We start from the raw sequence: 72089 nt of genomic DNA, 5'->3' as shown, positions 1-72089 counted from the left end.
TTTACCCGTCTAGCATCTCCAGGTAGTAGGTTCCCTTCCTCTACCATGAAGCAATCTTGTAGGGTCCTTCTCAATTAGGTCCTAGCTTTCCCTGGGAGGGTTCTCTTGTAGTGCCTATCACCTTTCTTAAGACGAGATCTCTAACCTGAAAGTCTCTATACCTGACTCTCGAGTTGTAGTGCTTAGCCATGAGGTTCTGGTACCGCGCTAATCTTTATTCAGCCACTGCTCTAACCTCATCTACCAAGTCAAGCTGTAAGCACATAGTTTCATCGTTCTTGCTCTCATCATGGTTTCCTACTCTGTAGCTTGTGAGTCTAACCTCAGCTAGGATGATAGCCTCGCTTCCGTATGTTAGTCGAAACGGTGTCTCTCCTGTAGGCGTCCTTGTCGTCATCCTGTACACCTATAGAACACTTGGCAATTCTTTCGGCCATATACCCTTTGCCCCGTCAAGCCGAGTCTTGATGATTTTGAGCAAGGATCAGTTCATGACCTCGACTTGTTCTTTGGCTTGAGAGTGGGCTGGTGAAAAGTAGTAATTCTTAATCCCCAACTACGAGCAAAAATCTCTAAACGAGTTGTTGTCAAACTACTTCCCGTTGTCTGAGATCAGTATTCTAGGCATGTTGTACCTACAGATGATGTTCCTCTATACAAAACTTCATATATTCTTCTCTGTGATGGTGGCTAGGGTTTCAGCTTCCACCCATTTGGTAAAGTAATCTATGCCGACCACTAAGAACTTCAGCTGTCTCATCGCTATTAGGAATGGACCCATGATGTCTAATCCCCAACTACGAGCAAAAATCTCTAAACGAGTTGTTGTCGAACTACTTCCCATTTTCTGAGATCAGTATTCTAGGTATGTCGTACCTACAGATGATGTTCCTCTATACAAAGTTTCGTATGTTCTTCTCTGTGATGGTGGCTAGGGTTTCAACTTTCACCCATTTGGTAAAGTAATCAATGTCGACCACTAAGAACTTCAGCTGTCTCATCGCTATTAGGAATGGACCCATGATGTCTAATCTCCATTGAGCAAAAGGCCATGGGGCCGTCATCGAAGTAAGCTCTTCTGAGGGCTACCTGATGACGTGGCCGAACTTTTGACATTTATTGCATGCTTTGACATAGGCTTGGACATCTTTTTGCATGGTAAGCCAATAGTATCCAGCCCGAATCAGGTTGTGTACCAACGACCGTGACCCGGAATGGTTCCCGTAAATCCCCTCATGGACTTCTTCCATGATATAGTCTACTTCCTTGAGGCCTAAGCACCTTAGGTATGGGCGGGAGAAGCCTCTTTCGTACAAGACATCTTTTATCAGGACGAAATGTGCTGCCTAAACCTTCAGTTTTCTTGTGGCCTCCTTATCGTCAAGTTGTGTGTCGTCTTTCAAATAAGAAACTATCGGTGTGGTCTAGTTGCTTCCCGAGTGTATTTCCTGCACTTCGACGCCATCTATCAAAGGTAAGAGCTGAACAAAAGAAAGTACCTTACTGGGGATGAACATGTGTTCTGCTGATGCGGCTGTCACAAAATGGTCAGCCTGCTCATTCTCTTCCCTGGGGATTTGAACAAACTTGGTTTAAAACTCGCCATCTGTTTCCTTACTTGCTCTAGGTATTTCTTCATTCCATTCCCTTTGCATTTGTAGTCACCATTCACCTGGCTTATGACAACCTAAGAATCGAAGTACACAACCACACTCGTGGCCCCTATGGCTTTGGCGAGATCTAGTCCTGCCATTAGAGCCTCATATTCCGCTTCATTGTTTGTCGCAAGGAAGTCGAGACGAACCATACACTCGATCTCGTCCCCTTCTAGAGAACAAAGCACTATGCTTGTTCCACCAGCCTACCTGTTAGATGATCCATCCATGTGAATACTCCATTGGGGATGTTCTCCTGCCCTTCCGTGTTGATGAATTATGCAATGAAGTCAACGACCACCTATCCCTTTATGGCAGTACACGGGCGGTACTATATGTCGAATTCGCTTAACTCTATCGCCCATAATGCCATTCATCTAGCTGCTTCAGGGCTACTCATTGCTCGCCGTAAAGGCTTATCTATCAAAACGACCACAGTGTGGGTCTGGAAGTATGGCTTGAGCTTACGGGCTACGATAACTAAAGCAAAGGTGAGCTTTTCCATGGGTGGGTACCTCTCCTCTGCACCATAGAGTGCCCAGCTAGTGTAGTACACAGGCTTCTGCACCTCGTCTTCCTCTCTGACTAAGGCTGCATTTACGGTAGTTAGGGAGACAACAGTGGGGAGGAGAGGTATGCTTTTAGATCATCAAAAGCTTGTTGGCATTCAGGCGTCCACTCGAAGGACTTCTTCAACGTGCAGAAGAAAGATAGACATTTGTCCATCGCCCTTGAAACGAACCTATTCAGCATAGCTACCTTGCCGTTAAGGCATTACACTTCTTTTGTGTTCCTTGGTGGTGCCATATCCATTATGGCCCAGATCTTATCTAGGTTGATTTCGATACCTCTCTAAGACACCATGAACCCTAAGAATTTTCCAGCCGTCACCCCAAATGTACATTTACTTGGATTGAGCTTCATGTTGTAAGAGTGAAGGGTGTCAAAGGTTTCCTTGAGGTCGTCTAAATGATCGTCCTCCCTTCGGCTTTTCACTAGCATGTCGTCCATATAAACTTGAATATTTCTTCCAATCTGATGTGCAAACATTTTGTTCATGAGCCTCTAATACGTTGCACCCGTGTTCTTGAGACCGAACGACATTACTTTATAGCAGAAGAGGCCTTGGCTGGTGATGAACAAAGTTTTCTCCTGGTCAGCTTCATCCAATTTGATCTGGTTGTAACTAGAAAATGCGTCCATGAAGCTCAATAACTAATGTCTTGTTGTTGCGTCTACCAGGATGTCAACCCGCGGGAGGGGATAGCTATCCTTGGGGCACACCTTGTTCAAGTCCATGAAGTCTATACACATCCTCCATTTTTTCTTGGCTTTTTTAACCATCATTACATTGGCTAGCCAGTCGAGGTAGTACACCTCCCTGATGAACTCTGCATCTTGCAATTTACGGACTTCTTCTGCTATGGCTCGATCTTGTTCTTAGGCGAACACTCATTTCTTTTGATGGATAGGGGGAAAAAAGGGTGACACATTCAACCTGTGCGCTATGACTGAAGGGTCGATCCCGGGCATGTCTTCATGACTCCAAACAAAGACGTCTTGGTTTTCTCTTAGAAATGCCGTGAGCGCTTAACGGACTGGCGAACTAGCGAGGGTGTCGATTCTAGTCATTCGCTCAAGCCTAGAGTTATCGAGAAGTATCTCCTCCAATCCTTCAACGAGCTCTGCGACCACCCTCTGTTCTTCAATGTTCATGGTTTACAAGTGGTCGTCCATCTCCAACATTGCTATGTAACACTCTCATGCTGCCACTTGGTTCCCATATACCTCTCCTACTCCATACTCGGAGGGGAATTTGATTATCAGGTGATAGGTTGAAGTCACGGCCTTCCATGAGTAAAGGGTAAGTCGGCCCAGTATAGCATTGTAAGCAAATGAGCAGTCAACAACGAGAAATGTAACATCCTTAGTAATTTGCTGAAGGTAGTCACCGACCATCTCGGGCAATGTGACCACGCCAAGGGGGTATACCCTCGTTCCTCCGAACCCAACAAGTGGCACGTTGGCTAGTATGAGTCATTCTCTCTCGATCCTCATCTGCTGAAATGCCGAGTGGTAAAGGATATCAGCAAAGCTTCCATTATCAACCAGGACCTGGTGAGTGTTGTAGTCCCCTACCCAAATACTAACAACAAGTGCATCATCGTGTGGGTAATGGAGACGTAAAGCGTCTTATTCCAAGAACCTAATTATAGGGTTGTCAACTTGCGCCATTTTTAGGACGAAGCCTGTCAGCTGGACGTTCTAAACCATCCTAAGGTAGGTCTTACGGGCCTTCTTGGATGAACCTGAAGCCACGGTGCCCCCTACAATCATCCTTATGTCCCCTATGGGTGGCCTGTGGTGCTCATTATCCCATTTAGCAACCTGTTCCTGTGGTGGATTTGCCCTTTCTTTGCTGACGAATCGTTGTAGTTTCCCTTGTCAAATAAGGGCTTCAATCTGCTGCTTCAAGTCATAACATTCAGACGTGTCGTGACCGTGGTCTCGATGAAAATGGAAATATTTTTCTCTGGACCTCTTGCTGGGATCACCCTTTAACTTTCCAGGCAACGTCAAGGTCGTGTCGTCTTTGATTTGCATCTACACCTGATCAATTGGGATAGTCAACGAGGTAAAGTTGGTGAACCTTCCAGTGGGGGGTTTGGAGCACCTGTCCTCCCGTCACTCTCCGGCTCTAGTCATCTTCCATCCCCTTTCCTGTCGGGCCTCTTCTTGCCTTTCCTTCTTCTTGGGTTTCTGATGCGAACCTCAATCGATACGCTTTGAGACCTAACAAAAATATTGGAATACTTACTCAAGAAAGCTAAAATTCATATTTTTGATAGAAACCCTGACCCAACGTTTATAATCGAAACGTGAACCAAATGTATAAGTATAACACCTTGACCCAATGATTATAATTGAATCACGAACCAAAGGTATAAAGTTTGAACACCACAAGGAAGAATCCCTGATAAGTTCACAGTTCTTGAAGAACCAAAAGAAGAGCAAAGCCTCACCTTTTCTAATTTTTATTCAATATTTATCCTCTATTACAATGAGTACATGTTATTTATAAGACATGACTGAAAAATAGAAAATCTAAAAATGTACTAAATAATAAAACCCTAAATAAAAGTTGATTTGGTCTGAAATTTGCAAATCCAAAATAGGAAAATAGCTAAAAAACGTTCTAAATAATAAAAGCCTAAAATTAAGGTAGATCTGGGCCAAAATTAGAAGCTCCAGAATAGGAAAAATATCTATTGATTGATATGGAGCTGGAAAATCAATCAGCCATTAATCCACGCGATAAATCAAGCCCAATTAAGCCAAATTAGCCCTCAATAGCTTGAATTAAATTTATTACACCTTCATCTTTCTTTGGGCCCAGCTTGGAATGTCCTGCGTTTGAATTAGCCCAAATCTCTTGAATCAGCCCATTAAGTGCTTCTTTGATCTTCTTGGATCTTGCTTTAGTAATAGGCCCAACTGGAACATGCAATGGATCCTTGAATGCTTGTTGATTCTCATCAGTTTCTCCTTTCAGGCTAGCAACGCGTCCTCTACATTCATGTACTTAGTTGCTCGATAAAGTACATCGTTTATGGTCTTTGGATCGTTATTGTACAAGTAGAACAAAAACTTCCCTTTTTGCAGGCCATTGGTGAATGCAGCAATAAGTATCTTGTCATCAGCTTCGTTTATCAAAAGAGCTTCCTTGTTGAAATGGGTTATGTAAGACCTTAGTGTCTCGTACTCCCGTTGCTTGATGTTCATCAGGCATGCAATGGACTTCTTATACCTGTGTCCCCCGATAAAGTGCGAGGCAAACTACGCACTCAACTCCTTAAAGGTATCGATGGAGTTGGACATCAATCTGCTGAACCACACCCTTATAGGACCTTTCAACGTAGTTGGGAAGGCTTGGCACATGATCTTATCCGCCACACCTTGTAAATGCATGAGGGTTTTGAATGACTCCAAGTGGTCCAAATGATCCTTTGACCCATCTTAGGCTTCTATCTACGACATACAAAACTTTGTAGGAAAGGGGAACGAAGTGACGGGTGCTGTGAAGGGCGAGTCCGTCTGATGGACCAATTCATCAAGGTCATTTGACACCCACCCCTTAAGGACATTCATCATGAAGTCCATCCTTTCCTTTATCAACTGCATCTCTGTGACCATATGTGGTAGCGCCGTATCTGTGATGGATGGACGGCTGGTATCTTGTCACTCTAGTCTGCTCGGAGCATTATTTCCTTCTGGTCCTTCTTTGTCCTTCCTTTAGGCCCTGGTGCCCTCTTGCTCTTCTCCGTGACTGTTGGGCCCAGCATCCCTTTGGCGCAGCTGTTCCTCCAGGTCTTGGTTCTGCTTAGTAAGGCATTCCACAGCCGCAGCTAGGGTCTGTACCTATCGTTCAAGGATAGTAATGCGTAGCTCATCTCCATTGTTGTTGGTTGTCATTGAGCAAGTAAGTACCAGGCAACTCTTTTGTCCAGGAAGGGATAGTGTGACTTTTAGTCTACTCGATTTCCCACAGATAACACCAACTAATGATATCAAAAATCGTCAATAAGACGCACGGTTCTCATGTGCTCTAGACAAAACCTGTTAAACAAAAACAAAGAAGACCTTGCAAAGAGTATCGGTGTGGTACAGGCTAAATACCCTTCGAAGGATAAGTTAGAGAACTTTCACAACTCTAGAGTGCCAGAACTTGGGTAAATTGTGCATACCTTAATTTTTGAAGGGTTTGGGGGTTTTTTAGTAGTGTAGAGCTGATCTTCGTTTCTTGGTGGAGAAGATCTTTCCTTGTAGGGAAGTTCTTCATTAATACACGTACTTTGCAGGATCCTTTCCTTGTGGGGATTCCTTTGATTAGGGTTGATCATGGGATACAAGAAATTTCTTTACATAGATATCTGTGGGGATCAAGTTAAGCCAAGCTGGACCCGTCAGCCTCTTTAACCTCGTCGGCCTCTCCACATCTGTCAATCATCTGCTCTGTTCGAGAATTCCCGTCGGCCTATGGAGATGCCTGTCAAGTTTCATTGTGGGGTTGTCACATTTGGTGTTGTTGGCCTAAATCTTCCGTTGGTCTTCGTGAAGCTGACAGGTATATGGGTGCCATCGACCCTTTTTGTGCAATGCTTCGGGGGTATTAAATTTATGGCTAATATATCCCTATCAACAACTAAGCTCTTAAAAGTAAAAAAATCAGTCGATGGAAATTATCCCAAAATCACAATTGTTTCTATGTTCTACACTTCTACTACTCTTTTTGACTAAGTATTACAGAGTGAGTTTTAGTTGCAACTTCCATATGGGCTAGCCCATTAGATGTGTTTTGCACACTGGGATGGACTGCCATAGTCATATCTAAAAGCCGAAAACATCCATTCATTGAACCTGGACACAAGCAACAAACAAGCAGCTAAGGCCCTTCACTAGTTTTCCCACCAGAGTACAGGGAGTAAACAAACAGATTCACAGAAAAACAAATGAACAGAACAGAACAGAGTAGACCATAACCATGTCGGAGACATTCTTGGAATTCCAAATCCCACACCAAAAGCTTTTCAACGGAATTCAATTCCCTTTAGTTCTATCACCCAACCCCAAGTCCCACACCCCTCCTTCCTCTCTGTCTCTTTTCACCCAAGCGATCAAAACCGAGAAAACATTTCTCGACTCTGTTCTCCACAAGTCCGGTGCTGTACTCCTCAGGGGCTTTCCTGTAAATACAGCGTCTGACTTCAACGACGTCGTTGAGGCCTTTGGCTTCGAGGAACTTCCTTACGTGGGTGGAGCTGCCCCTCGGAACAAAGTTGTGGGTCGGGTCTTCACCACCAATGACTCCCCGCCAGACCAGAAGATTCCTTTTCACCATGAAATGGCTCAGGTATATTCCGTAATTTCATCCCTTTTTTCGGGGCAAGCTTTTATATTGAAGGTGTTGTCGTTTTTATATTAATACTCCTAGTACAGAGTTTATGTACAGTTTATCGTTTCACCATGTGGTCGACATGTCGTCGTTAAAATTAAATATCATTTTAGGATGAGTGTGGTCCATTGGGTGCCAAAACCCTATCGTTTTTTATGGATGAAAACGGCACATAGTTTTTGTATCACCTGGTTCTAGCAAAAGACGGTATTGTGTGGTGATAGTTACACAGTGGTATTCAAGTTTTAACTTCATTGTGTAAGATATTTTTATCAGCATATTGTCTTGAGCATTGTTTAAGGCTTACTTGGGTTTATTAATAGGTTACTACATTCCCTTCCAAGCTGTTTTTCTTCTGTGAAGTGGAGCCTGGAAGTGGGGGAGAGACTCCTATAGTTCTTAGCCATCTTGTCTATGAAAAGATGAAAGAGAGACACCCAGAATTTCTTGAACGACTAGAAGAACATGGATTGTTATATACGCGGGTAATAGGAGAAGATGATGACCTGTCATCTCCGATCGGGCGTGGATGGAAATCAACATTCTTGACTAAAGACAAGAGTGTGGCTGAGGAAAGGTTTGATATTTGAAATGATTTTTATTCCAAGCATTTGTGCATGACAAGCTGCGGTTCCTTATCTGGTAGTTGATTCTTATAAAACATGAACAAACCAGACATGGTCCTGTTTTGATTGGGAATACATGCAATTAGATAGGTGAAACAAGTTAAAGCACAATTTACTTTGGACACAAATTTAGCTCTCATTAATATGATCATAGTTCCTACACCATAACAACTTATTAATGTTCTTGACAATAGTGTTATTCCAAGACTAGTTGAAACCACTTCAGTATATGTTTCTTTTGAAATCACAAGTTGTACGGTGATGAGGGATAAAAAGTTGCCATGTTGCAAGCTGTGAAGGCATTTTTTCAGTAGAATTATTTGCATATGACCTGCCATATACCTATGATATGCCAATGCCCTAGATTTTATCTTTATGGTGCTCAGGTTCACTGTAATATATGATCAGTATAGGTGAACTTCTTGTGTTCAAACTCATTAGAGCAACAACTATATCGTTGCACATGTTCTATTTGCTGAACTGCTTTTCTTGTATAGCTTCTACTTGATAGATATTAGCAGGCTCAATGCCTTGCGAAAAGTATTGCATGAGGCCATTGTTCAGGACATTCAGGACTAATCATCTTATAGATGTCCCATATATTCAATTTAAGTTCTTGTGCTATCTATATAGCTAAGATCATCTTTCCATTCAATGGCTTCAAAGTAGATTAGTTTATACAATTACAAAGCGTTAACAGGTGTAATATCTATCATTTGGACCTGGAGATAATATGGCTCTACCAACACATTTGACAGGGCTGCTAATTTGGGGACGAAGCTGGAATGGCTGGAGGATTCGGTGAAAACAATAATGGGTCCACTCCCAGCTATTAAATTTGACAAGACAAGACAGCGCAAGATTTGGTTTAATAGCATGGTTTTCGCTTATATAGGCTGGGAGGATTCCAGGAATGATCCTGTAAAAGCTGTTACCTTTGGAGATGGCAAACCCTTGCCAGCTGATATCGTCTATGACTGTCTAAAGATCCTTGAAGAGGAAAGTGTAGCCTTTCCTTGGCAGAAAGGTGATGTTCTTTTGCTGGATAATTGGGCTGCCCTTCATGCCCGAAGATCATTTGATCCACCTCGCCGTATACTAGCTTCACTTTGCAAGTAGTGTCGGTGCATCTTCACCCTTCAAATGGTTTTATTGGTAATTGGTACGAAATATATAATTTTAGGCTGCATTATGGAGATGTATAAATAAGTATTGCAATGGCGTACAAACTATACTTGCAATTTATGCCACGTTTGTGAAGAAGTATCAACAGTATCAGAATGCATAAACAAAACCTATTACAATAGCTCCACAATAGAAATTTGGTTGAATATTTATCCTACCTGCTTAGTTAGACCCAAACCATACATGAAACTAAATGCATACCCTTTTTTTTGTTTGCCTCCACGAATTCTTCTACTAGGATATATCAAATTATCTTGGTGCCATCACCTCCTTACTTTTTGAAAAAAATACTAGTTTTGTGGTCAAATGCACCTCCTCATGAGAATTATGGCAAATTTTAGAAAAATGTTTACATCTTAATGTCGAGCACGGATTATGCAAATTCACTACCAACTTGCTACCTTGAAGAAAGAAAACTCCTCTATAACAGACTATTCTCATCAATTTACCAGCTTTGCCAACACTCTTGGTACTATTGATCAACCACTGAATGATTTTGGGGTTTTTGGTTCCTTATTGGCTGGCCTCAAATCCAAATATGACTCCTTTGTGACTTGAGTGTCACCGTGATTGAAGCCACAAAGCAATCATATTTGTAATTGAGGCCCACCAATAAGAAAGAAAAGGCTCAAAGTCATTGAGCGGTTGATCAATAGGGGCAAGACTTGTAAATTGATGAAAATATTCTGTTTAGAGGAGTTTCCCTTGAAGTTGGTAGTGGATCTGCATTATCCTTACTTGACACTGAGATGTGAATATTTTTTCTAATGTCTGCCATGCTTCTCATGAGGTGGTGCATTTGACCACTTGCTAGTATTTTCCAAAAAGTGAGGAGATGATAGCACCGAGAATTATTTGATCCTGAATTCATCAAGAATTGATTTTCACCATCTGTTTGAGTAGTGATGGCTTGTGTTGGAATTGGTATTGATCCATCAAGGTAGCCATAAAGGTGTTGCACTCTCAAGTTGGGAACAAATTGAGCCTTCCGTAGAAGATAGTTGTCTCTGTAGGTTTGATTGAGGGTGAATGGTGTTAAGATTGGTGAGAGAGATATGTATGGAAGAAGAAGAATTGGTGATGCTGATGTTATTGGAGGCAAAAGGAAGAATTAGCCATATATTAAACAAACAAAAAAGAAGAACGAAAGAAAGAAAAAATAATGTGCTGCCTAACCAAGAATGATGGTTAAGGCTAGTGTATATATAACTCAACGTTGATTAATTTACGGCGGGGAAAACCAAACAATACAAATTTTTGGTCATCAGTTGCGATTGTAACAAATAATTTCTAAAAAAAATACTATTTATATAATATAGGGTTTTGGATTCCTAATCAAATTTGGTTGTTTTTGCAACCGACATACTTGATGGGCTAGGTTGGGCGTGACTTCGAGCAAATCCATTTGTGGGCTGGGTTGGGTGTAACTTCGAGCAAATCTATCCGTGAAAAGTTGTAATGGTGTAATGGCATCAATATACAGAAAATGGTGAGAAATTTGGGGGAAACCCAGTCCCAATCTCTCTCCGTCATTATCCCTTCTCTCTTTGCGATACAGTGTTTTGAATTGAAAAACAAATCAGAGGAAATTGATTTAGAGAATGGCATTTGAGGGAAGGGGAAGGAGAATGGTGTTCAGTGTTTTCAGTCTTATTTTAGGATCTGATAAGTAAAAGATGGATTGCAAAATACCTACCATGAGTATGTGGAATGCTTTAAATCTTGAAGCCTCTAATTGAATGATGCTACAGTGCGTTTGGGGCTTCTTTCTTGTGTGTAAAGAGAGATAGTTAGAGGTAGATAGGCAAATATAAAGATCATCTTGTAGAACTATTTCAGTCATTGGTCTACTTTTCGAACAAGAGAGAAAGGTAGGGTCTACGAGAGGTAGTTGAAGAGAGAAACAGGATGACAGTCGAAGGTTTGCTTAGGGAAGAAGTAGGGTAAAGAAGAGAGAGGAGGGGGAGAAATAGAGAAGACAGAGGAGAAGGAGATTGGTGTTTGGCGTTTGGGATTGAGGAAGGAGTATCGGGTTTGATTTTCACAATTGTGGAAAAAATTTCGGGTTAGAAATATATTTTATATTGGAAGTTCTAAAAAAAGTCAAACATTGGTAAAAGGCTTTGGTTTTATAGTATATATAGATTAGCTAGTTTATTTCTTAATATTTAAAGATTATAAATAGGCTTGTTATGTAAGAGAAAAATCAAAAAAAAAAAATTTAATGTAACTTTAACCTAGTTTCAGAACTAGACAGAAATTCCATTTCTCCGGTCTCTCTGTAATTTTAATTTTGATTCTAAATTCTTAAGCTGATTGTTAAATACTATTGTAGGAGGAGAAGATTAAAGTAATAAAATCCCATTACCATTTTTTTTATTATGTGAAAATCTCATTACCAATTGGGTGTATTGTGTTTAATATAAGAGATATAAGTACATTATTATTGCAAAAATTATGGCTCTTGTTGTCAATAATTCTAATAGTCCCACCAATTATTATTAGAATTTGTAGTGTGTTCAATCCTACGATTCAATCTGAATGAGAACAATCAATTAATTATGCCTTTCTTTTCCTCCCAGATTTTTTTTTTTTTTTTTGGGAGGAACATCCTAGAAATAGGTAGAAATCTTTTTTCCAAGTATGTGATGTGAATGCGTTCAAGTTCGTCCTTTACTTATTTACTTGTATTATTGCAACATTTTGATATAACACCAACCCCCACCACCCCCCCCCCCCACCCCCCAAAAAAAAAAACTCAACTTCATCCTTTATTTATTTACTTGTATCATTGCAACTTTTAGATGTAGTCACCCTATTATTGCCATTTTGTATATGTATGTCCGTAAATTTCAATTAAACTCGCATTTGGCATTTCCCTTCCAATTGTACAGAATTAGACGTTCTATCATCTATACGCAACATTCAACTAACTAAAAACATTAAAATCATAATTATATAAGAGTCCAAACAAACACAAAAAAAGACTGAAATCTACTATCATCATTTCCCTACCCATTATTCTTTAAAACTGAAATCAAATGATAGCTCACTCTTTCCAGAGTCACAACACTTATTGTTTATATTTTTCAATCTACCTTCTTCTTCTTTATTTATTACTATTCTATATTTCTACATTTCAAAAAACTATTCTATATTTCTATAACTATATCTTATATATGGTTCATTCCCTTTTCGCATAGATTATTCTATTGAATATTATTTTTTAGAATATATAATATTTATCTTATAGTTTTTATACTGCCCCAAAGATTGATTTTATGGTAACAAATTTTAATAAAAGAATTTTGAAATAATTTTGAATATATTTTATTCTATTTAATATTCCGTAAAACCATAATTGATACTGAAAATAATTTTAGTACGAATTATTGTATTGAATATCTTTATTGATTTAATCATGATGATTATTTCAAATCAAATATTTGAGAATTTTCCACTTTATATAAAGATTATTGTATTTATCTTTAAAAAAATTATATAAATCTTACCGCATATTTTATAGTGAAGTTTTAAAAAATAAACATATTATACTCTTATTATACGCATACCACTCTTTTCCCATTTTCATATACCGCATAATACCCATCTATATACTTACTGTATTATATGCGTACTGCATTTTACTTACTATACCTTCAATAGTCATCTTCTTTAAATGCTTATTGTTTTTTTTTTTTTTTTAAAATAACGTATTGGTAAGCTATCCCACAAAACGGAAAAGAGAATATAGATTATATAGCCTCTTATATCACATAATCTGCATAGACTGTAATTATAGCTTATACAGCATTATTTGTTTCACTAAGTGTATACTTTTTTAATCCTCTACTAGAAAATAGCAAAGCAAAATCCTTTACAGGGTTTCTTTTTCTTTTTCTTTTTTGGACAAAATCAAAATAGCTTCAATCATATATACAAAGGTTACAATCTAGGGCATCTCATCACCAATATTAGAATATGTCATTTTCTTACTTTCCAACTTTCATTCATGTGAGTGTAACTAAAATAACTAAATTTTAATAGTGTTTCTTTTTTACAATTGCTAATATTTGACAAACGTATTCAGATTTAAATTTGAAATTTGATATCATTCAAAATTTGTGTTTAAATCTAATTCTTTATGCAGAGCCCTTTCTCTTCGGCGTTAATTTTATAATTATCAATGAAGTAGTACATATTCTATTTATATGCTCTCTATTAAGCTAATTTTAGAATAATGTATAGTTTGAAGGCATGTACTTGGCAATTTGATATGTAAATTTGTAAAATGTTCTGTGTACTATGAAGATTTGAAAGCTTTATAGGGGATACTTTTTTTTATTAAATACTGACATGGATGGTGGTACTTTTTTTTTTCTTTTATGTTGATGTCTATGATTTCTTAAACATTGTAAAATGTATTTGTCAATTCATGACAAAGCACTGCAGGACAAAAGATACCAACTTTGGAATCGGAAAAAATGGCTTGAAAAAATAGCTAGGAACTAGGGTTATGTTTGAATTTAGTTTTACTAGCAAAATTCTAAGATTAATTATGACTAACAATAATAGTATTGATGAACCCAATGGATTATAGGATAATTTCTTACAATTTTTTTAAGAACTTGGTTTAAGTTCAGTGCATTCAATGCATTGGACCTAGTCAGATGATGACACATGTCCAAAAGTGGACACATGTCACCATCTCAATGGGTCCAGTGCTACTAAACCTAAACCTGACCCTTTTTTAAAAAATTCATTGCAAATCACGTAGAATATCGGCTAGTTGTCAATAATTGATGGTGTCATATGTTGACAATCTCTATTCAAACTTCCCCTATTTGTGGGGGCTTTTATTTTATGTGAGGTCTTGTTGAATTTGCTAGCATCTCATAGTTGTCATATCTAATTTGCTTTTACATGTAAATTTAATAATAGGGCGTTTCAAGTGTTATTCTCTTTTGTTGGAAGATTAATATATCTTCAACAATGTGAAATTTCTAAAAATACAACTAAGCTCTTAAAAGTAAAAAATTCAGTCGGTGGAAATTATCCCAAAAACACAATTGTTTCTATGTTCTACTACTCTTATTGACAAAGTATTTAAGAGTGGGTTTTAGTTGCAACTTACATATGGACTAGCCCATTAGAAGTGTTATGCAAACTTGGATGGACTGCCATAGTCACATCTAAAAGCCCAAAAGCACCATTCATTGAACCTGGACACAAGCAACAAACAAGCATCAAAGGCTCTTCACTAATTTTCCCACCAAATTAAGTTGACAGAGCAAACAAACAGATTCCCAGAAAAATAAACAGAACAGAACAGAACAGAGCATAACCATGTCGGAGACATTCTTGGAATTCCAAATCCCACACCAAAAGCTTTTCAACGGAATTCAATTCCCTTTAGTTCTATCACTCAACCCCAAGTCCCAGACCCCTCCTTCCTCCCTGTCTCTTTTCACCCAAGCGATCAAAACCGAGAAGACATTTCTCGACTCTGTTCTCCACAAGTCCGGTGCTGTACTCCTCAGGGGCTTTCCTGTAAATACAGCCTCGGACTTCAACGACGTCGTTGAGGCCTTTGGCTTCGAGGAACTTCCTTACGTGGGTGGAGCTGCCCCTCGGAACAAAGTTGTGGGTCGGATCTCCACCACCAATGATTCCCCGCCAGACCAGAAGATTCCTTTTCACCATGAAATGGCTCAGGTATATTCCTTGATTCCTTCCCTTTTTTCGGGGCAATTTGCTATTGAGCTTTTATATTGAAGGTGTTGTCGTTTTTATATTAATACTCCCTGTACAGAGTTTATATACTGTTTGTCGTTTCACCACGTGGACAACATGTCCTTGTTAAAATTAAATACAGTATCATTTTAGGGTGAGTGTCGTCAACAACCTATCGTTTTTTATGGATGAAAATGGCACATAGTTTTTGTATCTCCTGGTTCTAGCAAAAGACGGTATTGAGTGGTGATAGTTACACAGTGGTATTCGAGTTTTAACTTCGTTATGTAAGATATTTTTATCAGCATACCTTCTTGAGCTTTGTTTGGGACTTACTTGGGTTTATTAATAGGTTACTACATTCCCTTCCAAGCTGTTTTTCTTCTGTGAAGTGGAGCCTGGAAGTGGGGGAGAGACTCCTATAGTTCTTAGCCATCTTGTCTATGAAAAGGTGAAAGAGAGACACCCAAAATTTGTTGAACGACTAGAAGAGCATGGGTTGTTATATACGCGGGTAATAGGAGAAGATGATGACCCGTCATCTCATATTGGGCGTGGGTGGAAATCAACATTCTTGACCAAAGAGAAGAGTGTGGCTGAGGAAAGGTTTGTGATTTGAACTATTTTTTGATATTTGAAATGATTTTTATTCCACGCATTTGTGCATGACAAGCTGTGGTTCCTTATCTGCTAGTTGATTCTTGTAACACATGAACAAACCAGACATGGTCCTGTTTTGATTGGGAATACATGCAATGAGATAGGTGAAACAAGATAAAGCACAATCTACTTTGGACACAAATCTAGCTCTCATTAACATGATCATAGTTCCTACACCATAACAACTTGTTAATGTTCTTGACAATAGTGTTATTCCAAGACTTGTTGAAACCACTTCAGTATATGTTTCTTTTGAAATCACAAGTTGTACGGTGATGAGGGATAAAAAGTTGCCATGTTGCAAGCTGTGATGGCATTTTTTCAGCAGAATTATTTGCATATGACCTGCTATATACCTATGATATGCCAATGCTCTAGATTTTATCTTTATGGTGCTCAGGTTCACTGTAATATATGATCAGTATAGGTGAACTACTTGTGTTCAAACTCATTAGAGCAACAACTATATTGTTGCACACTTTCTATTTGCTGAAATGCTTTTCTTGTATAGATTCTACTTGATAGATATTAGCAGGCTCAATGCCTTGCAAAAAGTATTGCATGAGGCCATTGTTCAAGACATTCAGGACTAATCATCTTATAGATGTCCCATATATTAAATTTAAGTTCTTGCGCTATCTGTATAGCTAAGATCATCTTTTCATACGATGGCTTCAAAGTAGATTAGTGTATGCAATTACAAAGCCTTAACAGGTATAATATCTATTATTTGGACTTGGAGATAAGATGGCTCTACCAACACATTTGACAGGGCTGCTAATTTGGGGATGAAGCTGGAATGGCTGGAGGATTCAGTGAAAACAATAATGGGTCCAATCCCAGCTATTAAATTTGACAAGACAAGACAGCGCAAGATTTGGTTTAACAGCATGGTTTCTGCTTATACAGGCTGGGAGGATGCTAGGAATGATCCTGTAAAAGCTGTTACCTTTGGAGATGGCAAACCGTTGCCAGCTGATATCATCTATGACTGTGTAAACATCCTTGAAGAGGAAAGTGTAGCCTTTCCTTGGCAGAAAGGTGATGTTCTTTTGCTGGATAATTGGGCAGCCCTTCATGCCCGAAGATCATTTGATCCACCTCGCCGTATACTAGCTTCACTTTGCAAGTAGTATCAGTGCATCTTCACCCTGCAAATGTTTTTATTGGTTGGTACGAAATTATACAATTTTGGGCTGCGTTATGGAGATGTATAAATGAAGTATTGCAATGGCGTACAAACTATGTTTGCAATTTATGGCACGTTTGTGGAGAAGTATTTGTTGAAGATGATGGTGTTTCTAAATTTTAGAAATCAAAAAAGAGTTTGAAATTAGAGAAGGTTCGAGGAAGAAGATGATTTGGGAGTTACCGTTGCGATTTTTGAATGATGATGAAATGCACCATACCACTAAAGGTGCTGTTGTTAAATGCATCGTTTCACTTATATTGGTGGCTGAGTGTAATAGACTGAAAACGGTGTCATATCATGAGTTCAAACATCAGTTGGCAGTGGTGCGAAAATCAGTTGAGCTTAGTTGATTTCATTCCTGGTTTTACAGATCTAATCCGCATAATATGGAGATAATTGTTATTCAATTATTGATAGGATTTGTACTATAAATATAACTCTGAGCTACAAATTGTAATTAAGCAAGAAATTAAATACAAGTTTAGTCAATTTCATTCTCTTCCTCTTTCTCCCTCTCTCTCAATCTTTGTTCTTAGTTCTTCAATATTCAATCACAGTTTCTCTTTTGTTCTTGCTTCAATACAAGCTACTGCTTCTATAGTTTTTCTTCATGGTATCAGAGCCAACGCTCCCTGCTCAAAGTTCATCTACGGCTTCCTCAGGTTCAACAATGGCTACCTCTTCAACTTCTTCAATTTCTTCAACAAATGTGATGAATCAGCCACTCCTTTCAAACATGGCCAATATGATGACTGTCAAGTTAGACAACACAAATTACATAATATGGAAGCAACAAATCTCAATGGTTTTGGAAACCTATTCACTCTTTTAATTACTGGAAGAACCTCAATTGATTCCTAAGAAGATCTTGAAAGATCTTTTTGGTGTTACCGCAACAATTCTGAATCCAAATTACTTACTCTGGAGGTCAAAGGAGAAAGCTTTGCTTACATTCATGAGCTCCACTCTATTGCCTTCCATCTTGGCTCTTATAGTAGGTTGCTCATCTGCCATGGAGGTCTGGAAAGTCTTGTAAAATAGGTTTTCATCCATTTCCAAATCATACATGATGAATCTCAAAGGTAAATTGCATAACCTCAAGAAAGGAGCAGACACTGTGGAACTTTATCTGCAAAAAATCAAAGTAGTTAGGATATACTACTAGTTGTTGGTGTGATTATAGATGATGAAGAGTTTCTTCAGATCACAATCAAAGGTCTGCCTAAAGAACATAATGCTTTCAAGTCTGCAATAAGGACCAAGAGCACTCAATTAAGCTTTGATGAGCTTTCAACCATGCTAATTGCAAAAGAGAAATCACTCAATGAAGGTTTGGATGTTAAAGATCCAATCTTTGCTTAGGCAGCTACTTCCACCTCAAAGCCTAATGGTAACTACAATCAATACAATAGAGGAAGGGGCAGAGAAAATACAACAACAAAGGTGGAAGAGTAGGTAGAGGCTCAGATAATCAATCACCTTACTTCAATCAATTTTCACAATTTCAGTCAAACCAGTCCAATACAACTACTGCTAGTCCCAGAACAGGAAGGCCAACTCGTCAGATCTGTGGCAAGCTTGGACATTTAGCCATTAATTGCTATCATAGGATGGATTATGCCTATCAAGGCAAACATCCACCTTCCAAGCTTGTAGCAATGGCTACAACTTCTAATGCTTGCCTTGCACAAGAGCAACCTTGGCTAGTTGATAGTGCAGCCACTGAACATGTCACTACAAGCCTAAATTAACTCAACTTTCCAAAACCTTATACTGGCCAAGATCACCTCACTGTTGGCAATGGGCAGAATCTACCAATCACTCACATAGGTAAAACTAGCCAAGATCACCTCATTGTTGGCAATGGGCAGAATCTACCAATCACTCACATAGGTAAAACACTTATTCCTTCTTCATCTTAACAATGTTCTTAAAGTTTCATCAATTTGCTCCAATGTTGCTTCTATTCACAAAATCTGCACAGAGAAAGTTTTCTACCAGGGCATGAGTGAAGATGGAGTTTATCCCATCTATCCTCATAAGGCTCCTCAGCTTGCTTTGTCTTCCAAGGCTTGCGACAATGTTGCTAAGTCCACTAGTTTCAATAAAACACTTTGGCACATGAGACTAGGTCATCCTAATGATCAAGTTCTCAAACTCCTTTTTCCTCATTTCAAATCTATTCTAAATAAATGTACTGATGTACCTCACTCATGTACTCACTGCTTATATGGAAAAATGCATAATCTTCCTTTTCCTAAGTCTCAATTTCTTGCATCTTCTCCTTTTGAATTGATACACTCTGATGTTTGGGGTCCTTCCCCTATGCAATCTGTTGACAGAATTAGATATTATGTATTGTTTATTGACCAATTTACATGTTTCACTTGGATTTATCTTCTTAGTCAAAATCAATCTTTTCCAAGTTTTTAATGTTTTCCTCCAAAATAAAAACACTAAGGTCTGATGGTGGAGGTGAGTATACCTCTTCTGCCTTTAAATCCTATCTTCAACAACATGGCATTATTCATCAACTATCTTGTCCTTATACCCCACAACAAAATGGCCTTCTTGAAAGAAAACATGGGCATCTTATGGAAACTACTATAACCATGTTATCTCAAGCTTCTGTGTCCACTACCTATTGGTCCTATGCTGCTCTCACAGTAGTTTCTCTCATCAATTTACTACCTACATCTATCCTAAACTTTGTCTCACCTTGGTTCAAGCTTTATTCATCTCACCCAAATTTGTCACAATTGAAGGTTTTTGGTTGTACCTGCTATCCCCACCTTAGATCTTACCCCACTCACAAGCTTGAACCAAGAACCAAAGAGTGTCTGTTCTTAGGTTATTCCTTCCCTTCTAAAGGATATCTCTGTCTTGATGTTCAATCTCAACACTTATACACTTCAAGGCATATCTTATTCAATGAGACTAAGTTTCCTTTCCCTACTCTTAGCAACTCCCTGCACTCTTCATCTTCTCCAACCTTAGCATTATTTGATCCCCTTTGGTTGTCAAATCTTATTTATCTTCACTCTTTTAATCAAACATCTCTATTGGATCCTTACACATCTTCAACCACTTCATAAGTTCCTCTCAATTCCTCTATTGCTTGATCTGCACCTCTACAGCCAGATTCTCCACCATTGCCTTCTCCCTCCAAACCTGCCAATCCCTCTCAACCTCGCCCTATACCTCCATCCATGGCCACTAAACCTTTGCTCTAAGCTTCCTTTCTTATCTCAATTCCATCTTCAATTCCTTCCCTTGCTGCTCCTAATCTGCATCCTATGCAAACTAGGTCCAAAAATGGCATAACTAAGCCTAACACCAAACTATGCTATAAGACAGTCCTAGATTACACCTACACAAAACCTACTACATACAAAATAGCCTCTAAATATCCTAAATGGTGTGAAGTCATGGATGCTAAATATCAAGCCTTACAAAAGCAGCACACTTAGACTTTGGTTCTAGCTCCTCCTCATGCTAATTTGGTTGGATGTAAGTGGGTTTTCAAGCTTAAGCTAAACGGTGATGGCACCATTGCTCATTACAAAGCAAGGTGATGACTTGCATAATTGAGTGTAATTTATCACTTCTCAACTTTAAATTTTAGTCTAATTATATTTATTTTGTTGATTTTAGACTTGATTTTTGTTATTTAAATTTTATTCTAGATTTGAAGAAAATAAAGATTTACTCAAATAAAAGAGATGTGAAGCAGCTAGAGAGAATATTGGGTCTTGGATAAACGGAAACAAAGGAAGATTTCTTTATGGCCTTAGAAGTTGGCAAGGAACAAAAAAGGGCAACACGTCAAAAAGAAAAGAAAAAGAAAGAGGTGCTAAACTAAAAGGAGCAACACGTTGGGGATTTTGAAGCAAAACGTTTTAGGCTTTTTGGGCTGCAACAAGTTTTGGGCTGGACTTTAAAAACGTAGGGCTAAAAGAAAAGAAAAAAAGAGGCGCTAAAAGAAAACAAAGAAAAAGGCGCTGAAGCAAGAAACAAAAAGAGGAGGCGCTGAAACAGAAAAAAAGAAAAAGAAAAAAGCACTGAACAGAAAAGAAAGAAGGAGGCGCTGAACAGAAACAAAAAGAAGGAAGGAGGCACTGAAGCTGAACAGAGAGGGCTGGAACAGAAAAGGAGGCGCTGAACAGAGGAAATTGAAAAGAAAAGGAGGGCTGGAACAAAGAAGGGGCGCTGAACAGAGAGGGCTGAACAGATAATTTTTCAGCATTTATTTTCTTTCGAAACTTCTCAGAAAAATGATGGTGAATTCGTTTATGTTGAATTTGATTTTTAGCATGAACTAAATTTTCTTTATTCTAGGAAAACTATGTAATCTAATTCCAAACTATGCTTGCTTTTCTATGGTAATTTGAATTAATTCTCTTCATGTTTGTTTGATTTATTCTGAGCTTATTACTTCTAATTAACTGGCCATTAATTAAATGATTTTGATCTTGTGATTTGCTGTTGAAAGAGTGAATTATAAGATAGATCTTGAATATTTCAGCGTAGGTAAATATAGAGATCGAAAGACTTATATGAACCTATGTAGTATTAAAATCGTTGGTCTTAATGTTTTCTTACTTTATTAAATTGCATACTCTTGTGTAAAATGATGAACAAGAATGTTTCCATTTGACTATCGAAAAAGGCTTTTGGAAGAGTTTGGAGATTACTAACAAAAAGAGAGAATTAAATTCAATTAGTTAGATTAGTAAAGCATAGTGAGGGATTAGGTGAAATCGCTCATTAAGTTGATTTTCAAGCAACATCTTTCTTTTCCTCTGCGTATCTTTTATTTAAATTGATTTTATTTTGAATTCCAATTACAAAAACCTTAGTGATTTCTCTAGATAAAATCGAGATTAGCATAATTTTGGTATTTGTCAAAAGTAAGTTACCAATCCCTGAAGACGATACTCTTCTCATCACTTTACTATAAAACTACGATACTGTACACTTGCAGTTTTGCACCAATCACAAGGCTTGTGGCTAAAGGGTTCCATCTGCAGGTAGGTATTGACTATTTTGAGACCTTCAATCCAGTCATCAAGCCAGCCATTGTTAGACTTGTCCTTGCTATTGTAGTAAATTGTAATTGGCCTTTGAGACAATTGGATGTGTCTAATACTTTCTTACATGGAACCTCAAGAAGGAGGTCTATATGCAATAACCTCTAGGGTATGTAGATGCTGCTCATCCTTCCTATTTGTGTAAACTACATAACTCACTCTATAGACTCAAACAAGTACCGAGGGCATGGTTTGAGAGGTTTACCTTTCATCTCCTTCATCTTGGGTTCACTGCCTCTATGGCTAATAGTTCTCTATTCATTTTTCATTCCACCAGCACCATCATCTACCTTCTGCTCTATGTAGATGACATTATCATCACTGGGAACAACTCCAAGCGTATCTCACATCTCATTGCAGCCTTGAGTGCTATTTTTGATCTTAAAGATCTTGGTTCTCTACATTATTTTTTGGGCATCCAAATCACTAGAACTCAGTTTGGCCTCTTTGTCACGCAGTCCAAGTTTTCCTCTTATGTCCTTCACAGGTTCCACATGGAGAACTCTAAGCCTACTAAAACTCCATGTTATCCATCCACTAGATTGCTCCCTCATGATGGTGTCTCTCTATTTGATCCCACTGAGTATAGGAGTATGGTTAGGGCACTTCAATAGTTGACCTTCACTAGACCTGATCTTGCCTTTAGTGTGCATCAATTGTGCCAATTCATAAGCAAGCCTACTTCCACTCATTTGGGGGCTACCAAACGGGTTCTTAGATATATTCGTGGTACTTTACATCATGGCATCTCTTTCACTCCTAACCCTTTGACTCACTACATTTTCGAATGCAAACTAGGCTGGTGATCCCACAAACCATTGCTCCACCACTGGTCTTCACATATTTCTTGGTCCATCCCCCATTTCCTAATTTGCAAAGAAGCAAGTTATTGTGTCTCGCTCTTCTATTGAGGCTAAATACCATGCCTTGGCCACCATTGTTGCAAAACTCTCTTGGTTTCACATCTTGTTTAAAGAATTGCAAAACTTTCTCTCTCATGTCCCTATCATTTGGGGTGACAATGTCTCTGCTATTGCCTTGTCTGTCAATCCAGTTTTTCATTCTCACACAAAACATATTAAGGTCGATTATCACTATGTGCGTGAGAAGGTTTTGCGCATAGATTTGTGAATTCGTTTTATTTTTGGTAAAGATAATTTGGCTGACATTTTTACCAAACCCTTGACTGCCCCTTCTTTTCTTCATCAACGATGCAAACTCCTGGATGATTCCTCCCCCTGTCATTTGAGGGGGGATGTTGAAGATTCTAAATTTGAGAAATCAGAAAAGGGATTGAATTATGTGAAATCAGAGAAGGCTTGAGGAAGAAGATGATTTGGGAGTTACCATTGGGACTTTTAAATGATGATGAAACACATCGTATCACCGTAGGTGTTGTTGTTAAATGCATCGTTTCACTTATATTGGTGGTTGAGTGTAATAGACTGAAAATGGCGTTCTATCATGAGTTTAAAGATTAGTTGGTAGTGGCGCGAAAATCATTTGAGCTTAGTTGATTTCATTCCTGGTTTTACGAATCTGATATACATAATGTGAAGATAATTGTTATTCAATTATTGATAGGGTTTGTACTATAAATAGAACTCTGAGCTACAGATTGTAATTAAGTAAGAAATTAATTACAAGTTTATTCAGCTTCACTCTCTCTCTCTCTCTCTCTCTCTCTCTCTCTCTCTTTTCTTAGTTCTTCAATATTCAATCACAATTTCTCTTTTGTTCTTGCTTTAATACAAGCTACTGCTTCTATAGGTTTCTTTAGTATCAACAGTATCAATATGCATAAACAAAACCTATTACAATAGCTCCACAATAGATATTTAGGTGAAAATTTAACCTATCTGTCTAGTTAGACCCAAGCCATACATGAAACTAAATGCATTCCCTTTTTTTGTTTGCCTCCACAAATTCCTCTCATAGGATATATCAAATTATCTTGATGCCATCACCTCCTTACTTTTCGGGAAAAAAAAAGTACTAGTTTTGTGGTCAAATTCACCACCTCATGAGAATTATGGAAGATTTTAGAAAAATGTTTAAATCTTCACGTCGAGCATGAATTATGCAAATTCACTACCAACTTGCTACCTTGAAGAAAGAAAACTCCTCTATAACAGACTATTCTCATCAATTTACCAATTTTGCCAACACTCTTGCTACTATTGATCAACCACTCAATGATTTTGGGGTTTTTGGTTTCTTATTGGCTGGCCTTGAATCCGAATATCACTCCTTTATGACTTAAGCGTCGCTGTAATTGGGTCATAGCATAACAAATATTTGAGATTATATATAAAGTATTACAAAAGTTCTAAATATTTGTCTAAACATTTGTTCAAAAAGTTAGATTTGAACACAAAAAAGATATCTAAAATTAAGTATTAATTTATATAAAGTATTACAAAATGTTAGATCTGAACACAAAAAATTGTCTCTGTAATTGGGTCACTAAAATCAAGTTTTTAAGTGGTAGCCACATGAACCCAAATAAGAATTCACCAAATAAAATCCAAAAAAAAAAAAAAAAGTAGCACTAACAATACCCAACAACAGTATTAGCAAAATAACTGAAATAGAAAATCAAAATATTACTTACACAATTTATAATCAGAATTATAAAGAGAGCAATAAAAATTTCAAAAAAGATGAATGAAAAATCTCACTTTGGTTACCAAACAATACAAATTTTCAGTCGTGAGTTGCGATTGTAACAAATATTCTCTAAAAATATACTACTTATATAATATAAGGTTCTGGATTCCTAATCAAATTTGTTTACCTTTGCTGACTAACATACTTGAAATATAATGGGCTGGATACTCGAGAGTATGATGGGCCGATTGGTGTGACTCGATGGGCTAGGTTGGGCGTGACTTCACGCAAATCCATCTATGGGTTGGGTTAGGTGTGACTTCGAGCAAATCCATCCGTGGAGAGTTGTGATGGTGCAACAGCATCGATACATAGAAAATGGTGAGAAATTTGGGGGAAACGCATCCCCAATCTCTCTCCATCATTATCCCCTCTCTTTTTGTGATACAGTGTTTTGAATTGAAAAACAAATCGGAGGAAGCTAATGTAGAGAAGGGGAAGGAGAAAGGCGTTCTGTGTTTCCAATCATATTTTAGGATCTGATAAGCTAAAGATGGATTTCAAAATACCTACCATGCGTATGTGGAATGCTATAAATCTTGAATCCTCTAATTGAATGATGCTACAGTACGTTAAGGGCTTCTTTCCTATGTGTGAAGAGAGATAGTTAAAGGCAGATAGGCAAATATAAGGATCATCCTGTAGAATCATTTCATTCATCGGTCTACTCTTCAAACTTGAGAGAAAGGTAGGGTCTGCGAGAGGCAGTTGAAGAGAGAAACATGATGACAGTTGAAGTTTTGCCTAGGGAAGGAGAAGGGTGGAGAAGAGAGAGGAGGGGGAGAAATAGAGAAGAGAGAGGAGAAGGAGAATGGCGTTTGGGATTGAGGAAGGAGTATCAGGTTTTATTTTCACAATTGTGGAGAATTTTTTGGGTTTTAGCTTCCTTTTTTAGCTGAAATTTTTGGGTTAGAAATAGTTTTTTTTTTTTTTTAATAATGCAGATGTGTAAAAACGTGGGGGCTCTAAAAAATGTCAAACATTGGTTAGGAGCTTCGGTTTCATAATATATATAGATATATAGATTAACTAGTTTATTTCTTAGTAATTAAAGATTATAAATAAGCTTGTTATGTAAGAGAAGAATTAGTTTTTTTTTAATGTAAATTTAACCTAGTTTCAAACCTGGACGGAAATTCTGTTTCTCCGGTCTCTCTGTAATTCCAATTTTGATTCTTAATTCTAAAGCTGATTGCTGAATACTACTATAGGAGAAGTAGATTAAAATGATAAAATCTCATTACCATTTTTTTTTCTGTTATGTGAAAATCTCATTAGCAATTGGGTGTATCGTGTTTAATATAAGAGATATAAGTACATTATTATTATTATTATTGCAGAAATTATGGCTCTTGTCGTCGATAATTCTAGCAGTCCCACAAATTATTATTAGAATCTGTAATGTATTCAGTATAACCACCCTCTAGCTACCTTAGAGTATCAACATTGAAGAATGCTACTCTATCCTATTTTACCATCCTAAAAAACTATTTTATCAATTATACCATACCATTTTACAATATACCCTACATCCAAAAACTCTATTATTTTACTTTTTCATTAAAATATTATTTTTTAATCTTTTTTTATTATTTCTTTTATATCATCACTTTTTTTCAACCAAGAATTTAATTCCAACGAAAAAGGGGTGAATAATTTTTTTTTTTTTTTACCATAGTGCTACAGTACAATTCTAAGTTTAGAATTGTACTGCAGCACTATTGCAAAAAAATTTGCAATAGTAAGATATACCATTTTTTGATGTAAAGATTTTTGAGCTATGAAATACCAAAAAAGCCTCAGATATAAGAATGCTAATGCACTTAGGACAGACAGCCAACCCAAACAACAAACACACCCCCCCCCCCCCAAAAAACCCCAAAAAAAAAAAAAAAAAAAAAACACACACTCAAGTTCATCCTTTATTTATTTGCTTGTACTATTGCAACTTTTTGATGTGTAAACTATAAAGCATTATTTGTTTCACTGATTGAATTCTAAAAGCCCAAAACCACCATTCATTGAACCTGGACACAAGCAACAAACAAACAGCAAAGGCTCTTCACTAATTTTCCCACCAGAGTTCACAGGGTCAACAAACAGATTCACAGAAAAACAAACAGAACAGAGCATAACCATGTCGGAGACATTCTTGGAATTCCAAATCCCACACCAAAAGCTTTTCGACGGAATTCAATTCCCTTCAGTTCTATCACCCAACCCCAAGTCCCACACCCCTCCTTCCTCTCTGTCTCTTTTCACCCAAGCGATCAAAACCGAGAAAACATTTCTCGACTCTGTTCTCCACAAGTCCGGTGCTGTACTCTTCAGGGGCTTTCCTGTAAATACAGCCTCGGACTTCAACGACGTCGTTGAGGCCTTTGGCTTCGAGGAACTTCCTTACGTTGGTGGAGCTGCCCCTCGGAGCAACGTTGTGGGTCGGGTCTTCACCACCAATGATTCCCCGCCAGACCAGAAGATTCCTTTTCACCATGAAATGGCTCAGGTATATTCCGTAATTTCATCCCTTTTTTTTGGGGCAATTTGCTATTGAGCTTTTATGTTGAAGGTGTTGTCGTTTTTATTTTAATACTAGTACAGAGTTTATATACAGTTTGTCGTTTCACTATGTGGACGACATGTCGTCGTTAACATTAAACTTTATCATTTTAGGGTGAGTGTGATCCAAGGGGTGTGTGATTGCCGTTTTTATGGATGAAAACGGCACATAGTTTTTGTATCACCTTGTGCAAGCAAAAGGCGGTATTTAGTGGTGAAGTTACACAGTAGTTAGCCACAGCTAAAATGGTGAAATCGTGTTTTCACTTTTCAAAATACGTTTCAGCTAATGTATATGATAGTTGAGTTTATCTATGGAGCACGGGTGCGGGACTCGACAATTTTTAAAATAGTAAGATACGGTGGTCATTAAAAAATTATTAAAAATATTTTTATTTATATTTTCTATATATTACTCAGCATTTTTTTTTTTCCCCTATATATTGCTAAACATTATATATTGACAAATATATAATAACTAAATAAACTATCAAACCCAAGTCACAGCTCCCAAGTTCACAACATTACACTATTACAGGCAGCTTACATAAAGTCATAAAGAAATATTTAATATGTTTATATGGTCAAACAAGTAATTCACAATTTATTGATGTAATAAAAATAATAATTTCAATAGGGAGTCTAGATTAAAAAAAAAAAAAAAAAGTGAGACCGAGATTTCAGTAGGGAGTCTAGATAAAAATATTGTTCACGGAACATAGTGTGAACTGAATGGTGAGTACAATAAATAAAAAAAATTTAAAAAAAGTGTGATAATCATTGTTCTAAAAGGAAGCTTAGATACCTGAGTTGAGAGTTGGGTGACTTAGGTCGGTGAGCTTGGGAGTTGGGAGTTGAAATCAAGTGGACATTTTGAAGCTTGAGTTGAAACTGAGACCGAGATTTTGAAGGCTTGAAGCTTGAGTTGATTCAGTTGAAACGGTGAGAGAGAGGGGATTGATGGGCCTGTAAGAGAGAGGGGAGACAGAGACACAACAAAGCCGAGAGGTAGAGAGGGGCTGAGCAAATGATTTACAAATGACTTAGGGTTTTCAGTTTTGAAGGTTAGTTTGAGTTGAAACGGTGCGCTTCGCACCCTTTTTTTTTTAAACTTGAATTTCGGCCTGTATCGTATCAGCCTGTTTCAGCGGTTTCGCCCAATAGGGACCGTTACGGCCTGAGTCGGCATGAATCAGCCCAATTCAGCGTGAATCAGCCCGAGTTTGCGCCACGTTGGTGCAAGTCGTAAAAAAAAAAAAAAATTAAATTAAAATTTAAAAAAAAAAAAAAAAAAAAAACTGGATGTAGCACCGACTCGCAAGCAGCAGCGTCCCTCGCGCGTTGCCGCATCAGGCCACATTGGACGTGGGTGCGACTCCTCTGGCGTCGCGTTTGTGCTTCCCAGGAGTTTACATGCTGTCAGAGGAATGGTCCATATATTCTATGCATGAGATACCTTCCTACATGTAAAAGGGCATATATATGGGATCCAAGAGAGGGGACATGTATATGAGCAATGCTATGGAGACCCAACTTTTTACTATCCGTTTCACAACTTGCTAAGGTGGCAAGTTTTTATTAGATAACATCACTTTCACATAATCCACTACTCTTTTTTCATTAGAGCAACTGCATCAGTCCGTGTAAAATATTCCATCCATTTTAGCATAAGAACCTACTTGTTCTATTTTCTACAATCATTTTTGCAAAACACCCACATCAGTTTATTTATTTTACATGTCCCGCAAAAAAAAAAAAGTTTATCTATTTTACAAGATATTTCAATAAAATATTCATTCTTCATCAATTTTTTATTATTTTCCATAATGGTCATACTTTTTTTAATTTAAACTTATATTTTAAGTAAACTACCAACACCGGTGGCTTCGCCAATGGAGCCGCTTATGGCAAAGGTCCGATGGCCGAACCGCCAAAATAGTGGCTCTGATGAACACCACCAGATTGGTCTCGCCGCCCACCGTACCGCTGAATAATGACCCACCGATGGGTGGATTGTTAAAATAGTGGAATTCATTCTCAACTTCAAGCGGATCTCATCGAGCACCTATGGCAACTACAAGACCAATCGTAGGAATTTGGAATTCTAAATTTCTAAGTAATTATTACTACTTTCATTTAATGTGAAGCTTCATTGGAATTTGAAATTTGCTAAGTTTAATATCAGAATAAAATTTTCAAATTGCATTCCTTTGATGTTCTATGAGATTATTTATCTGAATTAGCGTAATGAAGGAAGATAGCAATTTCCTACTGTATCAGATAGTCCAGCCTCATGCTTCAAATCTGTTTCCTCTCCCATATTGACGATAATCTCCTACTGTATCACTACCTTTCATGAAGAAAAACCACACACCTTTTACGTAGCATCTAGTGCAATCCAGTTCAAATAAGATGTAATATCTTAGGAGCTTGACTTAGAATTTGAGCCTTAGACGGATTCCAATACAGCAGATTCAATGCAGATTCCACTCAGGCAGATTCCAATAAGACAATATGCTAGTACTGAAATTTATAGCTTGACTTAGAATTGAAACGCACAAATTTAATGCAGATTCCACTAAGGCAAATTTAATCACAAACCCTGCTTCACCCAGAACAGAATGACAAAAACAGAGACATTGCTATTATCGAAGTGCTATTATCCTTGCACAAATTATCTTGTACAGAATGACAAAAACAGAGACATTGCTTCAACCAAAACAGAATCACAAATTAAATTGAATAACCAAGTGCTACTGTCCATGCACAATACAAAATTTACAACGTTGCTATTTTGCTTGCACAAGTGAAGACTACAAAAATATATCTAATATGATTAGAGATTGAATAATTATGTTCCCTGCACAAGTAAATACTACAAAAGAGATGTCTAACATCAAATCATCCATGTCAACCATGTGCTAGTATCTTTGCACTATACAAAAATTACTTGATTAGATATTATCAATAATAATATTCAAATTATGATGAAAATTTAGACCTTAACCTCTTCAATATTTCCAAACAACGTAGACGAATATATTCTTTTTGCTTAGGATCTATTGTTCTTGTATCTTTCATCATAATCTCATCTTCTACTTTCCTCTTTTCTACTTCATTCTTCTCTTCCTTGATACGAATCAACTCTCTTCGTTCTTTGGATGCAATGCACATTAACTCTCTTCATTCTTCTAATACAATACGCATATTTTCCTTTTTCTCCTCATGCATTCTCCTCTTTTCTTCCTTAATTTCATCCAATTGGGAGGAAAGTATTTGGACCACATTATCGCTATTCTTTCTTTTCTTTAATTTCTCCTTTTCGGCCTTCTTGCCTATAGGTCTCTCCAAGGTTTCGTCAGAGTTCATCTCATCATTATCTTCATCTAGATTTATTGAGCTTGCAAAAGTAGGACAAGATTGTGTGGTTGGCTGTCTTAAGCGAACCTTCACATTATCTCTTAGATTCAACCACTTAACTTCATTCTTCAAAATTCTCCAATAAAGTTCCAATTGAAATGCATTTTTGCTATTACTTTTGTACATAAATTTTGCATCATTAATCTACAAAAGTAAAAAAAATTGAAAATAATGAGAATCATAAAACTAAAAGTGCATTGATGTGTAATTCATATTAGATGTTGAGTCGAAATACCTTATCATGCTCAATTTTACCACTTTCATTCTAATTGTCAATTTGGACCAAGTATCCACAAAACTTGTTGGTCTCCCTTTGAATTATTGACTACCGACTACTTAAAGAGTCCTTGGAGCGGTTAAATTTCTTGTCATTGTAGAAGGTGGACCAAATTCTATTTCAAAATATTGTGTTTTTGGTCCGTCAATGTCATGGCATCTAAGCTAACATTAAGCCACGCTGACATTAGCTTAATGTCTTCATCTACGATAAAATTGTTTCCCTGTTGCTTTTCTTAGTAATTGATTCTTTTGCAATGAGGGGTGCAAACTGACCCATTTCAACTTGGGGTGGAGATTGATGGACATTCACGTCTGAATGTGAAGTGGACATCAAAATTATATTATCAAAACCTTGTTCCTTGTCCTGTTATATGTCAAGGAAGAAGGGATTTTGCGAGTCCATCTCCTAACAAACACCAAAGTAATTCAGAAGCAGCACTAACACAAGCAACCAAAGTAATTTCGGGTACCATCCAATGCTAAAACTGAAAATTCTATCAAGTGCAAGATAAGATCAAGTCATTGCCAACTATCTAATAACACAACCCTATCAAGTGCGAGATAAGCACAGCAGCCAAGAAAGTCAGGCAGAGCAGCCAAGAAGGTCAAGCATAGCAGCCAAGAAGGCACAAATCTATTCACCAAATAATAAAAACATCATTACTTTAATTGAAAGTCCATATAAAAAATGTCTTGGCTTTTTTCAATTTTGCGTTAAGACATTAAACTACAGCCACCAACTCATGGATCTGAATTAAAATTCTTGATGTTTCAACAAAACAAGAGCCACAATTAATGGATAAGAGAGCAACGAAGAAACCACATGAAGGTGATAACATAGATAACGGTTATGATCAAGTGGTAACATATAATACAAGATACAAATCCTAACAACTCTAGGATTGTGATAACTGGTAAGATAGGATAGAGTTGTTTCCATTTCAAATACCTATGCATTTCACAGTACTCTTGTATTTCAAACACTCTTGTATTTCAAATTTTGTATCTATACAAATTCTATATTAATAAAAAATAAATAAAAAATAAAAAACCTTGAACGAATTCTATTACAAATTCTATTATAAATAAAAAGACTTGAACCGTATCTGTACAAATCCTAACATTTTTTTTTTTTTTTTCATTAAAGAGGATTTTATTGATAGCTAATAAATGTGTAGCACAGAGACAAACAGAGCCATAACAAACCATAACTACCAGAACAAAACAACAAGACAGAGTCAAAACACACTACAAACAAAATCCCAATGAGTCCCAAAATTAACACTTTTATGCCCTCACTTGAATTATAGGTTCACGTTATTGAGTTCCTGGAACTCAAAATTTTAGAGTAGAACAATCTTTTAATTTACACTTTTTCTTAAGGCTTGAACTAACAGTAAACCCGTTTAGAGAAACTCCCAAGAATCTTGCTCTAAACCAAAGAGAAAAAAAAAAAAACCCTGAAATCTCAATGAGAAAAACCCATACCTTTTTGGAGAAATTTGCCCCAAAATCTGTCAATAGAGATAACTCCAAACTGATCCACCCTCCTCGTGGGGCTGCAAAACCCCCCAAACTAGTCACATTCTTTCCCGTGGTGATGAAAATGAGCAAGAGCAAGAGCTGAGAGAAGCAGACGAAGAGAGAAGATGAGAGGAAGAGGTCAGGAATGAAACAGGGAGAGAGTACTGAGACGTGTTGGTGTTGCTCAGGTGATAGGGGAGAGAGAAAAAAAAAGTGTGAAATAGGTTTTTATAATATATAAAGATAATATTAAAATAATGTATACCCGAGCATTTCATTGAAGGCAAATATGATAAACAGTAGCAGCCATGACCAGTTTACATAATACAGCCTTTAAGAGAACTTTTTTTTGGCAACTCTCTAGTACCCCATTCAATCACAGCATCACATTGACACTTTGGGTTCTTAACCAAACACATGCACATTATTACAAAAGGTTATGTCAGCAACAAATGTGAAATATTTTGTTTCACTAGATTTATTATGCATATGGAATCCTCGAATGTGGGATTTACACGAGTGTTGCACACCTCATTGTGTAAGATATTTTTATCAGCATATCTTCTTGAGCTTTGTTTAAGACTTGGATTTATTAATAGGTTACTACATTCCCTTCCAAGCTGTTTTTCTTCTGTGAAGTGGAGCCTGGAAGTGGGGGAGAGACTCCTATAGTTCTTAGCCATCTTGTCTATGAAAAGATGAAAGAGAGACACCCAGAATTTGTTGAACGACTAGAAGAGCATGGATTGTTATATACGCGGGTAATAGGAGAAGATGATGACCTGTCATCTCCGATTGGGCGTGGGTGGAAATCAACATTCTTGACCAAAGACAAGAGTGTGGCTGAGGAGAGGTTTGTGATTTCAACTATTGTTTGATATTTGAAATGATTTTTATTCCAAGCATTTGTGCATGACAAGCTGCAGTTTCTTATCTGGTAGTTGATTCTTGTAAAACATGAACAAACCAGACATGGTCCTGTTTTGATTGGAAATACATGCAACGAGATAGGTGAAACAAGTTGAAGCAGAGTCTACTTTGGACACAAATTTAGCTCTGATTAATATGATCATAGTTCCTACACCATAACAACTTATTAATATTCTTGACAATAGTGTGATTCCAAGACTACTTGAAACCACTTCAGTATATGTTTCTTTTGAAATCACAAGTTGGACGGTGATGAGGGATAAAAAGTTGCCATGTTGCAAGCTGTGATGGCATTTTTCAGCAGAATTATTTGCACATGACCTGCTATATACCTATGATATGCCAATGCTCTAGATTTTATCTTTATGGTGCTCAGGTTCACTGTAATATATGATCAGTATAGGTGAACTTCTTGTGTTCAAACTCATAACAGCAACAACTATATTTTTGCACACGTTCTATTTGCTGAACTGCTTTTCTTGTATGGCTTCTATTTGATAGATATTAGCAGGCTCAATGCCTTGCAAAAAGTATTGCATGAGGCCATTGTTCAGGACATTCAGGACTAATCATCTTATAGATGTCCCATATATTCAATTTAAGTTCTTGTGCAATCTATATAGCTAAGATCATCTTTTCATTCGATGGCTTCAAAGTAGATTAGTATATACAATTACAAAGCGTTAACAGGTATAATATGGCTCTACCAACACATTTGACAGGGCAGCTAATGTGGGGACGAAGCTGGAATGGCTGGAGGATTCAGTGAAAACAATAATGGGTCCAATCCCAGCTATTAAATTCGACAAGACAAGACAGCGCAAGATTTGGTTTAACAGCATGATTATCGCTTATATAGGCTGGGAGGATGCCAGGAATGATCCTGTAAAGGCTGTTACCTTTGGAGATGGCAAACCATTGCCAGCTGATATCGTCTATGACTGTCTAAATATCCTTGAAGAGGAAAGTGTAGCCTTTCCTTGGCAGAAAGGTGATGTTCTTTTGCTGGATAATTGGGCTGCCCTTCATGCCCGAAAATCATTCGATCCACCTCGCCGTATACTAGCTTCACTTTGCAAGTAGTGTCAGTGCATCTTCACCCTGCAAATGGTTTTATCGGTTGGTACGAAATTATATAATTTTAGGCTGCGTTATGGAGATGTATAAATGAAGTATTGCAATGGCGTTCAAAGTTTATGCCACGTTTGTGGAGAAGTATCAACAGTATCAGTATGCATAAACAAAACCTATTACAATAGCTCCACAATAGAAATTTGGTTGAAAATTTAACCTACCTGTCTATTTAGACCCAAGCCATACATGAAACTAAAAGCATACCCTTTTTTTGTTTGCCTCTACGAATTCTTCTCCTAGGATATATCAAATTATCACCTTACTTTTTGAAAAAATACTAGTTTTGTGGTCAAATGCACCACCTCATGAGAATTATGGCAGATTTTAGAAAAATGTTTACATCTTAATGTTGAGCATGGATTATGCAAATTCACCACCAACTTGCTACCTTAAAGAAAGAAAACTCCTCTATAACTGACTATTCTCATCAATTTACCAGTTTTGCCAACACTCTTGCTACTATTGATCAACCACTCAATGATTTTGGGGTTTTTGGTTTCTTATTGGCTGGCCTCGAATCCAAATATGACTCCTTTGTGACTTAAGCGTGGCCGTGATTGAAGCCACAAGCAATCATATTTGTAATTGAGGCCAGCCAATAAGAAAGAAATGGCTCAAAGTCATTGAGCGGTTGATCAATAGGGGCAAGACTTGTAAATTGATGAAAATATTCTGCTTAAGAGGAGTTTCCCTTACTTCGAGGTAATAAGTTGGTAGTGGATCTGCATTATCCTTACTTGACACTGAGATGTGAATGCTTTTTCTAATGTCTGCCATTCTTCTCATGAGGTGGTGCATTTGACCACTTGCTAGTATTTTTTAAAAAGTGAGGAGATGATAGCACCGAGAATTATTTGATCCTGAATTCATCGAGAATTGATTTTCACCATCTGTTTTGAGTAGTGATGGCTTGTGGTGGAATTGTTGTTGATCCATCATGGTAGCCATAAAGGTGTTGCACTTTCAAGTAGGGAACAAGTTGAGCCTTCAATAGAAGATAGTTGTCTCTGTAGGTTTGATTGAGGGTTAATGTTGTTAAGATTGGTGAGAGAGATGTTTGTGGAAGATGAAGAATTGGTGATGCTGATGTTATTGGAGGCAAAAGGAAGAAGTAAAGAAAAAATTATTGGCTTGATACCATGTAAAGATAATAAAAAATGTAATATAATGTGCTGCCTTACCAAGAATGATTGTTTAAGGCTACTGTATATATAACTCGACGTTGATTAATTTACGGCAATTGGAAAACAACCGTACAGATGATAAATTTGAATTTAAACAATAAGATCAGTAGAGATAATTTCAACTAGGATTTATCCTCAGACTTCTGTATGCCATCTCTTCCATTTGAATGGGATTATGATCCCTTAGTCTTTGAATTTGAGTGTGCCGACTTAACATTATCTTTTGTGGGCTACTCGTTATCATTATCTGTAACAGTCATAAACCTACGCAGCCGGACTTGGCAAGGTCCAGTTATAAATGAATAAAGGAATTAAGCTGGAAATAGAATTGAGAAATATTAAAAAGTTCAAATAAATCATGCATTCAAATCCAAAGTGATGGCTAAGTCCTATCCCATCTCATTGGTTTTGTTTTTGGTTATTCTGCTTTCTTTTGTTACAGAATGTCTTATTCAGCCAAAAAAGAGATAATAGTCCCGATAATCATGACTAAAGCACAACAGAATATTCTGCAACTATGCTTTGTGATAACTCAAACTTTGCATCAACCAGTCAAACTGGAGAGACTGCATTTTAGATGACGGTATAAGTATGAGGAGATCCCTGTTCATATCAGCATCTTTGAGGCAGAATGTTTTAAATTGTTTTTCATCCACCACAATTTACATTTGAGAGTTTCATAAGTTCGTGGCAGAAATAACTATGTAGAAAAGGTCAAAATATAAAAATTGATGTAAAGATGAAAATGCTGTCAAAATGAACTGCTTAAATAGTTTGTGTTACAGAACGACACACACCCTCAGCCACATTTTACATCGAAATTTTCTCACGCTAACTTCAAAAAGAATACAACATTTGAAAGATTAAAAATGATAGCAGAAGACAAAAAAAGATGATGCATACTGCCATCTTTACCACTTTACTGGACTACCTCAGCTACTATACACAAATAATTGATATGGATATGTAGGCCACAAGCTGAATAAAGAAAAGAAAAGAATACATCAAAAGTAGTACGTGGGCTGAAACGAAACTTGCTCCACTATGCACTATCTTCCTTGGACAAGGCCACTGAATACTTGGCTGTTCCCAGCAAGAGTTGCTTCCCACTCCACAGAGGACAGGAGAATCTGAGACAGAGATATCACAACCTGCTTCATGTCAGGACGAAGAATAGGATCCTCATCCACACATTGCTTTGCCAGCATGGCCAACTATGCAAAGAGAAGCACAATCAGGAACAAAATAATGATGAGGTAAATCACTATATAGTGCAACTTCCTAGGCAATTTTAAAAAATCAATGGAAGGGCTTATTTCCCAATAGAGACAATAATGAGAATTTCTTTGACTGCAAGTTGGTAATATAGACATCAACACCCAGGTTTCCTATCATGATAACTAGATATAGAAATAAAGCTTAGGATCATATAGGCTTGGTTCCAAACTATTGAAGATATGTTGAATCACCAAGGGTATATAGACTGATGTCTCTTTCTTGGGTCGGATATCATGTGAAAAAATACCACCAGAAGTCCCATATTCCAATTGCTTGGCGGATTTATACAGGCCAATATCACTTTATTGGTATAGATCATGCTTCCCCTTTGCTTGTATCCAAAGAGAGAGTAAGGGCTTCTTTCTTGTACAAATCAACATATCAATGTACTTCATACATAAAAATATTATCAATTAGTAAAAACATTCTTTTTTGATCATTTTCTTCGTCGGCTTCCCCTAACACCCCCATCCAAAAAAGAATCATTTCCTTGTAGTGGACAAGTTTTAACCATAACAGACTATAAAATGCTGTGGAAAAACTTTTAAGACTCTTATTTTTAAGGCAAATAATAATAGATAAAATCAAACATCTGAAATAAACATACAATAAAAGAGATCAAAAAGTGATTATAGATTACCTTAAATAGGCAGTCATGAGGATAAAGATCCATCATATTTGGATCAATGTAATCCTTCATGCTTGACATATTCATGGAGTCAGGGGAGTTCCTTAGAGCTCCTAACATCTGCAATTTCAGGAAAGCTTTAGAAAAGCAGCACCCAACATGCATGCTTGCACAAGAAAGCAGTTCCAACATAAAAACACAGCCTACGGAGCAACAAATGATAATTAATACAGGAAGAGAATTAGTGTGCAAGAAATTAAAGCAAAAAGTGAACCATTCACAGGTAAGACTTTACAGAGTGTGTGAATCAAAGTGAAGCATAAGATAAATATGCATGAAGAATTACCCCAATTTATCTTTTTGTTTTTGTTTTTTTGTTTTTTTAACACAATGTTTAAGCCCTTAGTTTGGAATTGAAGTATCTCCTAGATATGATAGTTCTAATGCATGAAGAAATGGGAGCAATATGGTTGGGGAATATTTACTTTTTACTGGAAAACTATGCAATCACACTTCTCAAGTCTTAATCTTTACCAAAAGAATTGAAAACTCCTCAACCCACTTCAACGTAAGTGGTAAGCATAGGATTTGGATTACAGAACCAAGAATTGAATTATTCATGAGGGAATTCTTAAGCAAGCCTACTGCATACCCTATCACCAGATATTCCAGATTTAGTAGAACTAGTCACATACCCACGCATTACGCATGATAATTTTTTCAGGATGATCTCATTAAATATTTTATTAATACTATAATTTTAGTTATTAACCATTGGTTTTTCATTAGTTTTTAAGTTAATAAAAATCTTAAATATACCTTTTTTTTACCTTTAAACACACACACATATATGGTGAATCTTTACACATTTCTTTAAGAAAACTCTATATATTCCACTTTTTTGGATGCGTAAAATTATAGACTACCAATCCATAATGATAGTGGCTAATTAATTTTATATTTTTTTTAGTGATCTCATTTGTAACGCTTCTTACCATTATCATATATTTATTAACCGATGATTCGCATAACAAAGACGATAAAAGAGAGGTAGTATTTTTCATTAGATTTTCGAAAATAATAGTATATGAAAATTTTATATATATACATATATATATATATATATATATTATAAATAAGGTTAAATGAAATGTCAAAAAACGGATTTTTAAATTTTCTAACTTTATTTCTTATGTAATTTGTACTACTATCACATAACATCACTTTTTTAGTTATGATTAATATGGTTTCCATAGTTAGAGTTTGATTAGTTTTAAATTTAAATTTAGTACTATGATTGTATTTAATTGTTGATCGTTGATTTAATTTTTTAAGTGAATTTAACGGTTTATATTACTATACTGTAAAATTTTCAATGTTCTACACACGGTAATTTCTATTTTATTTTTTACTTCTCCTTATAATCTCTTTGTTTTCCAATCAATGATTACTAATTGACATTTGTTTTTTTTTTTTTCTTTATCTACTCTTTATTACTTGTATTTGTTTTTTTTATAACATCTCTCTCCATTGGCAACCTATCGTTTTCCAAAATTTGACAATGATTCTATGACATTAAATATGCATTATTAGTTTTTTTTTTTTTTTTTTTTTTTTTTTTTAGTGTTTCTTACTTGATTTGTTTGTATTTCATTCTTCCTTTGATGCAGTGGGTGTGAGAATGAGTGTTCCTTAGTATTCCTCCACTTAATGTGAACAATTTTATTTATTTAATTTAGGCAAAATATTATATTTTAAATTTTTTAAAATAAAAAAGGAGTGGAAATATAAATAATTTAATGATATATACGGGGGATGTGGCTGAATTTAAATGTTAAATAAAATGATATGAGAAAAAAAATATATAAATAAAATACATAACAATAAACACTAACTTATCCAAAATTCTATGTAATATAATAATAGTACATTCTTATATACTATTTTTAATTATTTATAATGCAATACGATAATATTTAACAATCAAAGTCATTAAAAAAAAAAAAAAAAAAAAAACTTAAAACACAAAACTAAATCCCATCAACCAAAATAGAGTTCTAAAGAATACAAAACTTTATCAAGCTAAAATAGAGATGCAAGAAAAATAAAAATAAAAATCCACCAAAAAAATGAGGGAGAAAGAGAGGAAAATAACCACTATTTTTTTTAAAGAAAATTATGTAAAGAATGGAAGAGTGAATGACAAATTTTTACTAAGAGAATGATAATAAAAAGAATCAAAATAAAGGAAGATAAAAGGAAAGAGGAAGAGTGATATCAAGGTAGATTGTTTGGGATGAAAAGGTAAAGAGAAGGAGAAACATTGGAAAAAGTGTAAATGTTAAAAAAAGGAGTACAATTTGATGAGCACAATTTTCTTTTATTTGAATTTAAGTAAAATATTACATTTTTTATTTTTTTAAAACAAAAAGAGAGAGAATATAAATAATTTAATGATAAGGAGGATGTGGTTGAATTTCAACATTGAGTAAAATTAAAGAGAAGAAAAAAATAAGAAAAATTAAAAGATATAACAATAAACATTAAATTGTCCAAATTAAGCTATGTAATGGAATACTATTTTATTTTTATCTACTATCTTTAATTTTTTATAATATAATCAAATAAAATTTAACAATCAACGAGCAAAATAATAATAATAATAACTTAAAATACAAAACTAAATTGTATCAACCTAAATTAGAGTTCTTAAAAACACACAAATTTATCAACCTAAAGTGGAGATGCAATAAAAAATAAAATCCACCAAAACATTGAGAGAGAGAGAGAACCTTTTTGTAAGAGAAAACTATTCATAAAATGGAAAAGAGTGACAAATTTATAGTAAGAGGGAATGGATAAGAGGAGACAAATAAAGAAAGATGAAGGGAAAGATGAATAGCAATATTAAAGAATAGGGTAATGAGGAGATGAAAAGGTAAAGGAAGAAGAAAGGTTGAAGAAAGTGTAAATATTTAGAAAATAAGTGAATGTAAAAAAAATTATAGGAAAATTGGAAATAAAAAATATATATATAGATGTTAAAACCAACAAAGATGAATGTGTAAAGTCAATAATCTATTTACAATTTTTTTTTTGTAAAAAAAAAGAAATAAATAATAAATAATAATTATGTGGCGAATGACGTGGCGCAACAGGAACTCAGCAACAATAAATGTCACGTTTCAGCTTTTAATAATATATAGATATAGATGAGCACCTCAAATACATAAAACATTAATTTTATAGGAGAAAACCATTTCATGAATCAAGACAATATTATGTATTGGACAAATGTTGTCACATTGGCAGAACTTACAATGGATGCCAGTGAGCGTCTTTCAGGATTTTTCATCATGATGCCTTCTGTTCGTATAATCGCCTCCTTTCCAGATATAAGCTCAAAAAGAACAACACCATATGCATAGACATCACTTTTGGTTGTGGCAAGACCATTACTCAAGTATCTGTATCAAAACAAGAAAAGAATTGATCCTAGATGAACTACTTGTTAAGGACCATAGTAGCCAGCTATAAGTAGTCACTTACTCTGGAGCCAGATAACCGTATGTGCCAACAACTTTGGTTGTTGATGCTTCTCCCTCACCTTTTTTTCCAACAAGTTTTGCCAATCCAAAATCTGAAATCTAGATGCAGAGAGGGGATAAAAACATATTTAGCAAGATGGATTACAAGTATACAAAGAATATACATATTACATCAATGAGATGCACTATGTTTGAACCTTTGCCCTGAAGCTACTATCAAGTAAGATGTTGCTTGTCTTGATATCTCGATGTACATAATGACTTTTGGTGTGCTCATGGATGTATTCAAGACCTCTAGCAGCATCAAGGGCAATCTGAACTCTCATGATCCAAGAAAGTGACGTATGATCTGCAAGTGAATTGAACCATACACAGATTTAATTAATATATACCCATGCATATATGTCTTATCATATACGGCATCATATTGCAAATTCGAAGTCCAAATACCAAGACTTATGCCTTGACCTTTTAAAGATGCCAGGTTCACTGAAAGGGCATGGACCAGGAAGTTCATTGAGAGATTGTGCAATTATTTTAATTTCAATTCATATACTTTCCATTTTATTGAGATGGAAAGGGTTGGCAACTGTTGTGATCATGCCTGCAGAAGGCTCAACTTCAAGTGGACTTGAATGCAATCCCACTCATTTTCAGGTTTTGGCTGGTGCTAGTAACCTTCAAACACAAAAACTTAAGCTACTAGAAAGTGAGCCCACAAGCTATATTTATCTTACTTACACACCAACACTAAAATTCTCTCACATGTAGGCTTGACCAATAAAACTGAACCAACTGCAGGCCTTAAACATACAGACAGAAGAAATTAACAGAATGGGGGCTACCAGGACTTGAACCAAGGACCTCATAGACTAGGCTACAATACCATGTTGGATAACAAACAATTCTAAACACTTAAGTTATTACAAAAGCGCTGTTTATCAAGCTAACAGATGCGTAACAGTCTTACACTAACATCTAACCAAGCCTAGGACATGGTAACTTTTGCTAAGCTCGGACTGAAGGTAATACATTTTACGTCATAATCAACATTTTAATAACTTAAACATAAACTTTGCTAGATAACTGCCCACCATCAGGCTAAATTTTTTTAATTTATTACCAATAAATTATTTTTTAAAGACAAAGTTTAACTACAAACTTGGTTGTTGCCATTGGCTACAACTCCCCTCAATATAATTTTATTGGATGTGAATTTTGAAATATCTACCTTTAAATTACATTTTCTTCTTGTATTCTCCATGCTTGCAAAATTTCCAAGAAATCAAAAATCAATAGCTATCTCATCAATCAAATGCTTAAATTCAATTTTTTGTACTCTAAAATTATGCATAAAAAATAGTTTATGGATCAAATAATAAATAACATCCGATTGGCACAAAATTTGACGTGTGTGTTAAGAACATAAAAAACATACAATCCAATGGTTAGATTTTCCAATATGTAGCCATGTTATTTTTTTTGGTGGGAGTTGTAACCATTGACTACAACCAAGTTTGTAGCCAAACTTTTTCCTTTTTTAAATAACCACAATCAGGCCAGCTTGGGCCTTAATCTCCTATACAAATCCTGCGAAAAAAGGTCAGTATATTGTCAGGCCTGACTTCATAGAACTTTAGGCCCAGGCTAAGTTTGGTTCTATAACCATGGTTGGCCCAAGCCTAAAATTGCCACCACTAATCACAACATCAGTATGATGAACATTAAATCCTAGAGCAATAAGAAAAGCAGTTTCTCATGTTTGAACATCATCATAAGTTAAAGCAAAAGATTATTATTAATCATCTTTAATTCATATTATTATCACACTAACTCATTATCATAATTGGTCAACGAATGAGCCAAAAACATATTTAATTAAAGTTTTATGTTCCCCGTTTAGTGTTCTTATTTTACAGTCATATAAATCCCATCACAACTAATAAAATGCACTGATTAGTTATTTATTAATTCTCACATAAGAAATCATTTTATCAATTTTTAGAAAGATAAAGACTTTTAAAATTAGTAAGTCAGGACAACAAGATCCTTACAGACAAGTACTAAATGATACATTCAAAGAAAGCATCAATGTGTATTCTTACCCTTGCTCTGAGGATCATGTAAATGGCTTCTAAGGGAACCCTTTTGGGCAAATTCGTATATAAGGAAGAATTCATCATCAGTAGCCGCATAACCAATCAATTCTACCTTGACAAAATTAATTCAAAACAGGCGTCAAAGCTTTGAATTGCTAAAAGCTACAAACTCCAAGTTAACAAATACTTTTTGATTACTCAATGTACAAAGAGAATTACCAGATTTGTATGATGAACCTTGCACAAGACTTTCATCTCTACCATAAATTCTTTAGTTTTTGTCGCCGTCATTCTTTTAATAGCAACTTCCTAAAAATTTTGAAATCCATTACTGATGGTCCAATGTGGAAGCATACTTTATATACTCAGGAAATCTAAGTAATTATAATAGAAATAGGCAGCTGCAAACCTGGTCATGAAGGTGGGCAAAATACACAGAACCATAAGTTCCATGCCCAAGAAGACTTGAGTCAGAGAATCCATCAGTTGAGGAAAAAATTTCTTCATATGTGAAAACCGTGGGCTTTTCCATGTCAAAGACATCAGTCCCTAGAGCTGCAACAAACAAGATAATAATACCATTCAAACATCTTACACTTAATGAACATAATATAATTACCATATTGTATTTGTCCAGAAGAAGAATGGATCATTGGAGCAGAACAGCTCAACATCTTCCCAACTAATAAAATTTCACTAATCTATTATTGAGATAAATGTTATACACAATTTACAATTATGGATTAGCCATTACGTAAAAAGAGATTTTAACTTCTTTTTGTGATGCAAAAACACAGAAAATACAAGATCAGCATTTCTCTGAGACTTTTCCAAATCCCATGAGGCAAATAGTTTCTGTCATTCTTACAAAACCCAGAGGCAAATATACACACATTTATGTACACATGGTTATACCTATCAGAGTAATATGTCTCCCTGCTACAGAAGTACACATTACAAATGATTGGACAGCATTACTTAAAGCTGAAATTTCATGAACTAGAAACAATTTCAAGTCTAATAAAATAGTTTGGAAATGATACCTTTGGGAATGGTAGTCTGGTGGTTGCTAGGTTCCCCATTGGTTTGCTTCCAATCCCCAGACTTGCAGCAAACATACCTTCCTGAACCACAACAGAAACTTGGCTTTCGTAGAATTTGAAACTTATGAGAAACTTTGCCATCAGAATCTTTTGTGTGACTATTTCGGGCTTCAGAAAAGCATTTTGATGACCTCAAGGAAAGAAAAACAACTGCGCTTAATATAATCAATGCAAGACCAATCCCTAAACCCCCAATAATCCATCCATATGGTATGTGAGCCTTATGGTTCTCTTGATGTACTGCAAACAAATAGCACACAATGCCTTATATTTCCCATAAGAAATAACTCTGGCAGCATGGCACATAGGCATGATTAAAAAGCACATTTGGAAAAACAGAACCAGCAGGAAGTAATAAATCAAAATAGGAAACTAGGAATTACACAAAACCAAATAAATTCTAAACCACATTCTCAAAAAGGAAATGCATTTCTCAAATATCTCTAACATGATGTTCTCTGCCATAAATGAAACATCCAAAGTAACTGCTTATAATTTAATACATGTCATTCTTCATAGCTAATATCTACTTCCCTCTAAATGGATCTTTATGCACTTTTGCAGAAGAAATTCACTTTGTTTCTAATCAGTTTACAATGCAAATTTCAATTAACATAAAAATCTGCAATGCATACTTGAATATTAGATCTCTCAGAATAATCTAGCTAGTTATGTTATGTTTACTTTTAGACAACATGGCCCTGCCTCTTTGGAGTTTCTCCGTCTCACTTGAGATGAACTTTGATCAGAACGTTCTCTAATAATATTTAAAGCAACAAATTGCTAACTTTTTGTATTAGCACCATAAAGGAATTTGCCATTTCTTTGAAAAAAAATTTAATTTCTTTAACGAAGATATATTCATTAATTCATACCTGAGATATCGTCTACCGATGGAGCAGGAGCAGGAGCAGGAGGGATATCAATCGTCGAAGGATAAGGCTCACCGGGGACTAAAAAAATAAATTGATCGATCAATGAAATGGAACCAAAGAAGGGAAGTCTAACAATGATTAGATTCTTAAGAAAATGGTCATAATATCAAGTCTATTTTGCACCCCCAATATGTAAAGAACATAAATAAAATTGATACTTCATAAAGAACTAACATAGCCAATCAAATCTGCAAACCAATTGCAGATGTACTCTCCAACTGATTTAATCAATGGGATTTTTCCCCTCTAAGGCTCCACATACAAAATATTAAATTAATAGTAAAATGCATGACAAGTTACAAATGAGCAACAAATTTACTTGGTGGCTTTTGATTCACTACTTCTTCAGTGCTCCTGACAAGTAATGCCATTGCCAATTTCCCCAATTTACATAATTTGGCATCCTTCCTTTCACATGGTTACCTTTAATAAATATAACCTCAATAAAAATCCAGATCCAGAATAGAATTTTACCAAATTGAAGCACAACCCAAAATTCAGTCCTTGACTTTTTACTGAACAACCCACCATTATCTACCATTCTTGATGCAAAAAAAAACCTAATGACCACTGCATGTTCTCCCAATGAACCCAATTCCAATTCCAATTCCAATTCCAATTCCACTCACCCAATCCAAAAAGAGCAACCTTATAGGAACTGAGAAGTTTAATCATATGTATCAAATTCTAACAAAAAAAATTCAATTTTTACAATTTCGTGCTAATCTTTAACACTTTCCCCAACAATTGTAAAAAATTACTCAACCTCATCTAACCAAAAACCAAACAAAACCCATTAAAGATTCCAAAACCTCATAACTCAAAAGCAATAACAAAAATACCAAAAAAGAGCAATGAAACCAAACCTGAATTCAAAGGAATATAATACAAAGCACCCACAGTGACATTATCAGGATTGTCAATCCCATTCACTTGCTCAATACTCTCCATAGTGACACCAAAACGACTTGCCAAAGACTCCACACTATCCCCATCTCTCATCACATAACTCATGAAGTAATTCCACAACCCACTGGAGCAGCCACAGAAGAGCCTCAACGAAACGACAGCCCCAACCCTGGCCTTACGTGTCGTATTGGGCAAATTGAAAGCCAACCCATCATAGGCCTCCAACGCTATGTCGTTCACAAACCCCACGTTGGATCTCACCGTGAAAGTTGTGTTTGTGGCGTACTCTCTCGGGGTGTATAAACAAGAACAGTTTTTCCTGATGAAAAGGTAGTTGAATTTAAAGCCGCTGTGACCGTTGTCAAGGCTGTTGCTTGGTTCAACTGTTATGTCGTTTGGGAGAACATCAAACATAGACTGGATCACATCCATCGTCTGGTTTGGTTCAGGCTTGAAGGCCAAAAACGAAGTGCAGAGTCGTGTCGTGTCAGTACAGTTCATTGGGGTTGTTGTTGTGTTTGAAAAAACAGAGTTTACTTGAAAAATAAGAAGAAAAAGAAAGAAACAAATGGGTTGTGTCCGTACAGCATTCATAGTTTTGAGAGAGAAGAGAAGCTAAGTTCTGAGGTGAAAAGTGTGGATTTTGAGAGCTAGAAATGAGAGAGAAGAGAGAGGAGTTTGACAAAGAGAAAAGGGTAGGTGAGTATTGAAGAAAAGGGAGTGAATTGGTGTGGTGTACTGAGGAAGAAAGGAATGATGAGAAGAAGAACAGAGCATGTTAGGAGCGTTTTTGTTTTGGGTTTGGTTTTGTTTTGTTTTGTTTTGGGTTGGTCTGGTTTTTTGATGAGTGATTATGGTTTCTGAAGAGTAAACTGTGAAGTGGCTTATTATTACACAAAGACAGTAAAAAGAGAAAGCGACATGTTGCAGAGTGGACAAAAGAGAAAGCTAGCAGAGCCACCCACCTGGAGATATTTGGTGGGACTTTTCGTTTTTGTTTTTTCTCTTTTACTAAATTAACCTTTTTTTTTAAAAAAAAAAATTGTAAATACTTAAAATGGAAGAATGAATATTTGAACACATAAACCTTATATATCACTTTTGGAAACATTACTATTAGGGGTGTCCACGGGTCGGTCCGGGTCGGGTTTGTGCCCAACCCGAACTCGACCCGATAGACTCGGGTGGGAGAAATCGTAACCCGCAACCGACCCGTACGGAGCTTCGGATCGGGTCTTGTCGGTTTCGGGTGCATCTCGGTCGGATTCGGGTTCGTTACAGGGGTCGAAATCTGGCCGGATTTTGGACAAAATCTTGCCGGATCTCGTTAGATCTGGCCGGATTTTGGCCGAAATCTTGTTCGATCTTGACAGATCTGGCCAATATTCCTCCATATCCTTCGAGATCTGGCCGAGATGTTGCAATATTTGTCAAGATCCAACCGAGATCTCTTTATATCGATGGAATTTTGAGTTTAGCTTACCAGTTTTCCGCCGAAACATGAGATCTGCGACTGGAAGAGAGAAAGGCATCGGGCGGGTCGGGTGCTTCGGTTTCTCAGACAGGCAAACCGAGACTCGAACCGATGGCATCGGGTCTCTGCGCCGGCGACCCGCAGCCGACCGAACCACTGCTCAGGTCGGGCGGTTATCGGGTCGGAGAGCGTCGGGCCGGTCGGATTCTTCGGGTCCGGGTGAGTGTTGGACAGCCCTAATTACTATGAACCAAAAAAAAAAAAAAAAAGTTTTCTTGTGTTATAAAACACTCGGCTTGAAGAGTAGGATTTTTTTTTGTTATAAAACACTCGGCTTGAAGAGTAGGATAAGCGGTTAATTTTGATTTAGTTTTGCTTTCACAATTCATTATATTTGAAAACAGTGAGTTTATTATATATCATCGACTTTTTTTGCTAAATATTATGCCTTTGTAAAAAAATTTAAAAATATATATATTGAGAAGCCTCCCCAAACTTATTTAGTTATATAGTACTTTCTTAGAACTCGAGTTCCTAGAATTATGGCAAAAAAAATGCTACATAACTAAAAATGTTTCAAAATAAGTCAAACTTGAGCTTGGAACTCGAGTTTCACTCTAAAGTTGGAACTCGAATTCAAAAAAATGCTCCTCATAACTAAATAAATTTGGACTAATGCTTTTTTGTAAAAAAAAAAATAATAAATAATCTAAAAACATGGTATTTGGCACACAAAAAATGCCTTGAATTAAATTCAATTTTCATTGAATTTTTTTTTTGAGGGGTATCTAATTAGCTTAATTGATTGAATTTTTTTATAATGAATAAGAAGATTGAATTGTATATTGCGCTCTGCACAAATATATATATATATATATATATATATATAAAAGATTGAACTTTGTAGTATCTAGTCCATTATAATTTCTCTTTACCATCATGTTAATGTATAAATTAATTTTTTTATATAGTTAAAATTCCAAAGGTTTAAAGTTCAAACATAGATCCAATTGAGCTAATTGGAATCTAAGTGAATATGAGAGTCCAATTTAATCAATATTAGAAATATTTTATATTAGAGCTCTTTAAATACTTCATCCAAATGGATTAATAGCATACTGTAATAAATATAGATAATGTGTGCGATTGGATACAGTTTATTTTACTGTAAACTGAAAATAATAAAAAATCATTTTTTTGTTACTGTTCACTTTTAAAATTACTGTTCATAAGCCTAAATGCATTATTCATGTCTCATGAATAGTACACCAGGTGCTAGAATAAAAATAAAATAAAATAAATAAAGTAGCCAAAAACGCGTTTGCATTTCCAACACAGATGCAATCCAAACAAAGCTAATATCTTATGAAAAAACTAATACCATAAAAACTCAACTGATTTTGAATATTTGTATTTATAGTTGCCAGTGGTCTTATGACCTGGTGATATCTACCTTCATGTTGAATTTAGTTCCATGATCAAAACCCTTTGTTTGTGTAAGGTTGAATTTTATCAACCATCTTGTTGGTTTAATTTCGTACCAAATTTGCTTGTATTTTAGCAATTAGTAACCCTGTATTTAGGTGGAAATCATGTAAGGGTAGTGTGTGAGAAAGTGTGAAGAAATGCTCAAGATTGTGCAATTGCAAGTAGCTCGCAGCTTGCAAACTGTCAAAAGTTGCACACATGCCAAGCATGCAGAGAAGTTGAATCGTCATGCCAGCTATAATACTACAAGACAAAAAGTCCAGTCTGGCCATTTAGTTATCTCGAGACTGGAACTCGCGGCTCAGTCAAGTCGCGAGGCCAAGTCGCCAGCCAACTCTGTTTTGAAAAACTGACAATTCGCATTTCACTCTCACCCTAGTATATATACCCATTTATACCCACAAAATGAAGAGAGTTTCCGGAGAGAATATTGAGAGAGAAGCCCTAAAGAAAAATAAGATTGACTTATCCCCAATCTTCACATAGTGATTCTTCAAATTCCTCTACTCTCACCATCTCCATTGTTACATCCTTGAAAGGTTCATTACCAAAACTTTTTCTCACCATACCCACATCTGTGAAAAGGTCATTTGGTGTTTGGAAAGCAGTTAGGAATGGACCAATCTCATATTGGTTGATGCTATGGTTTATAGCGGAATCCGATAAGCTAAAGAAGAAATAAGTTTAGCGTAACCTCATTGGAGTAGGAGCTTGGAGGGCTTAGGAACACTGGGTAGATTAGGCTTAGAGGGTCTTCTGCTGTTCATGTATTCCAACTACATTCTTTAGTGAATTATTTACCACTTGAAGAGTGGTGGAGAGGTTTTACGCTGAGAGTTTTGGTTTCCTCTTCGATAATACATCATGTGTTGTCCTTATGTTTGCATCTCTCTTCCCTTAATCTTTGCTATTTAATTTCTGTTGTGAATGTGATTTTATTTGGTCTAAAATTGTTTATCAATTTTGTTATATGCTCATGTTCATATTCCGTACATTAATTGTTTGATAATAAGCTTAAATTGATAATTTGTAAATTAAGGGTCTAAACGTTCAAGGTGTTTTATACACTAATGGAACTTTCAGTTTGAATTGAGGTGAAAAAGTGCATTTACAATCTAAAATCTAAAATATAATGTTGCCTACTTAATATGAAACTTTCTTTTAACATTTGAGAGAATGAAGATGAGCAAAATAAATTTCAGTATCTTTTACACATAACAAACAATACAGCACACAATAAATCACAAAAGCATATGAATTTTGCAATTAGAAATATCCTTCTTGCTGTAAAGTTGACAACTAAGCATATACCAGTCATCCAAACAAACCACTTTAATCAGGACCAACTTTTTGTTCCCAATTAATAATTGAAAAACTTTTGTTAACTTATCCTACATGGAAAATTTTATTTTCTATTCATTTTTTTTTTTTTCAAGAAAACATTTTAAGCAATCTCATCCCAATAATTCCCACATAATGGAAAGGTTTTCCCAAGTTGTTGAAGTAAATCCATCAAAACAATAACAATAAGTTTATTCCAAATACAATTTTTTTTATAAAAAAAAATGATATCAATTTTTGTTAAAACATTAAATTGAGTGGCATAAAATATTTATGTTTTCCAGGAAAATCCGTTGTAAGGCCAAATTGGGAAAAGAAATTCACGGGATTGGTAAAGGGTTGATGAAGGGTGGTTGTTTATGGGAAAAAGGGTGGGCACAAGTTGCGAAGAGCTGGCAATGGGCAAAAGAGAAGAGAAGGAAACAGTTGGGCTGGGTCCCACAAAAGACCCTCCAATATCTCCAAAAATTCGCCGATGAATTGATGGAGTTTAACACTACTCGTACTCGTGCGTCGACTCTCGACTCTGAAAACCCGTTGACTCGAATAGCTTTAACCTTATAGTAACCGACACTTACACATGCCGTTGAGCCTCGATTGAGTATACGCTACTCACACTCATAGACTCACTGCATTATTGTTTTGTAAAACAAAAGCTATTCTCTCTTCTTCTTTTTTTTGTTTTTTTTTTTTTTTTTTTGGGCAGAGTGAAAACAAAAGGCATTCATTGGAAGGTAAAGTGAACCTAATGGTTTTGGGGTGAAGCTTCTCTACGGTGCATCATAGGACATGATACAACGCTTTGATAGATGTCCTAAATAAGAATTCTTGATCAACACAACTAATTTCTAAAAAGTGGGAGAGAAAAATAAACAGTTAATTAAAGACAAAAAAAAATTTAAATTATACGTTTATATATATATATATATATATATGAAGAAATGATGTTCCTGTGGTACAAAAAGGGATCCTAAGTGTTAGATACAAATGAAAAGTTCCAACTCTCTTTGTATCTCTTGTTCTAGCTCAAGTCCTCTTTTTCTTTTGGATCCCTTTTCCTATTGTTATCCTCCTCCTTTTATAGTCATTTCCCTTCATTTTCTAGTTGTCCAACTCTTAGCTAAATTTGGGGGGATATATGTCTCATTAGCCTCTTACCCTGCCATTTCTTGATCATGATGGACGTTTGGAAGTATTTTCACTATTTGAGCTAGACATTCAGCATTTAATATGGCTGACACTAAGTAGGGGGAGCTCATTAATATGGAGGTGACTGTTACATTGGGTTCGGTGTTTCCCTTGACGTGTTCCTCAAGAAAATGGTGAACGACGAGTGGCCCCTAGTTAAGAGGAAAGTCGTTTCTTAGATAGTCTTCATGTCCTCAAGAAAGTAGCGTTTCTTAGATTACCTAGGTAGTGAGTCCAAATGGGCCTAGGGGAGAATGGGTATAGCGGATTGCCTCGATTATGGGCCAAAATGGTCTCTTCCCATCAGAAGTCCCTTTTATTTCTTGTTGCACTCCAGGTCAGATCCATTCTTCGAATTTCCTCCTCGAGTCAAAGTTCTTAGGCTGGATTTAGGTCCCCCCCCCCTCCCCCCTCCCCCCTCCAAGTAAGATAAGAATGAAAAATAGTGGAAAATATAACAAAAAGAGTGTCGTTAAGCAAAAAGAATAAATGGGTGTTTTCTATTTAGGCTTAGACTTTTTTATCTATGCCAAAATAAGAGAAAAATAAGGAATAACTTTTGTCACTCCCTTGCATAAGTAGAATTCTCTTTGATTTCCATTTTTTTTAATAAGAAAATTATCATTGATGTCTCAATTGTGATATCGGAGACTAGAGAATTTAGAATAGGTGTGTACTCATCTAGAAGTGGACTTGCAATTTAAATGTTTTCATCAATTACCTATTTCATTTTTAGTTATCCTAAGTTTATGGTGGGCTCGGTAACTAGTTAACTAACGACAAGCGCTACATCCACAACAGTTTTTCACAATATTTTCACAATAAATTCTAAGAGACAAATTATTACGGTTTTTTTTATTTGAATCTACCACTAAAATTACTTTCTTATTTACCAGTAACAACCAACGTGAACTTATTTAAAAATTATTATGGACATAGCATTTTTCTTAACTAATATGCATTTTGTAATTTTTAGTTTTCTTTTTTCCACTTTTGGCGTACATATAGACACCATTTTATTCTTTCTAGATAAGACAATATGTAACGAAAACATCTCATGTTTTATGCATGTTATTCAGTGCGTTTATTTGTTTTATTCTCAAATCTAATCATAACTTATTATTAATTTATAAATTGTTAAATTTTAGGAGTTTTTAGGATTCCAAGAACATGATATTTTATAATCTCTTTCTCTCAAACATTAATAGGGTTTATTTTCTTTTGGGAGATAGAGAGGGGTGGGAGGTTATATTCATAGATGTGACAACGGTTTAACAATTATTTATTGTCCTAATTTTTAATTATTTAATATATATATATATATATATATATACATACACGCACAATTTTAAATGTTTTCATTTAAAATATTAAGAAATGTTAATCAATTAAGTTATAACAATGGCTCCATAAATTTTTTTTCGGGCGATCATTAAAAGATTTAAATAAAAAAATTAATAAAAAAAACTTGAATATATTGACCTCATAAATAAAATTTTTTAAAAAAATGCAAATATATAAAGTTTTGGATTAAATTGACGTAATACTCCACTAATTTCTTTTTTAGGGAAATTATGGCCAAGAGGTTGGAAAAAGCCTCTTTGTAAATATACTATTTTTATTTCATCTTGGTCATTAATAGGAAAAGATGAGACATTTTCTCATAGCCTAGGATCTAAAAGAAGATTATTCAAGTCAATACTAATTTTTATGAATATGAATCTTACAATATAAGTTATTTCCTTATAAGAAATTTGCCCATAGTGCTAGCAAAAGAATAAAAGATAAACAATAAATTCGTTCAACATATTCAACTTAGGCATTCAACCGTTATATTGTTCTTGTTCAATAACATATTCAAGCATTATTTTAGTGCATATACGTATGTACAAAATGTATCACATAAATTCAACAAATTCAACTAGAGACTAAACCAAGTACTTACAGACTAGCTATTTGAAAATGTGCATTTAAAAAAAATAATGATTTTAAAATATGCCCTTAGAAAACAAAATTTTAAAAAAAATCAAAATAAAACATTTAATTTGGTCTTTTAGGCTAATTTTGTTTTTTTGGGTAATTTTTTATAAGTGTTAGGCCCACACAATTTCACAATACTTTAACAACGAAACTTATATGGCAAGTTGTTAATTGGTTAAAATATAATTTTACCATTGAAATTACTTTTTTGTCCACTTGTAACAACCTGTTACTTAGGATTTGTTATGAAATTAATGTGAAAGTATTGTGAAAATGTTATAAACATAGCAACTTTTGTTTCAACCTTCAATGGACCAAAATTTTGGAGAGGTCAAATTTTATTTAGGGTGATCAAGTTTTTTTTTTAGAGTGATCAAATTTGTTTTCTAGGGTGGTCATCAACTCATATTAATTTAAAATTCAATTTTTGTAATGTATATATAATAAAAAAAAATTTCAAGTGAGGGTGGTCACTACATGGTGCTGCTATAAGTCTCTTGGTCAAAAAAATTATTATTCTTAATATGGTTTATTTACAAGTTCATAGCTTATCATCATTAAAGATCTATGTCAAGAGTCTTATAATTAAGTAGTAAAGTTTATTCTCATTTATAAGAAAAATTAGGGTTATAACTCCCTCTTCCTATTGTTGAATTATCGAATTACCAAAACAAAACAAAACAAAAGAGGCCCATCCCATCTATCCATGCCAGATATCTTCTTCAATTTCTTGCTACATTTGAGTTCGATTATAAACTAATTTTATATATACAACGATTTCACAACAATTCTTACAAGAGAGGATAAAATTGATGAGTAAAAAAAAATGTTAACGAGCACCATATGGTACTTATTAAAATTTCCCTAACATGGATCTTATATAATAAAAAAAATTAGATAAATAAAAGGAAAAAAAAACATGAAAGTGTTTATAAAATTGAAGAAATGACATAAAGTTGTAAAAAAGATTAAAAAACTCAAAAAAAAAAAGGTTATTGTTAACTGCCATCTTCTGATGCCGTGAACACAACCCAAAAATATCCGTGATCAATTCAGATCAGAACCAGTAAGATTTGTTGTGCGGTATTGTTGATGTAATGTTACTAGTCAGTTACACATGCATGCACACTGAGTCACTGACACACCCAATAGCATAAAGTATTCTGTTTGGTTTAATACGTGTCTCTAGTTCAGTGGCTGAGAGTTTGAGGCCTTATTTGCCGTAAATACACCAATACTATATATAGGATATGTAGCAAATAGGCACCCATGGGCCATGGCTTCATTGGCTTGCCGTCACCGATACATTGTCATTGAGCGGCACTGGAAAAATTAATTAGAGACTTGTTTGACTGGGAACTGGGTAGGCCCGCACGTGGGCAGGAGACAACTGTAAAAATATACTTATAATCTAGGAGACACATGAAATCTAAAACCTGCGGCAAACGCCAAGAGAACAAACCCCAAAAAAAAATATATATATATATATATATTTATGAATTTTTTATTACTCAAAGTTACATACATAATCATTTTTTCTTTTTCTTTTTTCAATCCCTTTGGAATACAATTATTAACAGAATAATAAAATAAAAAAGCATTCTCCACTGGTATCTTTTTTTTTTAGTTCTTCTAAAACTTTATTGTCACTGTTCACAGAATTTTAAAATGTAAAATCGTTGTAAAAGAAATAAACTAAGATATGAGGGACATAAGTGTTAACTATTATAGAATACAATATTACAAACAATACTGACTCAATATATTATACAAAATTTTGGTCCGTAGTATCTGTAACATGTACTCCTATAATATTCTTACATTCTTCTTCAAACTCAATAGGAAAGCTTGGGCGTAGGAGCCTTCCTACTCACCCAGGGTGAGCTTTCCTTACCCTACTCTCTCCAAGAGTGGGGACCATGGATTCTGACTTCATTAAAAGGCTGAAAAAAATCTCACTAATAGAAGAGGAGGAAGGAACTATAGCTGTTCGAGAAAGCCATCGTAAGCATGTTCTCGACGAATGTTCCTTGAGCCTATTAGGCCGCTTCTTGAGCGTCAAACAACTAAATCTCTGAGTAGCAAAGAATCTCCTATGTTCAGTGTGGAGGCTAGGGAATGACCAGAAAATCATGGAGGTGGGGGACGGACAACTCCAGTTTATGTTTTCTCTAGACAACTAATTGAGATGGGTTCTCGATAATGGCCCTTGGTGCTTTGATAATCAAATTCTGGTGCTCCGTCAGTGGGAGAAAGGGATGACGGCGATCAACATCACATTCCCAAAGATCTAACTTTGGGTACAAGTCTGGGGGTTGCCATTTGATCTGATGAACAAGGAGGCAGGCAGGGAGATTTGTGGAAGTCTAAGTGAGGTCTAGGACATGGACGCCAAAGCCATTGCCTCGGAACAGGCAAGATTTCTCATAATTAGAGTTGATATACCGCTGAGCAAACCCTTACGACAAAGAGCCCCAGTAATTAACCTAGAGGGGGACAAAACATGGGTGGCTTTTAAGTATGAAAGAATTGTGGGTCTATGCTACTTGTGTGGATATCTAGGGCATGAAATGAAGTTTTGCCCCCACCATGGTTCAAATAGTAGCAATATTGAGACTGCCAACCTCCCTAATGGTGACTGGCTAAAGGCAGGTGATCGGCGATGGATGGACGAACCTTAGGCTAGTGAAAACAAGTGGGCGGCACGGAATGAACATGCCGGCGGCGGTACACTGAGTAAGGGTCCTCCAAACCATGAAAACCCTAGTATGATGACTAGGACAAAAGACAGGGAGGCACAAATTATGACGGATATTACAGAGGGTATTGGGCAACATAGCGTGAATTCTAGGATCTTGGAGCAGATGGGTTTGAAAATGCAATTAGTGGAGGTTGATTTAATGAAAGTAACGTAACCGAATTTGGTGGAAAAGAAGCCGTTGAAATTGACATGGTCTCTCCCTTGAAAGCCACCTATATTAATGAGGAGATAGTGGACGTGCATGGATTCAGTGACATGACATATGAGAAGCGCGGGGACAACAATACTTTTGGGCTAAATAACATGAGCACCCATGCCACTTCAAGTACTAAGCAACCTACATGGACAAGAAAAATTAGACATCAGACCTATGAGAGTACGAAGAAGAAAGGCGAGCAAATACAAAAGGCGGGCGAAAAAAGGGAGTTTGAGGAGAGTGAAATGACAACAAGGCTAGAAGCTCTAAAGGATGGAAAAAGGATTAAATAGGCAGTGTACAATGCTCAACCCAACATATCAACAGTGGAGGTTGCCTTCTAGCCCCGCTGAGCACAATGATCATTATAAGTTGGAACTATCGAGGGCATGGGAAACAACGAGCAGTGAACGTACTCACTGAAATGGTGAGAAGTAAAGGACCTACCATTTTGTTTCTTATGGAGACGAAGCGGTCTATCACAGAAATGCGTAAAATTTGCTACGACCTAAATTTTCAATCAGTCCTAGCTAATCCCGAGTGATGGCCAAAGTGGAGGTTTGGGACTTCTCTGAAAGGCAGAGTGTGATCTTGATATTCAAACCTTCTCTCCTAACCATATTGATGCACACATCATGGCAGAGGATAAACCACCTTGGCACCTAACAAGTTATTGCGGACGACCAAAAGGACATCAAAAGCATGAATCATGGAGATTACTTAGACACTTGCATGCATGAGCCTCCTTGTTATGGGTTTGTCTAGGTTACTACAATGAAATCCTCAATTTTGGAGTGCAAGGTGGTATCTTGAAAGCTTTGGTTCCCATGTTAGCTTTCAAGGAAACCTTGCTGTATTGTGGATTGGAAAACCTAGGGTACCACGAGTACCCATTCACGTGGCGCAATGGCCTACCGGGAGAAGCTTTCGTTGAAATACAATTGGATAGGACATGTGCTTCTACGGAATGGAAAGGCCAATTCCCTTTGGCTAAAGTCTCTCACATGCGGGTAACTTATTCTAATCATGACCCTATTTTGTTGAATACTGAAGTCTATGCTCAACAAGGACGAACTAGATGAAAACACCTCCACTCAGGGGCGTAGCCAGGAATACATGCTTGGGGGGGCCGGGTTGTAACAGAGATATACCAAATATAATTTTTAAGTCTATTTGATACAAAATTATCAACTTTTATATATTATTATATACTTGAACATGTTGGGAATTTAACCGAAATTTCAAACCTGTGAGAAACAAAAAAATAGAGAAAACAAAACGCCAAAAGTAAAACAATCACACGCACAAGACAGTAGTTACGTGGTTCGGCAATTTGCCTACGTCCACGGAGTTGTAGGGATTTCACTATTATCAAAGAAAATTACAATGTGCGGCTACAGTGTTTTTCTTTCTCAAAAACAACAACAAGACAAAACCCCAATCACCAAAAAAAACAGCTCTTATATCCTGCGCACAGGATTCACAATGGGTTACAAAACGGACCAAAAAAATTTTGTCGGCCCAAGCCTCCGCTCCATGGACTAAGCCTCAGTAAATCTCCCATTATTCAGGTCAGGTCGAGTCATCAACCGAATCAAATCATGCCTGACGACGATTTTTCATGGAATAAAATTCATCCATTATCATCTCTATAGTGAAATTCCCTGCAATTTCCTTCTCTATATAAATTATCATATTATCTGCCAAAAGCTCATCCTCCATTCTATTGCGAAATCTTGTTTTTAACAACTTCATAGCTGAGAAAGCTCGTTCTGTAGTTGCTGTAGAAACTGGAAGGGTCAACACAAGACGAATAAGTCTATCAATCAAAAAATATATTTTAGACTTTCCTGAAATTTTTAATCCCCTACATAGCTCGGAAATTGTACTCATATTCTGAAAATCTGGATGTTTTATCACATCAAGCTCATAATGTCGCAATTGAGACTCCAAAAGTTCTTGTTCATGTTCAGTGAAATCTTGAGGATAATATTTCTTAACCAAATTGCATATATCAACAATCTTGAATAATCTAAAAGCATCCTTGGGATTTAAAGCTGAACTAAGAATGATAAGTTCCGTTGTTAGCTCACAAAATCTACTTTTCAATTCTTGCAATTGAAAGTCTATTGCAACTGTAAATATGCCAATTCTAAAATGATGTTCCATTGTTAAATCGCCATCTTGACGACGATATCTACCTCGACCTTTAGTGTAACGAGCATTCATATCAGGAATATCAATTTCATGTTGCTCACAAAATGATATAACACTAGCAAGTAAAGGCTCCCATCCATCATCTCTCAACTTTTGAATAAGTGATTTTGTAGTTGAAACTAAATGCATGGCATTTAAAAGGTCTTGAGATTGTTGTTGCAAAGCTTGACAAAGAGCATTAGTAATTCCCATTATCTCTTTCATCAAATGCAAGATTAAAATAAATTCAAATGATATTAACACCTGATAAGCTCCCTCGGCATCACCGCGTTGTTTATAATTAGCCCCTTCCTCAGAAATAGTGTTAATAACTTTGCAAGTAGCGTCAAACATTTTAATCAAACTACAAATAGATTGAAAATGAGATCCCCACCTAGTATCTCCAGCTCGTTGCAAAGTACCAATCTGGTTTGCACCTCTTCCAGTCTCAATTTCATTAGAAGCAATCATATTCTCAACTTGTTCTACTTGAGCATGTTGCAATTCATCATTGCGCTTACTAGAACCAACAACAATATTGATAATATTGACCAAATGATCAAAGAATTGATGAACATCTTTTACTTCTCTAGATGCTGTAACTAGAGCTAATTGCAACCTATGAGCCATACAATGTACATAATAGGCATATGGACAATCTTTAAGAAAAAGAGCTTGTAATCCATTCCATTCACCACGCATGTTACTAGCCCCATCATATCATTGACCTCGAATATTTTCAATGTGGAGGTTATAACGAGAAAGGACAGCACATATCTCATTCTTTAAAGTCAATGCAGTAGTGTCTCTAACATGCACAACATAAAAAAAACGCTCTTTAATAAAACCTTCTTTATCAACAAATCTCAAAATGATGGCCATTTGCTCTCTCTTCGACTCATCCCGAGCTTCATCAACAAGAATGCAGAATTTTGCATCTCCAATTTCTTCACGAATAGCATTTCGCACATTATTAGCAAGAATATGCAAAATCTCCTTTTGAATTGTGGGTGATGTATATTTGGCATTTCCAGGAGCATTTTCCAAGACAACACTAGCTACTTTTTCATTGAAAGTTGATGTCAATTTTATCAATTCAATAAAATTGACTCTATTTTTTGAATCAAGGCTTTCATCATGACCTCTAAAAGCACAAGCTTGGAATGCTAGCCATCGAGCACACTCTATTGAGGTTTTGAGCCGCAACCGATTATTCTCTAATTCTTTTGACGTTTGTTTCTCAATTAGCTTGTCAATATGTTGTGAATAATTCTGTAAATCCTCGCAACATTTCACAGCATTTTTATGTGGAGAGTTTGGTTCTTTCCCTTCATGACGAATTAAAGGACAATTCATTCCATCTTTCACCTTTTTCCAATTATTAAAACCTGTTGAAATGAATACATCTGATCCGGGACGACCTATTGGTTTCTTACTAAAAAGGTAGCAAGGTAGACAATATAATGCATCCGTTGTAGGTGAGTATTCCAACCAATCCTTATGTGAAACAAACCATGAAGGTTGAAATCGACGACGATGAGTATCATTATTGTATGGACAGACTATATCTTCAAGTTGGTATGGACCATTTATGAGATAAGCTCATCGAATTTCATCTTGTTTGTTGATAGGAAATTCACATATTTGTTTACGTGTTCCTGGATCACGATCTATCTCTTCAAATTGAAGTTTTGGACATTTGGAGGTGTGTTCATCAGGCATCGAAATATTAACATTTGTTTCTACAGCCACAGGTGTCCTAATTTCTGAATTGCTAACATCTTTTTTCTTAAAGAATGCATCAATTGTTTTTCGTTTGCTCATAATTCTTTTAACTTTAAGAATATGACTCAATTAACCTGAAAAGAATTTTAAAAAATAAAATTTTAATTAGAAATTTTTGCTTAGTTATATGAATATTATTCATACTCAAGGAAAAAACAAAATTTTCACTATAATTTAAACAGTCAACTCATTTTTAATACAACTTTAATTAATAATAACCCCTCAAATAATTTAATTAAGTTATCTTTTATAATGTATTGGTTAATTTAATTATATAACTTTAATTATTGTTGTTTAGCATAACAATAAACTATATTGCTTTAATTTATTTGTCATTAATTATAATGCTTTAATCCTAGTTGGTAATTACGCAATATAGTTTTAATTTATTTGTCATTAATTTTAGCATAACATATCCTTTGTTACAATTCCTAAAATATAGCAATAAATAATTAAACAATTCTTAAAAAATTGCAATAAATAATAGCTAATAATTTAATGATTACACTAAAAACCAACACATTGACTATTGACCAACAATGAGGGATAACCGCATAAGATAAAGACAAACAGAAAAAAAAAAAAAAAAAAAAAAAAAAAAAAAAAAATCAACCAATGAATGATTGAAATGTATTCAGCCAAAAAAATAAAATGAATGAGTGAGAATGTGAGATGATGTTAAAGTTAAAAGAATAAAAGGGCTCAGGCAGAACACTACAGGATTCATAAACAGCCTAAACCATTCGGTGAGAGAGAGAGAGAGAGAGAGTCAGAGAGAAAAACCAGTTGAGGGAGGGCCGGACTGCCGGAGCCGGAGCCGGAGCGGAGGAAGCACCTAGTCAACGGCAGATCTCCGACGGCGATGAGTGCTGACCGATCTACCGACTGGCGTCGACGATCTACGAAGATTTCGTTCCATTTTTCATTTTAGTGACAGTGAGATAAAGAGAGAGAAAAAGAGAGAAATACCTTGAGGGAGGGCCGGAGGGAGCACCGGAGCAAAGGTCGATCTCCGATCTGCGATGAGGGGCGAGCGACAACGAGCGAGCTGCGGCGTCGCTGCGACGTGATCGTGGGTCTACTGCGGTTTGATTTTTGTTTGTGTATTTGGAAATTTTTTTTTTTTTAGATAAAAACCTCTGTCTCTCTGTGTTTGTTGTGTTTCTCTCTGTGTTTGGTTTGCTGTTGAGTGTTGAGTTTGGTTTGCTGTTGAGCTTGATTTGCTCTGTATAGACAGTATCGGGCATTGTGGTATCTGCCACCGATTTGATCTCTCTGCCAGCGACGTGATGGGTGGATTTTCTGGTTCTCTGTAATATATATATATTTTTTTTTTTTGGTTGAGAATGCGTGGGCTTGCCGTGAGCGAGCTACTGGGCTCACCGTGGGCTTAGCTTGCCTGGGCTTCTCTGTGAATTTTTTTTTTTTTCAGATTTTAGTTCAATATTTTTTGGGCTTTTTTTTTTTTTTTTTTGGCTTGAAAGTAGAACAGATAAATTTTTTTTTTTTTTTAATCTGAGGATGTTACTAATTTTTGATTGAGGCCTGGGAGAATGGGTGAGAAATTGGGAGGGGGGGCCGGCTGCCTAAGGTTGGGGGGGCCTAATTATTTTTTCTTCATAGTCTAATGGGAAATTTTTTTTTTTTGCAGGGGCCTCGGCCCCCCCAAGCCACTATGTGGCTCCGCCCCTGCCTCCACTGCTTTGAGGAACGTTGGGTGGCCCACCAGGGGTGTGAAGATGTGATTAGGGCAGCATGGACCTACCATCCACCCAATGGGAGCCCAATGTTTAGACTATTCAAGAATATTAAGCAGTGTTGTATTAGATTGGTGGCATGGAGCTGAGAGGTGTTCGGCAATACTAGAACTTGTTTGGAGGAAAAACAATCCACACTCATGGACTTGTCCAACATCGGGTATGGTAGCAACCTAGCCCAGATTAACACACTAAGGGAGGAAATAAATTAATTGCTGCACCAAAAAGAGGTGTTTTGGAGACAAAGGTCCAAAGCTATATGGCTCCCAGTGGGCGATAAGAACACTAAGTTCTTTCATAAACGGATAAGCCAACGGTAGAGGAAAAATCAAATCGATGGGTTGATGAATGAAGATCATATATGAAGGACGGATGAGCAGGGGGTGGGCGTGATAGAAAAGGAGTATTTTTTTATAAAAAAAATTGCTACGTCCAACCCCAGTAATGTGGATGAGGTTCTAAACGTGGTGGATGGTGTAGTGACAGAGGAAATGAACTAGTCTCTACTTCATCCTTTTGTCGGTGAGGAGGTGTGGCAAGCTTTATTCCAAATGCACCCATCGAAGATATCGAGTCCGAATGGTAAGTCTCCCTTCTTTTTCCAAAAATATTGGCACGTGGTAGGTGGAGATGTAACGGAGGCAGTGCTTTCTGGACTAAACTTAGGTCATGTCCTAACGAAGATGAATTTTACCCATATTGTGCTTATACCTAAAAGGAAGGACCCATAAACTATGTTGGATTATCGCCCCATCAACCGGAGTAATGTGGTCAGTAGGGTGGTATCAAAAGTGCTGGCTAATAGAGTGAAGAATATCCTACCGAATATTATTTCGAATGCCTAGAGTACATTCGTTCCAGATCGACTCGTCACCAACAATAATGCGATAGCATATAAGATGCTCCATAGGCTAAGAAATAGAAGAAAAGGAAAGGTTGGGTACATAGCGATTAAATTGGATATCCGTAAAGCTTATGACTGTGTGGAGTGAGAGTTTTTACGAAAGATAATGCTGAAGATGGGGTTTTCGGCTATGTGGGTGGACATGCAAGCTACATGGTGCTAATCAATGGTGAGACTCGAGGCTTTATCTCCTTAACATATGGCATTAAACAGGGTGAACCACTGTCACCATACTTGTTCTTGTTCTGTGCGGAGGGATTATCCGCTCTACTCTGAAAAAGCTATCGAATCATAGCATGTACAGGGAATCACCTCCTGTCATAATGGTGTACGTATCTCCCACCTACTCTTTGCTGATGACAGCCTATTATTTTGCTCGGCCACCCCCTTGGAATGCACACGACTTTTTAACATATTGACTACCTACAAGCAGGCATCGGGGCAAGCCATCAACCAACAAAAAACAACCATGTTTTTCAGCCCAAACACCAAACCAGAGATAAGGGAGGAGATTTGAAGAATGTTCAAAGCCCAGGTGGTGACTGCATTTGAGAAATACCTAGGTTTGCTGATGGTTGAAGGCAAAAACAAAGTGAACACATTCAAAGATCTTCAGGAAAGAATAGCTAAGCAGATTACTAGATGAAAGGAGAAGTTTATTTCAAAAGTAGGGAGGGAGGTCCTTATTAAAACAGTAGTGCAGGCGATACCGACATACTTGATAAGCTTATTTCAACTACCGAAAGCTCTGTGTAGCGACATCAACTCCATCATGGCAAAATATTGGTGGGGGCAGACGAGTAATGAAAGAAAAACACATTGGATTAATTGGAAGAGACTATGTGATCCGAAGAAAGCTGGAGGAATGGGCTTCCATGACATCCACGCATTTAATTTGGCCATGTTGGCAAAACAAGCATGGAGGCTACTCAACCACCAAAGCTCTCTATTTTTCAAAGTTTATAAAGCTAGGTATTTTCCTAATGTCTCCTTCTTGAAAGCTGAATTAGGAAGCAACCTGTCATATGTATGAAGAAGCTTATTGAAAGCAAGGGAAATCATACTAACAGGAGCTAAATGGAAGGTGGGTAGTGGAACTTTAATAAATATAATGGGTCATCAATGGCTGCCAAAACCGCCATGTCTTCCTAGAGAGGGACCTGGACCGTTGAAAGTGAGGGAACTGATGGACGAAGAAACTGGACAGTGGAATAGAGCTACAATAACCTATTGGTTTGAGCTGCATACATGTGCTGATATATTAAGTGTACCCTTGCCCAATGTGCAGGCAAATGATGCACTAGTATGGAAGGAGAACAAATCCAATACTTTCTCTGTTAAATCGGCGTACTCAGTCGCCTTGAGGATGCTGCACCATTCGAGTGGGGACCACTCTAACACAACTACTGATAGAAGAACATGGAAGGCAATATGGTCCCTCAACACTCCCCCAAAAGTACGAACATTCCTCTGGCACACTTGCTCTAATACCCTGCCAACCCATGATAACCTCCACGCGAAGAGAGTGCAACTAGATCCGACTTGTCTCATGTGTAAACAGCAGAGTGAAATAGTTGGACATATCCTGTGGGAGTGCCCGTTTGCACTTAGTGTATAGGCGTTGGCTAAAGGGAAAATCCAAAAGAGCTTAGCTAGTGCACCAGATTTCTTCCTTTTAACTCGAACTATGGTGTAGTGTTTGAATTGGACTGAGTTGGAACAACGGGCTATGATAGCATGGGGTATATGGAATGCTCGAAATAAGCTTTGTTTTAAGAACACTCATGCTCACCTAGGGACTACTCTACGTGGTGCAATGTCTTTTTTGCACGAATACCAAAATCTAATGGCCAATCAGCGGACATGCTAGTGCTACACTATCAACTTACTAGATTTTCCCCCATTAGTTTATTAGTTGTTTTGGCAAGGCTATCCTGTTCCTATCCTAGCCAAGGCTAGCGTGTAGGCCTGAGTGGCTCAGGACCTTTTATTATACCTTTGTACTTTCGCCTTTTTATAATAATATCAATTCTATCTTTTTTCGTAAATTTAAAAATAAAAAAAAAATAAAAAAGCTTAGACATTACTTAAGTTTGGAAAAAAAAAATCCACTATAATGGGTCAATTAATTAACTCATTACAATATTTTTTTTTTCATTGTTGATGAATCACACTCCATATACTAAACACATGACTTGTAAGAGAAATGGTATGGTACTAGGACTCCCAGACTCAGGTAACTGAAGGTCGGGCTTGGGAGTTCACAGGACATTGTTTGAGGGAAGAGAAGCTCTGTTGAAGCTAAATGTGTTGCAAATATTTTAGTGAATAAAGAAATTTTGTTACAATAGATAATAACTCGAATAATATGCAAAAATGTAAAATAAAAATAAGTTTAGAACGACCTTACAATGCTATAGAATCACGCTACAAAAGTATTGACCTTAAAGGTTGATTAGTGTCACTCGGAGTAAAACTCATTGCGACTAGTTTTCTTGGCCAAACAACCCCCTAGGGTTATACTATAGTGTCAACCTTCGTGATGAACATATTTCTATTCACAGAGATTCAAGAACAACCTTCTAATGCATTTCCTTAAAATAAATATAGATTGTAAAAAAATATGTGGGAGAGAAAGAAAATAGAAAAAGACTAATAAGAAAGGGTGTTGTGATAGGTATTATATAGGCTACTTATGACAATAAGAGCTTATGGTTATTGGTTACTAATAACTTAATTGGTTACTAATAACTTAAAAAAGTCCAATGACGAGTTTACCAATTATTGCCTAATGACTAATTTTCTTATAATTGACCAACGGTTATTTTACCCACCATTGCTCAACAGTTAGTTTACTCATTAATTATCTTCAGCTAAGAAAAAGTGAATAATAAAAGTTCTTGGAACACACACCCTCACCAACAAGGTATAGTTAGGGTTCTACACAAAAAGGGCATAATGTCGTGCTAGGTGGCAATGATCACTCTGAAACTCAAGTCGGCTACTAATTCTGGGAAGAGAAGAGTTGAAGTGAAGATCTTGAGTTATGGCTTACTTCCTTCCAACAGAGAGGGTGTATTTATACCCTTTACAGCACGTGTGGCATGGTAAGGGGCATTATTGCCGTACAAAGCTACTTTTGACTAATGGGACAACCTCTTAACAGGAAAATTTGATGAGACGAGGTAAGTTGGCCACATCTAGTGTGCTCATGATAATCTCAAGCCAGTCTTGATGCACAAAATCTTGGACTAGACTTAATGCATAGGGCCTGGGCTAGTCCTATCTAAAGTGAATTCCTCCTTATACCATTATGTTGATTTGGCTACCTACCACAAGGAAAATGTTTCTCTCCAAACTAGTATGGAGAGAAAACCTTCAAACTCCTTCTACATCATTTTATTACATGTGAATTTTGAAAATCTAACCATTGGATTGCATGCTCTTGTTATATCCTTCATGCTTGCAAAATTTCAAGAACATCAAAAATCAATAGCTATATCATCAATCAAATGTTTAAATTTCAAGTTTTTGTGGTTTAAAATTATGCCTAAAAAAATAAGTTTATTGACAATATAGTATAAAAACATTGGAAAACTCAATAAGTGTGAAAACGTTAATGCTTGTTTAGGCCCCCAATTTTAAATTAAGGCTTAATTGCTATTACTCTAACTTATCTAAGTGCGGAACAAGAGTACATGAAGCGCAATAAACCTAAGCACTACTCTAAAGCAAAAGCACATACAATAAGTGATAAATGTAAAGCTTAAAGAGTAGGGGAGAGAAATACAAACACAAGATAATACCAAGATGTGTTATCGAAGAGGAAACTGAAGTAATCGGCGAAAAACCTCTTCGTAACCCTCCAAGCCGAAATCAATCCACTAGTGAATAAGTTAGAGTACACGAATATCAAAAAGACCATCCAAGCCTAATTTACCCAATGTACTTGAACCCTCTAATCTCTTGCTACCAATGGACTTCTCGGAGTCTTGTCTTCACTAGTTATCCGTATCCTGCAATTTCGCCCGATTGCATCCGCCACTCAATGGCTCCTTCCAATGCTTCCCATAGGCACCAAAACTTCTTTCAACACTCAGAATGGGTGAGTAAGCGTTTAGGCTAAGAACCTCTCAACGATGTGTAGGTGGAGAGGTAGGTGTAAATGGAAAATCTAGAGAAATGATGTAGAGGATTATGGGTAAACAATCTCTAGCTCTCAAGTGCTTGGCTAGAGTTTTATCTCTCAAAAGTTTCTCATGAATACTCCTTTAGCTTTTTACATTTCATGGGTAATGGAACATGTGCTTCTCACATGGCCTGTTTCGCAGGTCAGCAATCGTGAGTCAATCACGAGCTAGTCGCGAAATCCTCATCTTCACAAGTTTTTCACCAAATTCTCGCACACAACCCTTACATTAAATCCCACAAAAATACAAGGAAATGATTAAACAGAATTACAATCAAATTTGACACGGAATTAAAACCAACATAAAACATAGTTGTAAATCACAATTTTACAACATCTGATTTGAAAAAAAATTTATATGAATGTTAAGAACATAAAAAACATATAATTCGATTGTTAGATTTTCAAAATTCACATTAAATAAAAATATATAAAAAATAGTTTGAAAAGATTATCTTCAAACTAGATTGGAAAGAAACATTGTCCCCTCCTCCGACAACCACTGAGAGAATAATGGATAATGGATGCTTGACCAAAAATAGGAGTATGGATTTTACCTATGTAGGCATGCGGTGTTTGAAGTTCTGATGCCTTCAAGGGTTGTGTAGATGTAGATCAATATCCATATATACAAAATTTGTTAAGGGTGATCATTGATTAACTTGTAATTAAGGACTCCAAATAGTTGAAGTATTTCTGAAGGCATTTTATCCAAATTGAATAGTTATGATTTAAGTTAAGTTATGTTTGTTTAAGGGGAAAATATTTTCTGAAAAATTAACCCACTTCTTTATATGTTTAATCATTTCATGAGACAAAAAACCTAGCTTGTAGTTATAGATGAATGAGTGAGTACTACTCAGAATTTTTCTTTCCTTCATGATGAAAAATATGTGACATGTCAAAACATGCAAAAAGGAAAAGTTGGTGTAGAAGTAGAACAGAATTTTTAGACAGATTTATATGAATTTATGAACTCAGTCTTAGCAGGATGGTGGGGCCTCAATTGGTCACAGTCGGAGCACATGGAATTTGCTGGAACTTTAATTATGTGACCCAAGATAACGTTTACATCGTCTAATAGTTAATTATTTGTTTTTGGACCTTGGTCTCATATATGATAAGATGTTAAGTGGTATGGTGGTATTAATTTTGTTTGTTTATTTGTTCTAATTGTTTTTTTTTAAGTAATCAATATCATCCAGACTGGACTGCCCGTACTGAATATGCTAATTAAAGGGTGCATAAGCCTTTTTAATTTGATGCATTATTCTTTGATCGAGGCCCCACAACACTTGGATCTTGTCTGTGTGTATGGCTTCTTTTTTACATATTTCATATTTGGAAGGACCAAGGTGGCCCCTTTTGTTAACCTAATTAATCAGGATACGATGCAAGGTTTGATGGTGAAATGAGTGACCATACTTTTAGCCTTTATGGTAGTCAAAAGGTTTGGTTATTGAGTGGTACATAGATCATTTAACTAATCGTAGGTACTTTTAGAATAACATTTATAATTATTTATATATATCTTTTATAGAAATTTATGACGTTTATTTTATGATAATTATTTTTTATTATTGGACCAAATACTAATAAGATATCACTAAACCAAGATACTAATAAATTTCATATTTATGATTACCCTTTATTACAAGTCAGTAGTACCCTTACGAGCTGTTTTTATTTTTCATATAAAAGGGATTTGAATCTAAATTTTTTGTTTGATAGTAATCCTATACTAGTGTTTATGCAACTCAAAATTCATAAATGGTAACAAATCACAATGGTGTTGTCTTTGATAGTTATATCAAAAGTCAGAACACAAAAAACTTAAGACCTCTGAAATCTGAACTTTATATTCTTATATAGTAAGATCCTTTATAAAGTCAAGACACTTATGAGTTGTTCCCAGTTTTTTTTTTTTTTTTTTCTTAAACAACTTGGTACTATAAAAAGTTAAAATAGATGGAGAATGAACCATATCAAAATTTATGTACTAAATTGAAGGGTAAAAAAAGGGAGTCTTACTAGATAGTGTGCAATAGCATAAAAGTCCAGCAGGTTTTAGTGAATTTTACTCCTTTTTTTTCTTTGTTTAATTCTTAAGTGAGCATGAATTCAGTCACTTCTCACATCCAACCAACCCTTCAAACACTTATCGGATTGAAAGATTGTTTCAATACAAAATAACTTAATAAGTGAATGAAGTCAATGAATTCCTGAGAGAGAGAGAGGCAGTACCCAATACCCATTATTCTCAGTGTATGTGTTTTGATAACAGCTATTCTTTGTAGTTGAAATAGCAATTTGGAAGATCAAAGTTACAAACTTTTAGTGGCTTTTCCCTTTAAGGATCATTTTCATTTGCAATTACCATGAGAATAAGGTTAAACCAGAGCCCAAGATATAATCTTAGCAGTTCAAAAAGTAAAAAAAGAAAGAAAAAGAAAAAAGATATGTATAATCCAAGCAAGCATTGAAGCATTTGGGGAGCACGAAGGATGCTATTTGTTGTTACATATCCTCAATGGCATGTTTGGATCTCAACCAGACTTTCCTGGAAACCCAATCAGCATCACCTGTCTATTCATGACCAAGAAAAAAGATTACAACGCATATGGGTGGGGCTGAAATTTTAAGTGCAAAATCAGATTCAGATGAGGTGCAAAGTGGTTATGTTTTGTTTTCTTCCCTACGCTTTGGGGCAAATAAAATTATCAGAGATATGCATTATCATGACCTTGGCCCATCTATGTTAAAATTTGACCTTCTATAAAGAATGAAAACAAAAGCAATAGCCCAATTACCTAAGCCCGGCCAATCAATCTATTAAGGTGGTTTAAGTTTGCTTCTTCTTTTATAAATAACAATGATAAGAATAAGTGAGTAATATAATGTATCCAAATATATGGGTGTATGATTTGCTTCTATAAGAGAATAATGTCAAAAATACAAAAGAACAAAGAGAGTAGAAAGAAGAGAAAATTGATAAACATCTATATATATATATATATATATGTATGTATGTATATAATAGGTGAAGCTAAGAGAAACTCAAATTAGAATTCCAAATTAGAGTTCCAATTTTGCGTCATGTGTCCTAATTATTTATTCATAAAGAATTTTATTTCTCAATTTTAGAATCAAATGTGGGACCACATCATAAATATTCATCCAAGTGAGTTATTAAGTGCAAAAATCAAAGAGTCTAGAATAAATAAATTGTAAAAAAAAAAAAAGTGTTTCACAATAATTTTTTTAAAAATATAAAGACAATTTACATTTTATACCTAATAATATTCTCACAAATTTTTTTAAAGAGTTAACAAAATATAAAAATGACTATCAATAGTATTTAAATTATATATATAGAAATTATATTATGCATCTTATTGTATATCTTTAAGTGTCTCTATGCATATGCATGAGGTTACAAGCTAATTTTTATGTAAAGGGAGAGATTATTGGAACAGTTTTCTTTTGAGTAGCTACTATCTAGTTGATTGAGTATAAATAAAGTCACATAAAAATTCCAGTCTTAGAGAATTTGTATTTCTGACTCTTTAACTATCTTATCAGAAAATCATTTTCACCTTGGTTGAAATCAGAATGTGGGGTCATTTTAGAGTTACATTTCAGGTTGGTCTAAAGCCTTCTGTCACTAGATTGTCAATTTCTACTATTGTTTTAGTTTTCTAGTTGATTTGATACTACTGCTTCTGAGTCCAAGAAATTTCCTTTCCTTTTCTTTTCTCTCTCTCTCTCTCTCTCTCTCTCTCTCTCTCTCTCTCTCTCTCTCTCTGTGTACACATAGTGAAATAATTTCTACCATTATGGATCTGAAGACAAGGAACATAATCATGTTAGAGCTTTGATTTTTTTTGTTCATTTTCTTTCTTTTCATCGGTGTAATTAATGTGTACCAGTGCATAATTTGAATTGACCGCTCATACTTGATAACTTACCTTTTTTTTAACTTGTAACTCCAATAGTTTGATTTGATCGCATTGATCATACAAACGGTGCTTTCTGAAAATATATCAGTTTTAAGAAGCAAATAATTGTTGTTTTCATGCAAATGGGTTGTATTAGAGCTTATATATAGTGTAACACAATTCTAGCTAGATGAAGGACCAACAGGATTCCTGTAAATGGGTTCAGAAAGAAATCTGCTTTTTTGAAGCTTGGACCCAGTTTTAACTCTTTTGAGGCCTGGTGAACTCCATGGGCCTTGTAAGGGTAAAGTACATTATGAAGTTTTTGCTCAAAGCCTCAAACATTGTCTTATTTCTCCAAGCCCATAACTTGTTTCCCAACTTGTGTTTGCTAATTTCCAAAAAAGCTGGAGTAAATTAAATTTGAAAATTTTTACCCAAAGATCCAATTAACACAAACCTTTCATATCACGTCATTTTAGATTACGTGCTTCCAAAAATGTGCTACTACAGCAACTTTGGTAGGAATGGACGTAGTTGATTTATTTTTTTTTTATTATTATTATTTGATAAAGACGTAGTTGGTTTTTGACATATG

At 35.9% G+C, this 72089-nt stretch overlaps 4 protein-coding genes and 1 pseudogene across 4 annotated transcripts; 3 read left to right on the top strand and 2 right to left on the bottom strand.

Annotated features, from left to right (window-relative positions):
* The first annotated feature begins 6962 nt into the window (after positions 1-6962).
* On the top strand, positions 6963-9516 carry LOC115989067 (clavaminate synthase-like protein At3g21360). Its single transcript, XM_031112725.1, has 3 exons — positions 6963-7566; positions 7932-8185; positions 8993-9516. Exons 1-3 carry the CDS (start codon positions 7198-7200, stop codon positions 9351-9353), a joined length of 984 nt encoding a protein of 327 aa, XP_030968585.1. The 5' UTR covers positions 6963-7197; the 3' UTR covers positions 9354-9516.
* A 4950-nt stretch (positions 9517-14466) lies between these two features.
* Positions 14467-17493, top strand: LOC115989066 (clavaminate synthase-like protein At3g21360). The gene is made up of 3 exons (XM_031112724.1): positions 14467-15134; positions 15505-15758; positions 16585-17493. The coding sequence occupies exons 1-3, from the start codon at positions 14766-14768 to the stop codon at positions 16943-16945; spliced, it is 984 nt and encodes a 327-aa protein (XP_030968584.1). The 5' UTR covers positions 14467-14765; the 3' UTR covers positions 16946-17493.
* Positions 17494-26727: 9234 nt separating this feature from the next.
* On the top strand, positions 26728-34766 carry LOC115989068 (clavaminate synthase-like protein At3g21360). The gene is made up of 3 exons (XM_031112726.1): positions 26728-27270; positions 33146-33399; positions 34199-34766. The coding sequence occupies exons 1-3, from the start codon at positions 26902-26904 to the stop codon at positions 34557-34559; spliced, it is 984 nt and encodes a 327-aa protein (XP_030968586.1). The 5' UTR covers positions 26728-26901; the 3' UTR covers positions 34560-34766.
* Positions 34767-36528: 1762 nt separating this feature from the next.
* On the bottom strand, positions 36529-47156 carry LOC115991673 (lysM domain receptor-like kinase 3). The gene is made up of 11 exons (XM_031115507.1): positions 46252-47156; positions 45326-45403; positions 44391-44690; positions 43757-43902; positions 43567-43656; positions 43354-43459; positions 41446-41597; positions 41250-41347; positions 41020-41167; positions 37713-37820; positions 36529-37008 (listed from the first exon to the last, which is right to left on the bottom strand). The coding sequence occupies exons 1-11, from the start codon at positions 46886-46888 to the stop codon at positions 36844-36846; spliced, it is 2028 nt and encodes a 675-aa protein (XP_030971367.1). The 5' UTR covers positions 46889-47156; the 3' UTR covers positions 36529-36843.
* Positions 47157-58321: 11165 nt separating this feature from the next.
* LOC115988792 lies at positions 58322-60559 on the bottom strand (annotated as a pseudogene).
* Between the last annotated feature and the right edge of the window lie 11530 nt (positions 60560-72089).

Source organism: Quercus lobata, chromosome 5 (assembly GCF_001633185.2).
Source record: "Quercus lobata isolate SW786 chromosome 5, ValleyOak3.0 Primary Assembly, whole genome shotgun sequence".
NCBI classification, from domain to species: Eukaryota; Viridiplantae; Streptophyta; class Magnoliopsida; order Fagales; family Fagaceae; genus Quercus; species Quercus lobata.
Note: the sequence above shows the minus strand (reverse complement) of the source record. Positions and strands in the feature narration are given on the sequence as shown.

Excerpts from the sequence above, each read along its gene's own strand:
- LOC115989067 (XM_031112725.1), top strand. The coding sequence starts at position 7,198 with ATGTCGGAGACATTCTTGGAATTCCAAATCCCACACCAAAAGCTTTTC. Across the intron at positions 7,567-7,931 it reads TTCACCATGAAATGGCTCAG|GTTACTACATTCCCTTCCAA; the intron begins GTATATTCCGTA and ends GTTTATTAATAG. Across the intron at positions 8,186-8,992 it reads AAGAGTGTGGCTGAGGAAAG|GGCTGCTAATTTGGGGACGA; the intron begins GTTTGATATTTG and ends CACATTTGACAG.
- LOC115989066 (XM_031112724.1), top strand. The coding sequence starts at position 14,766 with ATGTCGGAGACATTCTTGGAATTCCAAATCCCACACCAAAAGCTTTTC. Across the intron at positions 15,135-15,504 it reads TTCACCATGAAATGGCTCAG|GTTACTACATTCCCTTCCAA; the intron begins GTATATTCCTTG and ends GTTTATTAATAG. Across the intron at positions 15,759-16,584 it reads AAGAGTGTGGCTGAGGAAAG|GGCTGCTAATTTGGGGATGA; the intron begins GTTTGTGATTTG and ends CACATTTGACAG.
- LOC115989068 (XM_031112726.1), top strand. The coding sequence starts at position 26,902 with ATGTCGGAGACATTCTTGGAATTCCAAATCCCACACCAAAAGCTTTTC. Across the intron at positions 27,271-33,145 it reads TTCACCATGAAATGGCTCAG|GTTACTACATTCCCTTCCAA; the intron begins GTATATTCCGTA and ends ATTTATTAATAG. Across the intron at positions 33,400-34,198 it reads AAGAGTGTGGCTGAGGAGAG|GGCAGCTAATGTGGGGACGA; the intron begins GTTTGTGATTTC and ends CACATTTGACAG.
- LOC115991673 (XM_031115507.1), bottom strand. The coding sequence starts at position 46,888 with ATGAATGCTGTACGGACACAACCCATTTGTTTCTTTCTTTTTCTTCTT. Across the intron at positions 41,168-41,249 it reads TACGGTTATCTGGCTCCAGA|ATACTTGAGTAATGGTCTTG; the intron begins GTAAGTGACTAC and ends GTTTTGATACAG. Across the intron at positions 37,009-37,712 it reads CTCATGACTGCCTATTTAAG|TTGGCCATGCTGGCAAAGCA; the intron begins GTAATCTATAAT and ends CTCTTTGCATAG.